Source organism: Balaenoptera borealis (assembly GCF_965194805.1).
Source record: "Balaenoptera borealis genome assembly, chromosome: 13".
Classification (NCBI taxonomy): domain Eukaryota; kingdom Metazoa; phylum Chordata; class Mammalia; order Artiodactyla; family Balaenopteridae; genus Balaenoptera; species Balaenoptera borealis.
Genome location: NC_138870.1, coordinates 61,524,434 through 61,596,522, shown reverse-complemented (window position 1 = coordinate 61,596,522; position 72,089 = coordinate 61,524,434). Strand labels below are relative to the sequence as shown.

General features: G+C 34.9%; 1 long non-coding RNA gene across 1 annotated transcript; it reads left to right on the top strand.

The window, feature by feature from the left end:
* Window positions 1-15,310: 15,310 nt before the first annotated feature.
* On the top strand, window positions 15,311-29,342 carry LOC309609814. The gene is made up of 2 exons (XR_014233599.1): window positions 15,311-24,128; window positions 27,760-29,342. It is a non-coding gene; the product is annotated as an uncharacterized lncRNA (long non-coding RNA).
* Window positions 29,343-72,089: the final 42,747 nt, after the last annotated feature.

Genomic DNA, 72,089 nt, shown 5'->3' with positions numbered 1-72,089 from the left:
AAATTCATTTTTACTTAAAACATAGCTTTTAAGAACAGGTAAATGTATGTATTGATTCTTTGGCTAGAAACCCTTTATCATTTGAAACAAAATACCGTTTTTTAATTCTCTCCAATAGCTTATATGGAGCTATATATTAAACTAGATCTGTCTAGAGTCTTTAACACTCCACCTACTAACATCTGTCCAAAGGGAAAAAAAGGTACAAACACTTTCAGAAAGTAAAGATTTTTCTGAGTTCAGTGTTTCTCAACAAAAGGAGGATGTATAAGTATTCATCAGTATAAAGCACAGAACAAGGATTTAATTGAAGTCATCAAGAATGAGCTTTGTAAAGCTGTTCTCTAGCATCCCTTGGTTATTAGACATTGATTAAATAAGAAGAAACTTTGAAAGAGGTGGAATCTCTGACACATTTGAAATACTCAAGTTTAAGGAAATGGTTTTAGATAAAATGAGAACCCCTGCTGATCCTGGCCCACTTTTAGAGATACATTAAAACCTTAAGCTTTTGTTATTTCTAAAATAGGTTGTTAAGTGATTTTCTTTTACTTTTTTCCTTTCGGCCTGAATGGACCCACATCTAAACCCCTACTTAAGGTTTATGAGGGCATTTCTTGAATAATGGAAATCAATTATAAATTTCCTCACTCTTTTTACTTAAAAATAAATCTTTTATTTTTATTCTAGCTTTATATATTTCAAGATTCTACTTGTTCAAATAAGTATAATAAACAAACACCAGTCAAATAAACTAGGTTTTTGGATGCTAATCAAATATAGCACTTGAAGTTCTGAGCTGCACATTTCCTTCAATATCAGTACAGATTTCTGGAGATTACATAATACTTGTTTGGATATTGCAATGAGAAACAAGACCATGCTGATCATGGGGAAAAGGTCATCATTCTGTTGAACTAAATTCACTTTATGTTCCATTTCTTTGCATCACTATCAATAGGTTTTTTAGTCCAACTGTGATAATACTTTTGCTGTGAACATACACTTCCCTGTATGAAAGTCACAACAGGCAACTGATGCTGGAATGGCTTAGAAGAAGAAAACATATACATATATGCAACTCATACAGAAAAAGGGAAGAAAACTTGCCATGATTAGCAGGATGGTCATACACATCTTAAGTTATAAATGTCATGCACATCTATCAACATTAATTTTTCCTTTCCTTCCTGACAATATCATTGTAGCTTAGCTAGTACGATCAATCACCAAAACTTCCAGAGACAAAGGAGCCAGTAACTAAAAGTTGAACTTTCTGAAATAGAGTATTCTTAGAATAGCATTGTTACAATTGGCAACATAAATCAATATAGTGTATTAGCCATTCACATTCATAAGAAAAAAATAATCATTTCACACTGAGAAATATCCAAGGTCCAATAATGCAAAAAAGTGTTTTTATTTGTTATGATTGTTATAAGGGTTAATAAAACTAACCTTCACCTCCTTTTCTCAAGTAAGATAAGTATGGAAAACATTCCTCTAATAGATTTACACATATATTGTTTATATTAAAATAATTTATTTTATTTGATGAAATAAATTATTAGCCAGCCCAGTTAATTAAACAGAAGTGACTAGGTCATTAGTTAACTAACTTATTTTAGCCTTCAATCAAGTGTACTACATTTAGTTTCCTGTTTCATTTTTATATTTCAAAGTATCCAGATGTATCCACTTGATACACCCCTGGATATAGGAAAGTATGAACAAGAGACTCCATTTTTGGAAAAGTGCAAAAGGATATTAATCAGTACAGTCACAGCTCATAGAATTGCTGGCAGGGCTGAAGAAATGCTCTCGTGGCTAGACTTCCAAAAATGGCTTTTAATACCGCAGTGGTACAGAGCCCCAAGGAGGCTCACTGTCATGATCCGTGCCAACAAATTGGATGCCCTTTCTTCCTTCAAGACTTAGATCCAAACCAAAGTAGCATACGACTCTATCTAATGTGCCAAATCCAAATCACATGTGGAACTACAGCCACAGAGAAACTGAGAATAGCAAATATTGTATCTCCAGCCTCTGCATTCCAGAAAAAAAGTATTAGAATGGGTTTTGAGAGAACTGATACACTTCTCCATTTGTTGTATTTGGAAACCAAAATGTTTATGAGTAAGGGCTAAGTAGACCAAGACTTAATCCCACTGAAGACAATTTTGTTTTACCAAGGAGCACCATAATATACTATAAAAGAATTCCATTTCTACATGATTTCTAGCTAAGAGAAGTGGATGAATCATCAGAAATCCATCACTATTCATTGAGGAGAAAAACCCTAATATTGCTGATGTTCCTGTCTACTGATGGAGAGTCACAGTGGTCATTTTCATTTATAAAAATGTGAAAATGGTGTTCATGGGACAGAGCATTAGTTAATCTAAAATTAGTTGCATCTTATTTTATTCATTTTCAACTTTATTGAGGTATAACTGATAAACAAAATTGTAAGATATTTAAAGAGTACAACATGATGATTTGATATACATATATATTGTGAAAAGATTCTCCCCATTGAGTTAACATCCCACGTATTTACTTTTTTGTGTGTGTGAGAACATTCAACTTCTGCTCTATTAGCAAATTTCAATTATACAATACAGTGTTATCAGCTGTAGTCACCATGTTTTACATTAGATCCTCAGACCTTATTCATCCTATAACTGAATGTTCATACCATTTTATCAGCTTCTCCCTATTTTTACCACCCCTGGCAACCACTTTTCACTTCTCTGTTTCTATGAGTTCAACTTTTTTTATTTTTAAGATTCCACATATAGTGACCCTGTGCAGTATTTTCTTTTTCCATCTGACTCTGACTTATTTCACTTAGCATAATGACCTCCAGGTTCATCCCTGTTGTCGCAAGAGGAGGGAGGATGGGTAGATTTATTTTTCATTTACCCATACACAGATGGAATGGCCCTTTTGGGTTTTCTCTTCATGAGATGCTCTCTTAGACTTTATTTGCAGGATACCCCATTATAATTCCATAGCCTCCACAATTTTAAAATTGAAGATTATGAACAATAGGGCTTGGTGGAAAACTTGTGATTAAAAGAGATCTTTGACATTAATATATCTATCTTCCAAGATCCCCATTTTTATAGTGTTTGAGCTTTCTATAGTTACTTTCTTCTCAGCTCAGTGATATGTTTTAATAGTGTCTTCAACTTTTTTTTTTTCAGAGAGGGTTATATATGCTGTCTAATATACTGTCAGAAATGTAAATCTCCTTATTTATCTACCAAACTATTCATTTCTTGCTTTTCCAGTTATTCTTATCCTGGACAAAAGACTTTTTGGACACATTAGAGCCAGTGAAGACCTATCACATGGAAAACAAACTAGGTTTATTTTGTGAAACTTGAAAAACAAAGTAAAAATACTCTTATCATAGGTAAAAATGTTTGAAGTTCATGTATACAATACCTATGATATTCTGTTTTCTGTGAGATGAATGGTTATAAGTGATATAGAATTTAATGTCAAATCAATGTGAGGAAGAACATTTGAACACAGCTTTCCCAAAATGGAGGAAGAGAACCACCCTTCACTGGAAGTGTTCCCAAAAGGGCTGAATGATTATTTTTCCATGCAATTAATATAAAATATATTATTCAGGGGTTGAGTAGATGACACCTAAATTTCCTTGCATTCCAATATTCATTTTTTTTAAATCCTAAAAATAAAATATCTACTCTTCTTTAGGTTCCAAATGTCTGAAATATTTTCCGAATTATCAGACATTTCTTCAATTAAACTATTCTCAAATACAGTAATATGTTTTCTAAACATTTCTTGATTCAAGAATTCATTTACTCTTGAATTTCTTCTAAGAAGACAGGAAATAAATGGAATTACTTCATTATTTTTGTTATGTTTTTCCAAACACTTACATGTTTCAACAATTATCAACTTAAGGAGTTCCATATTTTGTTTATTTCCTTCTAACTTGTAAATCAGAAAAAAACATGATCACAGATTTAAAATAAAAGTACTTCAACTCTATCATGTTAATATTGAGAGTTCAAAGTTTGATTACATGGAGGAATCAGTATTCATTTTAATAACAGTATTATCATAAATGTAATCACAAATCATATCAAATTATAAGCATACATAAAGATACAGCATCAAAAAATAGCCCAAATTCGCACATTAATTTCTTAGTAACATTACTGTGTAATCTACACAATAATTACCTATGAAGCTATCATTTTCTTTAGAAGTCATATACCATTTTTTCCTCATAGACTTTTTATTTGTTTGCTTTTTCATGTTTTTTGTTTTTATGCTTCAGGAAAACCCATTTCATGCTTCTTGCCACAATCTGGCAAGTCAAAAAATAAAAATATTACAATTGAGTGTTGTTTTCCTGACCAAGTCCTCAGCATTAAATAAATCTTAGCCTGAACTAACAAATGTCACAAAGTCAAAAGCATGAAAACCCATACAATAATCATATAAATAATCAAAATGATGCTCTAGATCATATAAAATAAATATCAATGCAATATGCACATTGATTATGTGGGGGGAAAAAAACCTACAGCAAATAACATATAACTACTGTATCCAAAATTAGAGCTAAAACTATTAGCTTAGTTGAAGAGTCATCAAACATTTAATTAAGAGGGATTTTGTTTTATCTTCTTAGAGTTTAGAAGGGTATATAGAGGGAGATGATCCTGGTACTTTAAGAAGATTTATAAGGATCTCTGAGTCATGCTTTCTTTTTCCCCATATAAATTTCTCAGTAGTAGGCAAAAACTTTCAAAAATCACTATGCTGACCTTGAAGGTATGCTTTAAGTAGTATATTTGCTGCTTCTAGTTTTGTTTTTTCCACTGAAAAGCATTTAAAATGTGAGGTGCTACCTTTTACCCATCTCCAGCAAGAAGGAAGCAGTTTTGTCCATCATCTTCAGGATTTATTCTGTCTCCTGAGAGCTCACAGCCCTCTCTGATTCAAATGTTTATTTCCCTTTGTCCCTTCATAGCTTTCAACTTTCCCACCCCAACTTAGCTCTCAGTGTCTTTGAATAAACTAAAAAAAAAAAAGAAAAGTCAAAGTGGCATTTTTTGCAAAATTCCCTGCTGAATGTGAATTGGTGACTTGGTTATGATGAAAACTAAAGGTGTAAAGATTATATCTTAATAAGAGATAACATTATTGAATAACTTCTGTGCATGATGAATGATGCTAGCACTTTACATTGCTTTATCTCCAATACTCACACTAACATTGACAACAAAATTTTATTTCCATTTTAGGGATGAAGAGATCAGGTGCAGAGGATTTAAGTAATTTTCCCAAAGCCACACACATAGTGAATGGAAAGCTGGGATTTGAATAAAATCAGTCTATCTCTAAACGCTGTCTGTATTCTTTTTCCTTCCACATTGATCTTCTAGGAACATAGAGAGTGATGAGGAAATTCATTTGGGTTTTAATTTCCAGAAAGGTAGATAGATATGCTTGCTAATTTGTTTTCACGCAATTCCATAAACATTTCTTAAATTGTTATTTTGGGAACACTGTATTATGCAGATTGTAGGGAATATTCAAAATATCTTTTAGACAACATCTTAAATTGTAGTCTAGAAATGAAGTAAAGTAGTTACTACTTTACTTATAGTATGCTTATAGTCTAGAAATGAAGTAAAGTAGTTCCAGGATGCTTATAGTCTAGAAATGAAGTAAAGTAGTTCCATTTATCTATATGAATTCTATCAAAAGATAGATATCTATCTTTTGATCCATTGGTCAATGTGATAGATCAGGCTGCTATAATATATTATCATAGACTGGGTGGCTTTTAAACAACATGGACTTATTTTTCATAGTTCTGGAGGCTGGGAAGTCCAAGATCAAGGTGCCAGCATATTCACTGTCTGATGAGAGCCCTCTTTCTGGTTCATAGACAGCCATCCTCTCCATGTGTCCTCACATGGTGGAAAAAGAGCAAGTGAGCCATCTAAGGTCTCTTTTACAAGGCGCCAATCCCATTCATGATGGCTCCACCCTCATGACCTCATTACCTCCCAAAAGCTCAATCTCCAAATACCACCACATTGGAGATTAGACTTCAACATATGAATTTTGGGTGGACACAAACATCCAGTCTATTGCAGTCAACTATATGCATCCTGATTCTGTTTTCAGCATCAGACCCAATTAATGTTCACACACAGACATAAAAGCTTTTCATCTTTTTCTTCCTGTAATATAGCAAACAATCTTGCTAAGATGATTTCTGCAGTCTGTTTTTACTATTGAAGAAGTTTTCAGAGAATCATCAAATAGATAGGTTTGGCTTTAGCTGCATAAAAATGTAGTTTGATTTATTTTGCAAATAAACAATACAAAGGGGGTGTTGTGATTACTGTTATATGATGCCAACCCCTCAGGTTTCCTTTGTTCGTCAACCTACACAGCTTAGGCAAATTCTACTGAAAATGTTTCCTGATGGGCACATACATATTGAATCACAGATACCTGGGATATCCTCACTGAAATACAGCCACTAGATAAGCTCCCACAGGTTACAGTCTCAGTTCAGAGATTTTGGAGTTTAACGTTGTGTACTCGAATGCTTCCAAATCCATTCTGGGTGTTCTATCCAGCATTTGTATTCAACGATTCAACCAAAAAGTAAATTAAAAGCTGAAATAAACTCAATATATTCATTGAGCTTTTTACCCCTAACCAAAGCAAATGTAAAACTGTTTTCTAGGCCATTAACTGAATTAGATTTTACTCTGGCTTTTTTGTTTACATGCTTGTTGGTTTCTAATTCAACTGACTAGGTCAAACAGGAACTAAATCTACATATTTCTCTATGAAACAGGTATAAAAACAATATAAACTATTTTTCTAAACCAAACAAATATTTCATTAAATCTAAATTTGTGAGAGGAAAGAGGAAGGGGAGGTGTTCTGGCTTCAGAGATTGCATTGTAGTGACTTGAAGATACTCTTATGATGCTAAATATCAATATGGAATTTCAGCTACTCATCACTCTGGTGCTGTTATGTCTGACTTCCCTTTGATATCATACCAAATTCTTTTCCTTTAACTTATTTATTCACAATCCAAATAACCAAAATGAATTCACATGCACAAACTCATACATACACACATACACATTTACTCAAAAAAAAAAAAGTTAATTATTTGTCACTGCCAGCTCTACTAGGTATACGTTTCTCACTGTGGTTTTCAAGATCTTTTATAACATAGTCTTAACTTATCTTTCCAGCATTATTGCCTTAATTTCACCTCTGTAAATCCTAAGTGACCACAAATTGAAATAATTCACTGTGGCTAAAGGCAATAATTTTCTATCTCAGTGACTTTGTTAATACTGTCCCTTTACCTATCTTTTCTTTCTATTGATACTTTTATGGGAAATTCTACTGTTAGGACTTTGTTAACTCCAGTGTGATCTGTGGACCAGTAGCTTTGGTATCACCTGAGAGCTGTAGTTAGAAATTTATCTCATGCCTTCTCCAGACCTATTGAATCAGAATCTGCATTTTAACAAGAACCCAGGTGATGTATATGCGCATTAAAATTTGGGTGATTTCACATTATTTTTCTATGGTATCTGATATTTTCAATGAGTACAATAGTTTCATTTTTTGATCTTCATATCTATATATTCATCACTCTTAAGGCTACAAGTATTTATTAAGTGGCTGCTATTTTCCAGGCAAAACTGACGAGAGCAATTTCAAACTGTGAACATTTCTCATTTATAAACATGGAGCTGTGGAAATGAAAGGAGTTGAATGTGTCGGAAGGGTGGGTTGTATGTGGGAAAACAGTAGAGGAAAGGTAAGCAGAAGCCAAATTATTCTATGACTTACTAAAGGGTACAATATATAATATATCCTGAAGCATCTGATACAAGGCCATAATAGGCATATTTAATAGATTATTTTCCCAGAGAGTGAAAAGGAAGTTAGATAATAGAAATAAGGTTAACAGTAAAGAGACTAGCTAGGAGGCAAAGACAATAATTCAAATAACGATTAGGGAGTTGAACTGAAGAGTATTAGTAGAGATTTATTCATTCATTCAAGAAGTGTTGAGATTCTTTTTCAGTGTTTTCTTTTTATTATTGAAGTATAGTTGATTTACAATGTTGTGTTAGTTTCTGAGATTCTTTTTAAATGCAGTCAGTCGTAACCAGTACTAGCTAGTACTACTCATTTCTCAATCATTGCACTTACAGCCACACGTTTATTAACTACATTATCTGGTTTCTACACTATCACAAGAGTCAGTTGTATCAAATGCCTTGCCACACATGGGTCACCATTTTTCCAGGCTCCTGTAATAGTTACCTTGCCACCCACTGCCAAGATCCAAAGTCAATGCCTTATATTCTCTATGTTTTGTTAGAGCAACACCCAGTCCTGGTAGAAATTCCTCCACAGAGATTAACGATACAGTTCACCAATGTCCCCAACCCTGGGCGTGCTCAGTGTTCTCTCCAAGCACAACTCTGCCTTTCCCAGAGCTCGCCCAAGAAATGACAAGTTTCTGAACAATCTTCCATCTGTTCTATAAAGCATCTGGTCTTGTATGCAGAAGTTACTCAATAAATTCTTATTGAACAAAATCCATATATTTATTATTATATGTTTCTTTGTTATGCTCTTAACTCCAAAAAGATTTGTAATAGTCTTAACTTTTGTGCATGTGTGTATGATTATACCTCTGATCAACAGTGGAAATTTTCACTTTTACTGTCTTTAAACAGTGACGTCAAGCATCATTTACCATTGAATATGTGAGCTAAATAGACAGTTGTTCAGCATCATTGTAACTTCTGAGGTTCATTTTGAACCTTCATAGAGAAGTTCAAGTATGATTACAAATATTTGCTACAAAGTTATCTATGTCATGTTATACTAACTTTTATTATTTTAATATAAAAATAATAACAATAACAACAGCTGTTATTTACTGAATAGATATTATATGCCAGGAATTTTTATGCATTTGACTTAAATTTATTTTATCATCACAATATCCCTATGAGGTAGTTATTATTCAGAAGGTGCAGATTAGAAAACTGAGGGATAAAGGGAATAAATAGTATAACCAGAATTTGAAAACCGAAGGTTTGATTCCTGAGCTCACTCTTAAACACTATACAATATTTCCTTTTTAGAATGTGGAGGCATATCAGATGTTAGAACTAAGGTGTGGAATTTGCGTTGAACAAGAATGTATCCTCTAAATTGGGATTTCTCAACCTCAGTTCTATTGACATGTTAGACTACATAATTCTTGTTGTAGGGGCTATCTGTGTATTGTCAAGTGTTGAGCAGCGTCCCTGCCCTTTACCCACTAGATTCCAGTAGCACCCACAAGTCATGACAATCAAAAATGTCTCCAGATGCTTCCCAGTGTGCCCTAAATGGGCAAAATCACCTCTGTCAAGAACAACTGAGATACATTTTTAAAAAGTGAAACTATACTTGAATTCTCATTAGTCATTGATGCACCCTCATAATATAGTATGGTTGAATGATCTTGTTTCATCAAGATATAGCCTAAATTAAGCACATTTTATTCTAGGCACTCAATATCTTCTTTTCACATCAGAATGTCTTTTCAGGGACAAAAGGTATTTTTAGAAGCTGTTCTCTGTCAGTCCTTTCACTTAATCTTTCATGATATCCATCAGCTGAGAAAAAAGACCACAATGGACTAAAATATTTGATGAGAAAAGACGTCTCAAAAAGCCCCCCTTCTCCCAAAGCTATTGCAAATGAACCATTATGGGTAAGCTCTCAAGGAATAGCTCTCAGGTAATAATGAATTTTTTAAAAAGTGAATTCCTAGTACTAACTCATGAGAATATAACTAGATGCAACTGTTCTGCATCAGCTCTTCAGATAGCCAGTTTTATACAGGATATCAGTTATGTTAAGAAAGTTCCAAGGCAGTGTGAGAGATTGTTAGCAGCTTTTTTCCCCCTCAAACCACCAGGATTTAAGAACTATGACTGCTGTGGTTTCATTAGTCTCATACTTACAGCCAAATTTTCATTCTTTCTCATGTAAGAGTGTATCATATTATTATCAAAAGCAGTTAACATTATCATAATCAACAACCACATTATCTGTTCACACATGATCACATGAGGATGAGTGACATGTGTAAGTGCAAAATCCATGGAGAATTAGATCATTTTCTCTAATAATTATTCTAATTCACGGACCCTTATAAACTCCCAGACTTGTGCACTGAAGTTTGTGTTCAGCAAACTCTAAGAGGAAGTACTTATGGAACAGAACATTTGTAATTTTTCATTGGCCATCTGAGCCGTCTATCTAATTGGCATAAGTATTTGACTGTTGAAAGCAGGTCCATATGGTTTAGGTAAGATGTGACACTTTACATTTTAATCTGAACCAACAGCCCAGAGTTCTCAGTGGACATTTTACATTACTGGTAGAAAATTCCTTCTAAGAGTATCCTCACCTCTTACCAGTTTATTGTGCAAAGATAATATTGTGCAAACACTGGTCATTTTTCACTGTGCTCTTTTCCTCTCATGTTTTTATGATTATTTCATAAACTAAAAGAAATCAGTTTAATTGTCATTTTACTATTGACTAGTTTCACAATGAATATATAAATTACCATTCTTATCACTATATTTTCATATTTGAATTTGTCAAATCTTCAGAGTTTTTCCTTGACTTTAAATCTTTCTTGTACAAGATGAAATTCCAGTCATGATGTCAGGACCATGAAGAATAACTTTTCCTAGATAAATGATCGGTCCTTCTATATCGGTTATCTATTGCTGCATAATAAAACACCCCAAAGCTCAGTGGCTTATGACAACAACTATTTTATGTGGCTCATGAGTCTGTGGATCAGCTTGTCAACTCTGTTGATGTTGGCTAGACTCACTCATGTCACTGTGATCAGCTTATGGGCCAACTGGGAGCTGGCTGGTCCAGCATGGTTGGTAGGCTAAGACAACTCAGTGCTACTCCACGTAGCCTCTCATTCTGCAGTATGCCAACGCAGCTTATTCAACACATTAGTTGGGTACCGTTCCAACAGAGTGAGCAGAAATGCTCAAGTTCTTTGAAGACTAGGCTTGAAAATGGCACATCACTTCTGTTTCATTCTATTGCTGAAAGCAAGTCACAAAGCCGGTCCAGATTTAAGAGGAGGGGGAATAGCCTCCATCTCTTGGTTAGAGGAGCTACAAAGTCAGTACAAAGGGCATACATAGTAAGTAATGACTTTTGCGGGGGGGGGGGGGTGTAATCTACCACGCCTCCAATATTGACAATTTTGACATTTTGAATGTAAGCAGTGAGCCTTCTGCGTGTACAGCTATGTTGTCAAATTTTGGTCAGAATAGACTGATTCTGTGCAGCAATTTTATTACTCACAGGGAAGTTGATTAAACTGACCAGTTTACAGATGTAATATGGGAGATGGCGCTTTTGAGGGATAGGTTGAGAATTTTATGATTTATCCTAAAACCCTTTCTTTACTAATAAACATTACACAACAGATACAGAAGCAGAGAAAAAAAAATTGAGTAGTGTCTTTAAAGTTTAGGTCTATCTTGGTAAAGTTCATCTAATGCAGCACCCTACGGATTGTTATTTTTTTAAGTCAGTAGGATCTCTGTGCATAGATGTCATGTGAAGCAGATGAAAATGAGGCAGAATGTTCTGTTCTTTAATGTGGGAAAAAGTATAATGTGCACACATTCCATTTCAATAGAAAAACTCCATGCAAATGTAGTATTCCAAGCAGAACTAAGACTCACTATAATACTGCCTAGTAATATTACTTCTAAAAAGCTATCATAATGCTTAGCTGGATTTCAGTAGTCTTATTGCTCATGAATGTTCAAATTGCAGGGAAAGCACATTTAGAATAATTATCTGTTTTAAGCCACAACAAAGATATTTTCTTTTGTTCCTACTTATTGTGGAATATGTACAGAGGTTTAAGTGGAACAACCAAAATTTAAAAAGTAGAAGAAAAAATTACTTATGTTATAAAAGTGAATTACATATGAACTACATTAAAGGTAAACACATTTTTCTGACCTAGTTAAATGTGGTAGATTCCTTCAATCTTTTGGGAGGGATCCGTTTGCATTGGCACATGACCATGACTTCTTACTGCATATGAGGGATGCTGTGAGCTAAAATCAGCAATAAAAATATTCATATGTGTATATCACTTTGCAAGGAGTGTTCATACACTTTGTGAACATGTTATTTTTATCAAATCTATAAGGAATACAGGGCATTATAATTATGCATTTTATGTGAAAACTCTGAGGCTCAGGGCGATGGCTGACTTGTCGAATGCCATACTGCCCCTGCATAGGAGGATATGAAAGAAATGTGGGTTCTCTAATTCAATGTCCAGGGCTCTTCTCCATACACCATTATAACTTTTTCCTGTAGAGATTGAATAATGATGCAGTTACTTAACTCCAAATACCAGAGAGGAATGAAGAGACACCTGGGGTCATACTTAAATCCAACTAGGTTTACACTGCTATATTGAAAATGGATAACCAACAAGGACCTACTGTATAGCACAGGGAACTCTGCTCAATATTATGTAACAACCTAAATGGGAAAAGAATTTGAAAAAGAATAGATACATGTATATGTATAACGGAATCACTTTGCTGTACACCTGAAACTAACACAACATTGTTAATCAACTAAACTCCAATATAAAATAAAAAGTTAAAAAAAATCTAACTAGGTTCCATGTTTAGCAAACTTGCAAGATAACGTCCAGAAATCTAAAGGACTTCTCCAGTACCCACCCCCTCCCCAGCCTGAGAAAACTCATGCTGGGAAACAGAGGCAGGCATGATGAATTTTATCCATAAAGAAAGTTTGGTTATTAGAGAGAAATAATGATTTTGAATGTGGTTGCAGTCATTTAAATCCATCTTGTGGATGCATGGATTTATGCCTGGGTCCTGGAGAGACGAACAGGGCTGTGATTAAGAAAATTTAAAGGAACAGTTACAGTTTCTTCTGTAAAGTCTGTACAAGCAACCTTGCCATAAGACTTTTTAAATCCCAATCTAACCTAAAGAGAGATAGGAGTCTCCCCTCTCCCCACAGTGCCAAAGAGGCCCCCAACAGCTTTATGCTGGTGTTGACTTTTACTTAGTGAGGATGGTGATTTTTGTGGGCTCCACATCGGTGACTGTTGGGATCTCTATTTGAGCAATGGGAATGGATACCCACTAGGAGATCCCAGTGTTAGCAAAGCAGTAGAATAAGAAGGTGAGTTCACGAGTACATTGTAACAAACATTCATACACTCGGTCTCAGATGATTTTAAAAAATATATAACTTTGTACAACTTTGCTTTTTAGCATCAGGCTGCCTTCAGTAATCATTTTACCCCATCCTGTTCCAGGACAGTCTATATGATCAAGAGATTCATCAGTAAAATTCAAGTCACTGTCCACTGTCCAAAGTCCGGGAACTGGGAGGAAAACATTCAGTCATTCTGGAGCTCTCCAACCACCTCCTATTACCCTTTGCTATTATCCTTCTCTTCAGGATTTTGTGCATTCCGAAATGAAAGAAGGAACAGTGATTCCATGATAACCTCTGGGTGAAATAATTCATTCCATTTGGCCCATGAACTCCAGTGTCTGTCTATGCTCCATGTTCTGGTATGTAGTTTGGCTCACTTGATATTCTTTGTTTATGCTAACATTTGTTTTCATAACCATGGACTTTGCCATTTTTTCCAGTTGGAATTACCCTCACTCAGTGGCCTCCTACACCCAAATCCAAATTTCTTATTGACTGGCTTTCTCCACACTTCCAAAACACCAAGAAAGCACAGAAATTCTGGACTGTCTTCACTGTACCATAGTGAGGAGTTCAGAACCCAAGGTGAGTTTGCCCATAGGCACCAACAGACTCACCTATAAAAACTAGTCCGCTACCCCTTCCATGCCATAGGGGGCATTAATCCACGACTAATGCAAGATTTCTCTGGAAGGTTTATAATCTCCCAAGGATACAGCATGGAAATGGGACACTGGACATAATCTGAGTGTTTCTACATTTCCATCTTCATCTTTGCTCTCTCTGTTCCCTCTTCCTGATCCTTCCCAGCAGGAACTTCTCCTAGATCGAAGCCTTGTCCTTCCTATTCCACGGCTCATTATAATAACTCTGTGCTACAAGTATTTAGGATTGACTATTGATACTAAAACTTAGTTTTGAGATTTCTAAGAAAAATCTTTTCTCTCTCAACAAAGTCTAACTTTTCCTTCATGGAACTTAAAAACTTAAGTTTTGCCAAAGCAATGACATCTTTGTTCTAGGCATTATCTTCTTCCTTCACAAAACCCATGAATTCTTCTTCTTAAATAAATGCCGAGTGGCAGCTAGGAAATATTAGGGTGTGATTTGGAATAAAACTGTATTGATTTATTATTTTATTATTTTCCCAGTTTTGATTGAGATGTAATTCACTAATAACATTGTATCAGTTTAAGGTGTACAACATAATGATTTGATACATGTAAATATTGCAAAATGATCACCACAATAAACTTAGTTAACATCTACCTCCTCACATAGCTACAATTTTTTTCTTGTGATAAGGACTTTAGAAATCTACTCTCTTAGAAACTTTAAATATATAATACAGTACTGTTAACTATTCTGTGTGTGTGTGTGTGTGTGTGGTATATATGTGATATTATTTTTAAAAAATAGAATACCCATATCACTATCAAATATGATTTATTCCTGGATATTCATTTGGAGAGAAATGAATTCATTTGGAGAAATTCATTTAATCCTTCATTAAAAAGTTGTATGACTGAACCAATAAAATTTGAGCCATTGTTGATAATGTAGTGTCAGTTGTATCTACAAGCAGATGAAGTCTGAAAAACTCAGGTTGCAAAACTTTGTTGTATTGGGATGGATGCAGAACCCATAATGGCTTATTTAACCCAGTGATTTTCAGACTGTACCTCACAGTGCCATTCAGGTCTGTGGAGCTGTTTCTGGGAAAACCAATTGTCAGTCAGAGCATTTACACTGTTTTACATACTAGCATTTCAATTAAAATTTCATTTGAAGGAAGTTTCCATTATTACAGTTTTCCATTATTACAGGAAATTATATAAATAGATGATAAATACAGTGACATAGTTATAGAGCAACATATAAATGTAGATAAATAAGACAGACAGATTAGATAGATAGATAGATAGATAGATAGATAGATAGATAGATAGATGTAAACCTCTATTTTAACCTTTAAATTCAATGCTTTCCTGACCAGCAAGTTCACCTTAGTTTATGGTGATGCACTGAGGTTGGTGGGAAAGGAGGACTGACTTGGTTTTCTTTGATAGAACACTTATTATTCCAAGCACAGTGCATGCTACTTTCATTATTTAATTCATCCTCACAGGAATCATTTGAAATGGTAGTATGATCTCCATTTTATGAATGGAAACAGGCCCAGGGAAGTTAAGAAACTTGTTCAGAGTCAGTGAACATGAAAGACAGAAGTGGTTTTCAAATTAACTCAGGTGTGACTGAACTAAAAGTCCATACTTTACTCCTACACTTATATTACCATGTCGCCTCTAACATGGTAATAAGTGGTGCATAGTGTAGACATGGTCATCTTGGGGATAACATGCAGAAAGATGTGTAGATTCCATTTGCTGCTACAGTCGCCACGGTTCAAGTAAAGGGGATCTTTTATTAAACTTGGAAATGAAAATCAGGAAATCTTTTGTACCATAAAATTCTAATATGTATGGCTCTACTTTAGAAGTCTTTGTCAAATTCTTTAGCTTTGAATAGAATTTTCTTAATCACAGCTTTTGTATCAAAAGATAAAATCATATGCCTGCTCTTCAAAGTATTCTACTTTCAACATTCACTGTGTTATTCCACAAATATACACATTTTAAGACATTTATTGCCACGTAGTCTACTACCTCATGTTATTTTTTTAAACAAAGATTTGATTTTTATTTTCTTATATCCCCATATTATGCCTCAGTACTTTATTCAAGAAGTGGATTATTCTTCCAAATCAACTCTCTAAAACGATGCTTCAGTAATATGTTAACTGTATTTATTCCTTTATAAGTTCAATTTCATTTAACAAGACATTGTGACCAAAAAGTTAGCCAAAATTCATTAGGAACAAAAGCAAAATTAATGAAATAGAAAAACAAATTAAAATCTGACTACATACATTCACTAACGATATTATGAAGAGATCTTAGGTGAAAATAGTAAATAAGAAATTAATCGTGAGAGGAGTAACTATATTATGATTTAAAAATTAACACAGGACTTGACAACGGAAGATCTAAGTTCAAGTCCCAGATATGCCATATACCAAGATTAGCAGGTAAGTTAATATGTGTAACTCTCCAATTAATGTTTGTAAAGTGAGGATAATAATATCTATCTCCTATAGTTATTATGAGGATTAAATATAATTGCATGTAAAAACATGTTAAGATATAGAATTCTATACAAGTAAAAGGTACATTTATTAGAAGACATTTTTCTATTTCAGAGTAAACTGACTTAATTCAATTGCCAACACAAGTACACATAGTCACCCCAATGGGAGACAGATGCCTTTGGCTGGTCTATGCTTGTGCTAAAAATGAGGCTGAGAAGTAAGAAGGAGCCAGCCCAGCTGAACACTCCAATTATATTCCTTTTTTTAACCAAAGACCCCGAGGTTTCTCAAGATTCCTCTCTTTGTTTTCCAGTTAGTACACCTGGAACTCTATCCAATTTCACAGCAGTCATCTCCTTTATGTTTTGGATTGGGGTTTTCTCTTGTCAGCGGGATTCACTGATCTATTTATCGATCACTTTCTTAGCAATTTCTTTGTTCCAGGAATTATTTTAGGTGACAGGGTAGGGTATTGAAGAAGACTAAAAATACGTCATGGAGACTATATTCCATAAATAATATGCAGTAAACAATAAATAAACAAGGAGATAGTATAAGTGCTACAGTGAAAATATTTAACAAGGGATATTTAACAATGATTAAGAGTTAGTGTTCTAGAATCTGCCTCATAGAGAACCCTAATTCAATTGCTGGCTAGCCTTACCACTTTGGAAAATTGCTTTAACTGCTCTGACCTTCCATTTCCCTACCTGCAAAATGGCAGTAAGTATGTTAATAACTATTTCAAAGGGCAATTGAGAGGATTAAATGAACTATTACACGTAGAGTATTTGGAACAGAGCCTGGAACGTACTTTAGACTAAGTAGTCAGTGCAGGCCTTTCTGACAAAAAAAATAGTTAAGGTAAGACCTGGATGACAAGGAGATGGCTTTGAGAAGCTCTGAGCAGAACACTTAGTGAAATAAAATAGCTAAAAATAGCTCATACAAAGGTTCTGATATAAAACCCGGCTTGAGTCTTTTAGGGAAAAAAAGGCCATCGGTGTTAGAAGCATGTTGTGATGGTTAATTTTATATGTCAACTTGACTGAGCTAAGGGATGCCCACGCAGCTGGTAAAACATTATTTTTGGTTGTGTCTGTGGGGGTGTTTCTGGAAGATATTAGCATTTGATTCAGTAGACAGTAAAGAAGATTCCCCTTGTTAATGTGAGTGGGCATTATCCAATCTGTTGAGAAACTCAACAGAACAAAAAAGACAAAGGTAGAGAGAATTCTCTCTCTCTCTTCTTGAGCTGTGACATCCATCTTTTCCTGCACTTGGACATTGGAGCTCCTGATTCATGGGCCTTGGGACTCTAGGACTTACGCTATAGTCCCCCTTGCTTCTCAGGCCATTGGATTGGACTTAACTATACCACCAGCCTTTCCTGATTTTCCAGCTTGCAAATGGCAGATTGTGGGACTTGTCAGCCTTCATAATCATGTGAGCCCATTCCTATAATAAACCTCTTCATATGTATACATGCATTGGTTTTATTTATCTGGAGAACCCTGACTAATACACATAGTGATCAGGTGGCAGGATGCTGGACCCAGTGAGCTCTTGATGGAGGTTGGATTTATCTTATGTTTGATGGGTTGTCTTCTGAGGAATATAATTAAGGGAGTGGAAGGATATGTTTGGCATAAGAGGCTATCATAAAATCCAGTGCTGAGATGATAGTGGCTTGGAGTAGAATGATCTCTGTTGTTGTGGAGGAAAGTAGGCAGACTTCGTAGCAAAAAGGAAGGTGCCAAAAATGGAGAATAAGAAGGAGTTGTAAAGGAGGAAAGAGGAAAACTATAAAACATGTTATCATAACAGTCAAGGGAAGACAATTTTAAGAAGGATGGAGTATTCAACCATCAAATGTTGCTGAGAAGCTGGGTCAAATGAAGACAAGGTTGTGGCCATTCGTCATTTGATGATGGTCACTAAATACTTTGAGCACAATAGTTTTAGGGAAATGCTGTAGATGAAAGACTGGGTAGGTGAGGAGAATGGGAGGCAATGAAATGAAGGCAGCAGTTCTGGACATCTATTCTGAGAAGTTGTACTGCAAAAGATGTCAGGACCAAGTGGACAGAGTGGCAAGTTCAAAGAGCTTTTGGTTTTGGTTTAGGTTGTGTTGATATAGTTGTTTATAATATGGGCAATACTAGAGCATCAGCTTTAATTTTCAAAAATTGTAATGTCTGGTCAGCAAATACACACAGCAACAATTCCCACACACCCACTTTCCAGCTTTTTCTTTTCCAGGTTTGTTGTGAACTTGAACCATTAAATATGTAAATGTTAGCTACAATTTCCAGAAGTTGGGGCCCAGAAGAAATAGTAAACATTCGTCTTCACTATCATGACTCACTCCTGTATCTGTGATTATCAAACATCCGAATTAAGATGTCAGTAGTGGCCAGGGTCCAGCCCATCTCAATGAGTCTGTTTAGAAAAAGTGAAGTTCAGCTCAGAAGATTATAAAGTTCACATTACCCCATCGCTTTGGTTTGTGTGGATTTCAACTATTTAGCAATTTTAATTAATTTAAAAGCTACCTATTCTCCAGCCTCTGGACACTCATGCATTTACTTCCAGTAAGCACTTCACAACCAGCATGGCATTTCAACAGTGCATTATGCTCTGAATGTGACACACTGAGAAGATAACAATATCGCCTAAGACAGAGTTTCTTTCCAAATGTTTAACCTGAATCTAATCATGAGGAAACAGACAAATCCAAATTGAGAACCATTCAGCAAAACAACTAACCTGAGCCCAACAAAAATGTCCATACTATACAGACAAATAGAAGGCTGCTGGCCTGAAGGAGATTAAAGAGATGTGACAATGAAATGCAATGTGTGATCACTGATTAGATCTTGGATTTAAACAAAAAAAAAAAGCTAAAAAGGACAGCATTCAGATAATTGGGGATATTTGCATATGGACTGTATATTAGATAAAAATTTTATATCAGTGTTAAATTCCCTGAGTGTGAGAATTATAGTATAGTTGTAAGGATAATGCTCATGTTTTTAGAAGCTAAATGCTAACTTATTTATGTGAATTATTTTGTCTTTCTTCAATTTATTCTTAAATGCTTCAGAGGGGCAGATAGGCAGACAGAGAGAGAAGATATAAAGCAAACAAAACGGACAAAATAAAATATGAATAATAAACTACTCATGCTATTGTCTGTGTTTAGAAATTTAATCTGCACACAAATGCTAATAATATTCACTGTCTAATCATAATACTATAGTTCAGTTTTCCCCACAGAATTCCAAAATCCTTATAGGCAGGAAATAAGTGATATGCATCTTTATCAAAACACTGAGCTCTAGAAAAAAAGTACACAAAACTGAAACTCAATAAATGTTTGCTAACACAAAAACTATAAAAATGCTAAAAGTATTAAAACTGATAAAAAAAAAACCAAAAACAATATTTAGACACTATAGTAGAAAAAGTATACCCCTGATAAATTTGTTTGAAGTTCTGGTAACTATACTTTAGAATAGATGGTTAGTAAAGGACCAAACTCAAAGAGAAAACAATCATCACAGCCTTAGTAATAAAACCACTGATGAGTGATTATACAAGTCACTTCAAGGCTGCCTTGAAATCAGTGTTCAAAAAACAACTATGAACAAATCCTAGACTTAGAAGTTAAGAAATTAATATTGTTGGAAATATACCAGTACAAATCATCAAAATTCAAATAAAATTTTCTTAAATCAAATTCATCATTTTAGCTCCAGAAAAATGAACTATTTAATTTTACAGAAGATACAAGAATCTATAAAAATATGTAATGCCAAGACTTTCTGTTGTCAGTAAATAAACTCCTAAAGATTTTAAATAGTTCAAAAGATTAGGTTTCATCAATTTGTAATTTTTCCCTTTCATCACTTTGAAAGGACTCTTTATACAAGTCCATTTTGTAGACCTTATAAAGAATCCTCTCATTTCTCTCTCAAAGAACCTACATTGTGTATGAAGGTTGTGAGAAGGTTAGAGCCAATCAGCGGCATTGGTTTCAATAACTATCTTCCCTATCTTCATCTACTTTTAAGGTTCTAAAAAATAATCAAGATAAAAATTTTATTCTTGTGGTTTCAATAGTCAATTTTTCTGTGATTTGCCCTTTGATGTTATAACATGTAAAGTAATGTGGAATTAATCAGAGGGTTCCATTCATGCTTGGTAGAAAAATAAAGGTATAAGATATACAGTGACCGTCTGTGTGGAATCACAGATTTTTATTTGGCCAAGTTTTATAGAATTCATCATTTTTCTCTTTAGAGTATCTCATTTTCCCTCAACATCACTGTCCCACAATACTACCCCCATTTATCATTCCAACCAGTAAAAAAAAAATATTGGATGAAAAAAGAATACATGATCCTTCATTAACAAAAGAAAATTAGATAATGTATTTTTGTCTAAAATGGAGGAATAGCTTTGAACCTTACAAAATAGATTCCTTTAATATTTTGTTCTAATTTGCTCAAGCTGCTGTTAGTTTTATTGAGCAACTCTATATTTTAGAATTTCTGTGCTAAATATACTGCATTAAAGCACACTGTATTTTACCCTCCTGCTAAGATCAGGCTCAAAGATACAAAAATGGAGGTGGGAAGACTTAGCAATTGAGGCTACACTTAATATGCTATTTGAAGAACAAAAAGTGGACTAAAACATATGGCATGTAGGCGAAACTGTGTTTAAAATATATTTCTCCAACAAAAATAAGTTAAGGTGATCTAGGGTTAATAACCAAAGCCGGGAAAAGAAGACTCTTCTGCAACTTACAGTGTTCAAAATTATCAAGAACATATATTGAAACATCAAAATTCTCTTGTACATTATAGAAGCCTTTCACATATTCAGAATGTTAAAAATAAATATTTTTGAAGTTATCTTTACTTCCTATTTTTATTCTATGTATGCCTTAACTATCAGTACTTTTTAAAAACTACCACCTCAGGCTTCACGCTGAGATTAATTTGAATATTTTTAGAATCCTCTGCCTTTTAATTAGGTATCCTCTAAAATCTTAACTCATTTCTTCTCATTTTACCATTTAATAATATTTCTTTTGATTTCAACTGATGCTCCTAGATCAAATGAACTAGTAATTTCAAGAGATATCTTGATGTCTCTCCCAAAATACAGACTTTTTCACCATTGCTCAAAAAGTTTCCCATCTAAGCTAGTAAAACTTGCTTACTTATGCTCGACATTTCCTCCCACTCTTTGAATATCAGAAATCCTTTACAGTAGGCATATTTAGGCTCACCTGTGCAATATGAGCCAGCAGGATAAGAAAGGAAATTTCAATTATGCAACTGTTAAATCAATCCATTTACATTATTTTTCAAAAACAACTATGAACAAATCCTAGACTTATAAATTAATTTCAGACATAATACATACATAAAATATGTACATAATTTATTCCTACACTATATGTCTAAGTGTTTAATATATTTTAATGTCTCTTTAGGATATGCCTTTAGAGAGGATTACAGTTTTATTTCCTAAAAACTAAACTGAAAAATCTATATAAACACATTTTTCAGATTTGATCCACATAAGTTTTCAGATTCAACATACAAATAAATTTGTATCTCCAACATAAATCCTTGAATTAAGTGTAAATTTGTTAAGTAACTCCTTGATTATCTGTTTATATCTTGTTTTTATATCAGTTTTTAACATATAAGCTTCTCTCTTTAAGAGCTTGACCCTACATCCACACCCACTACCACTCCCCTACACACACCCCTACACACACACTGCTAGAGAAGACTGGAATTGAGGCACACCATCACTCTACTGCTGTCCCAGAGAGACCCACATAGTATCTTAGCTGCATATTCAGATTTTGAACATCTTTATAACACTGCTCTGGAAATCCCCAAACTGCTTTTGCATCTATGAAAATAAAGGGTCCCATTGTTATGCAATGGGCTATAAAGAAAGTGCAAGCTTTTTATTCTTATGGGTCCTTTTATAGTATCTGATGTTATTGGAGCAGGGACTGCTTAGGGCAAGGGAGAACTAGGCCAAGTTTCGAGCCAGCCAGTTTGTTCATTTCCCTTTATGTTCACTGTTGCACCACTTTCAGTAATAAGATCCTTATTCCATGTTTTGGCACTCTAAGTCATGACATTAAAATGACTATAAGGAAACATATCACAGGCTATTTATCCTTGCGAGGTAGATAATTTAGAAATGTAAGTTATGTGTTTATTTTTATTTTTCTTAAGATTTTTTGATGTGGACCATTTTTAAAGTTTTATTGAATTTGTTACAATATTGCTTCTGTTTTATGTTTTGGTTTTTTGGCCCCATGGCATGTGGGATCTTAGCTCCCCGACGAGGGTTCGAACTCGCACCCCCTGCAAAGTCTTAACCACTGGACCGCCAGGGAAGTCCTAGTTATGTGTTTAAACCAAGGAAATTAACAAAAACAGTACACTTCAGGATTATTGTTGACTTAATTCTGAGTTTATGATATTTATTGAAAGATCTCTTCAGTAATGCAGTTAGAATATATACATTTATATATATATATAAATTTTTATATATTTACATATAATATAAATATAAATTCAATGTAGACACAGACCTATTGAAAGAAAGTCAGTAGCTATAAATCTCTATTGAAATAATGCAAAAGGGCTTGCTCCAAACTTCATAATTTCTTTGCCATGTAGACCACTATTTCTAATCCTTTTACGCTTTCCCTAATTTAGACCGTTTAAAACCTCATTCCATAGCAAAGAAAACTGAAAAAAGTATGCTCTATTCTTCCACCTCAGAAACACATGGAGTTACTTCCAGTTTTAGCTCAAACATGTAAAAAGCTTGGAAGCAATCATTCTCATCCCTACGACTAGAAAAAAGCTGAACAAACTAAAAATCAGCATCTTTGTTTGGACTTATGAGAAAAACTGAGGTCACAGGGCAAACTGGCACCCCAAAAACCTGGAGAAATAGGCAAACACAGAGAGTTACAGCTAGAAATGCTTGCCTAAATTAGAAGCAACTGAAAACATAAAGTGGTGGGAACACACATATGATAATTTTGATGAATTTCTGCAGGCTGATTATGGACTAGCGTGAGAGTGAGAACTCCTGGAGGACACGGTTTTGGGGGAAACCAACACACATTCAAGGGTTTTACCCTTAAGAAACTGCATGACGTTCTCCAAAGGAAGAGCCAAGAGAGATTCCTCATGGTTTTAGGAGAGGTGGGGAAAGGAAGAGTAACCAATGTGAAATGTACCAGAGCATTCTCCATACCAAAAGCCTACTCTCCGGAGAAAAAGACTTTACCAGAGTCTTATCTACCTGGAGGAAGGTCATTTCACAGACATGATCCCCCCTATAGCCTTTCAGTCTTACCTAAAAGGAGAAAAAATAAATAAAAGCTAAGAAACACTTGTCAAGGTCACAGCCCAGGGATACAGGCCACCAAAAATATCAGATTATAGAACACTCACTCTCCCTGACACCTTACCATCATACCAGCAGAGTTTCAGTGTAGTCTTGGTGGATAACAGCTGAAGGAGCTGAAAGACCAAGAGTTTATGAAAGGAGTAGTTCTTAATGAAGTCAAAAGATAACAGGAGATAAAGAAAGAACAACAAACGAACAACAAAAGAGGATTTGAAGCCTCTGGCACCCACAGCTATAGTAAATAATAAACACAGCCCCAATTCTAGCCAGATTAACATGTAAACTCACATGAAAGACTCATTTACCTAAGTTCCTATTACCCAAAAAATCATGTTAAGCTTTCAACAAAAAATTATAAGGCATACTAAAAGGCAAGGGAAAACACATGATGAAGAGCTAAAGCAACGTATGAATGAGACTCAGATATGACACAAATTTTGGAATTATCAGAGTTGTAAAACAATTATGATGAATAGGTTAAGGTCTCTAATGAAAAAAGAAGATGATATGCAAAAATGAATTGGTAATAAAAAGAGATATTTGGAAACTCAATGGAAGGATCAAAAGGAAATTCTATAAATCTAATACACAGTAACAGAAATGAAGAATGCTTTTGATAGACTAATCTGCAGACTGGACATGAGCAAATAAAAAAAAAATCAGTGAGCATCAAGGTAGATTAATAGAAACCTCAAATCAAACTACAAATTAAAAAAAGAATGAAATATAAAGTAAGTCTTTAGCCAGGCTAACTAAGCAAAAAGAGAGAGGATACAAATTACTAATATCAAAAACGAAAGAGGGCCTATCACTATAGATCTCATTGGAATGAAAACAGTAAAAAGATCTACCAGTGAATTCTTCTTTAAGAAATAAATTATACCAGTTTATCACAATATTCCAGGAAATCAGAGCAAACCATTTCTAACTCATTCTATGAGATCAACATTTCTAATATCAGAACCAGATAAAGATTTAACAAGAAAGGGAAATTACAAACCAATAATCTCTTATGAACATAGATACAAAAATCCTCAATAAAATATCATCAAATCTTATTGAACTATCTGTAAAAAGAATTATAGATCACAATCAAGTTGGATTTATTCTAGTATATATGGCTAGTTCAAATTTAAAAAATCATTGCAATCTACCACATCAACAGGCTAAAGAAGAAAAATCATGTGCTCATATTAGTAGCTAGAGAGAATCATTTGACAAAATCCAGCATCCATTCATCATAGAAGTTTGCAGCAAACTAGGAAAGGAGGGGAGCTTTCTCAACTTCATAAAGAACATCTACAAAACACCTACAACTAATGTCATACTTAATAGTGAGGATCTGGCCCCTAAGATTGTGAGAAAAGCAAATATATCCTCTCTCAGCACTCCTAGTGCAATTTCATACTGAGAGCTAGTGCAATAAGATAACTAACTAACCAACTAAATAAATAAATAAATAAATAAAAGCTGTACCATTTGGGAGGGGGAAAAAAGACCTATTTTTGTTAGCAGATAATATGATTATCTGTGAAGAAAATTTAAAAATCAACTAAAACTCCAAGGAATAATAAGTGAGTATAGCACGGTCACAGGACAAAAGGTTAATATACAAGTTCAACTGCTTTCCTATATACCAGCAATGGCTGTTTGGAATTTGAGATTTTAAAAACACATTATTTACAATAGCACCCCCAAAATAAATACATTAAAATACCTACAGGATTTATATATGGAAAACTACAAAATCCTGAGGAAAGAAATTTAAAAATTAAATAAATGCAGAGATAATTCATATTTATGGATTGGAAGACTCAATATTGTTAAGGTATTAAATTTTCATATTTTGAATTCTAGATTCAACACAATCCAAATCAAACTCCAAGAAAGTTATTTGCAGACTATATAAAAACTGAATGCAAAATTGAGATAGAGAGGCAAAATACCTAGAAGATCCAACACAATAATAAGATTAAAGTTGGAGAACTCACATTACCTGATTTCATGACTTGGTATAAAGTTACAGTAATCAAGAGAGTATGATATTGATGACAGAATAAGCACACAGATCAATGGAATGAGGTAGAGACCCCAGAAATAGCTCCATACAAATATAATCAACTAACTTTAGGCAAAAAGCAAAGGTAATTCAATGGAGAAAGAATATTCTTTTCAACAAATGATGCTGGAACAACTGGACATTGACATGTGAAAAAGTAAGGCTTGACAAAGACCTTTACACTTTTCAAAAAATTAACTCAAAATATTAGGTGGAAAACTCTAAAACTTCTAGAAGACAACGTAAGAGAAAACCACCAATCTGGGTTTGGTGATGAATTTTTTAATACAAGACCTTAAAGCATGATCCATGAAAGAAATATTGATGAGTTGGACTTCATTAAAATTATAAAAATTTCTTCTCTATGAAAGACATTGTTAAGGGAATCAAAAGATAAGCCAAATACTAGGAGAAAATAGTTGCAAAATATACATCTGATAAAGGACTTGTGACCAAAACAACGAACTCTCAAAACTCAACAGTAAGAAAAGAAATAATCCAATTTAAAAATGGGCAAAAGATTTGAACAGCCACCTTACCAGAAAAATGTATACAGTGTGGTGTCCACAAATACGGTGGAGTAGGTAACTCCATAGTACCATCTCTCCAAAGAAACATCAAAAAATCAAGCAAAAACTGTTAGAATAAACATTGCCAGAACTTTAGAAAATTGCCAAAGGTCTACAGCGACAAAGAAAATGCTGAAACAGGACAAGACAACTTTCAAACAACAAGGAAACTTTGCAACATTTTTACTTGCCCTTGCCATACTCTCCTTTCCAGCTCAGTGGCAATCTTGAAGATGGCAGCTCACACAGCAAATGTAGGACCCTGTTCTCTGGTTCTGGAGGGAGCGGAACTGAACCTGTTCTTAAAGAATGGCATTTGTCTGCTTTAACCTGCCTGGAAGCTGCCTGAAGAAATGACACAAAGTGCATGTCTTTGTTTCTCCTAACTCAGAATTTACTCATGGCAGACTCACTCATCATTCCTCAAAAATATTCTAAGAAATGAATAACTTGCTGCCACCTGGGGCAAAAGAATACAGTGGAGGCAAACAGAGAGTGTTGAAAGCCTGAGAGGAAAAGCTGGAGAGTTTCTTTGGGAAATTAGGGTAGTCAAAAGAGCTGGGGTATTTGGAAAATCACACACATGTGCATGTCCAAGGCAGGATGCATGCTCAGAAAAGACCTGAGGAGACCCTAAGTGTTCACCTATAACTGATCTGTAGCCTTGGTGCAAACATGAAGTTAAGGTTGTCAGAGTTGTAAATGGCCTCCCAGGCTAAGTGCTGAAAGGCCCCAACATGGAACCAATCTGCAAAGCAGGGGAGTTCTTTGGTTTGTTCATTTGTTTGTTTTTGTAATGTTGTTATCCATTATTATTCAGTAAAAAATACTTTCTAATTTCCTGTGTGATATTTTCTTTGACCTTTGAGTTATCCAGAGTTGCTTACTTTCCAAATATTTTGGGATTTTCTTGCTATTCCTATTGATTTCTATTTAATACCATTACTGGCAGAAAACAAAACTTTGTATGTTTCAATCATTTGAAATGTATTCAGATGTGGTGGGACCCAATTTTCTCACTGCTGGAGGGGAAGTTTGTAGCTAAGCAATAGGATAAGTCAAGAATGGTCCATGTAGTAATGGACTAGAATTGGAGACATAAATATGAACTCATGTTTAGCTTAATGAAGATACCATTGGTTATGTATAGAAATATATAAATATGTGTATGGTAGAGACATATATATTTCCTTGCTCTGTCAGCTGAGACTACCTAGAAGAAATGACACACAGCAGTAGCAGTAAACAATACACCAGATTTTGGTTTCTTGGTTTCTAATACCATTCTTCCTTAAAAGGAACCAGGGATCCTTGGCAAAATGGCTGACTAGAAATGAATGGAGCAGGAAATATATAAGATGAGGCTTGAGCATCTTGTAGTGCCAGAAATAAGGGAGTAAAATAATAATAATAATGGTGATGATGATGATGGCAGTAAATCAAAGGCACACAAAAGCCAAGTTAAAGAACTTCCAATGACCAAAACTGGAAAAATTTGAGCAAAAAAATATATAAAATAATATTAGATTATAACCTAAAGTTTCAGTACATACCTATGAGTCTTGTACTGATATAAATGAATGACTGAATAAATAAACCAATGGAAGATGAGGGACGAATCTCAGGATGAGAAGCATAACTCCCAATACCTTAAGTGTAGGCTGCACCTAGTGACTTCTTTCAAAAGAGTGCAGAATGTAAAAGGAAAAAGGAAGAGTAACTTTATAGTGGAGAAACCTGACAAACACTACTTCATCCAAGTGATCAAGGTCGACATCACTTATCAACATAAGTCAGGTTGATAGGATACTTTACCTCTGTGATCTTCCTCCCCAAAACTTACAACCCCAGTCCAATCATAAGGAAAAAAATCAGAAAAATTCCAATAGAGGGATATTCTGAAATATATATGACCAATACTCCTCAAAATTGTCAAGGTCATCAAAAACAATGAAGGTTTGAGAAACTGTCACAGCCAAGAGGAGCTTTCAGGAGACATGACAACTAAATGTGACGTGATATCCTAGATGGAAATCCTGGATTTTTACATTAGGTGAAAACTAAGGAAATCTGAATAAAGTATGGACTTAATTATAATAAATAGCATAGTATTGTGTGATGTTAATAGTAGGGGTACCTGGGTTTAGGGTATATGAAAACACTCTCTTTTTCACAATTTTTATGTAAATCTAAAACTTTTAAAAATTAAGTTTATTTTAAAAAGATATAAGAAACCCTCCTCAAAAAAATATATATATACTTACACATGGAATTTTTTTGTGAGGTGGGTATGGGTGGGGGATGGAGAAAGCTCCTATGGACTAGGAAATAGATGCATTTGAGGAGAAATGATATGTAAGCAGCATACTTATAAAAGGTAATTATCCAATGAGTAGTTCCATGGCTGGCTTGAGTGGCCACAGTCATGCTATGCATTTTGAAGACTAGAGACTGCTCATTACTAGGGGCTGTCGTTTTCTACCACCTCTCCCTGAGTGGTGGGCACTACAGAAGGAGCTAGACATTTAGAGATTCTAAACAGATTGCTAAACAGGTATTATTCTGACCTTTATTTGTGTTCACATCTCTGCAAAAACTCATGCTTTCCCCTCCCTTGCTGCTCACAGTGCAGTGTTCATATAATTCTCCTTGAGGCTGATGACACGGGAGTCCTAGGACCTATGGCTGACACAGTAAAAAAAAAAAAAAAGAAGGCATATGCTTGACTAGTCAAGCTGAACAACTTGCATGACCTGTGACAAACCCTGCATGATGCCCCAGCAGTAGTTCTGAGTTAGATTGGTAAGACCTTTCCATAGCCCTAAATTCTTCATCCATGCCCTAAACAGAGTTATTCTGCATAAATTAGTATAAAGAGAAGACTAGATAGAGAAAAGTGTTACTTGGATATGAACTAGGTTACTACAAATTGGCTGATGGTACCTGCCAAAGAGGAGAAAGATGTTTTAAACAATAAGAGGACTTCCATTTCCAGTTAGGATTGAAAACGTAATAATGTTGATCTAACCATAAAAATGAAAGTAAGCTGAACAAATTACCAAACAATATCTAAAATAAATTCAGAGAGATGAGAATGCAAAGAAATCAAAATAAGCTAATATCCAGAAGAGGATGAGTGCATAGTATAAGAGAAGATATCATCACTGCTTTCATCCTTGGTAAAGCAGAAGAAGAAAGAAGGCTCTGCCATAGATTGAGGAAAGAAGACACCAGACAAATTCATACCATACTTTTTATAGCCACATATGGGCTGACATGATAAATTAGAATTCCAAAGAGCCCCACCACACAGCAAGTTGTCTTCATCTGCCAACTCTTTTCATAGTCCTACAGCAAATTCAGGAATAGGCCAAAGACTGGGTTCAAGGTAGAATAACTGTGAGATCCTCCCAGAGGCATGTGGGGCTTTTCACTAAACAAAACAACACCTGACTGAATGAAGTCAGGACAAGAGAGCTGAAAGGAAATCCTGAGAGGCACTCACTCTCTGCCTTAACCAATGTTAAGGCAACCAACGTTAAGGCAACATTAAAGCAACATTAAGGAACACATTTATATAAGTATATAGGTTTTAAAAGATTATTGACCATTTAGAACAAAATAATAACAGTGCATTGTGAGGATTTTAGCATATGAAGAAGTATAAAATATGATAGGAGCCAAAACGGAGGGAAGGGCAAATGGAATGACACTATTATAAGGTTTACACATTTGCCATGAAGTCACATAATATAATTTAAAGCTAGGTTGTGGTGTTATAGACAAATCTTGTAAACTTTATAATAGCCACTCAAATATAAAACAAAGAAATATAGCTAATAAACCAACAGAGGGCATAAAATGAGATATTAAAAAATGTTCAGCTTACTGAGAAAAGTCAGGAAAGGAGAAACAGAGAAACAGAACAGACAAATCAAATAAGAAGCAAATACCAAGATAGTAGACTTCAATATAAGCATACTAATAATAACATTAAATACAAGTGGACTGAACACTCCAACTAAAAGCAGAGATTGTCAGATTGGACAAGAAGAATGATCCAAGTATATGCTGCATATAAGAAATACTATAGACTTTCTGGTTTCAGTTCTGACATGTAAAGAACTACTTCCAACCAGACAACCAGAAAAAGTTGGAAAAATTGAAAATCAGTGACTTTTCTTGGGCCCATAAGAGATCTGAGATCGCAGAACAAACCACCATCCTTAAACCTGGAGAGACCGGCACATCTTAGAGAGATACAACTGAAATCTGTTTACCTAAAACAGAATCCACTGGAGCCATAAACTGATAGGAACTCTTAAGTGGGAACCATGACTAATTGTTGGAGGCTGATTATGGACTAGCTGGAGAGTGAGAAACTCCTGAGGGCTGCAGTGTTGGGTGGGAAGGGTTACACCTGAGTTTTTCCTACAGAAACCCCACCAGGTTCTCACAGTGAGGATCCAAGAGAGCCCTCTAGTGGCTGTGGAAGGGAAGGGCAAGAATAGCCACTGAAACACAGTGGAGTCTTCTCCATAGCAAAAGCCTGATCTCCAAGGGAAAGGACTTGGCAAGAGCACAAAACCTAGGAAGATGATTCCTTCCTATTCAAGGAAATAGATTGGAAACCCTGCAGTCGAGAAGAGAGTAGGGGGAAGAGAGAACAAAAGCTAAGCCACTTGAGGAACACTCTTGAAGTTCATACCCCTGAGAAACAGGCCCATTTAAAAGGCTAGATTATTCAGAAGATTATAAAATGCTCCTACTCCCCCACTTATAACCACACCAACAAGACACCAGTATAATGATAGTGCATTATAGCTGAAGAGCAACAAGACACAGACTTTCTCTGAGCAGGAATACACAGGGAAGCCCAAAGATAACAGGGAGTAAAACAATAACACCAGAAAAATTAGAAGTCCCTGGTAACTATAGCTACACCAAATATTAAACATAGCCCAACTCCTAGCAGATTAGCATAAATCCTCACACTAAGGCTCTACTTACCTCAGTTCCTACTACCTAATGCAACATATCTGGCTTTCAAAAAAAATTAGCAGTCATGCCAAAAGGCAAGTGAAAACATTCTGAAGAAAGGAAACAATCATTAGAACAACACTCAGACAAGAAACGGGTGTTGGAATTATCATACAGGAATTTCAAATAACTATGATTAATATGTTATGACCCCTAATAGTGCAAATATATAACAGTCAAGAACAGATGGGTAATGCATCAGAGAGATGGAAACTCTAAGAATCAAGAGGAAATGTTAGAACACAGTAACAGAAATGAAATGTCTTTGATGGACTCATCAGAAAACTGGACATGGCCAAGGAAAGAACTAGTGCACTTGAAGATAGGATGAAATATGCCAACCTGAAATGTAAAGAAAAAATAAACAGAACTGTGAGCCAATATCAAAAGGTGTAACATATACATAATTTTAATACCAGAACAATCAAACCCACTGATTCAGGAAGCTGAGAGAAGGATAAATATCTCCCCATGCTCCCCATCCCCCCCCAAAAAAACCCCTCAGAAAACAAACATGCATATATATATACACAGGCACATCATATTCAAACTTCAGAAAACAAGAACAAGTTAGATATAGAGACACAGACAAATTGAATGTAAAAGAGTAAATACAGTATCGTCAGAAATTTTTTTTAAATTGATAATGATAAGGTCTATTAATGAGAAAGACATATTAATACTAAAAGTATATGTACCTAAAAATAGAGATTCAAATGCATGAAGCAAAAATTGAAGAACTAAAATGGAGAAGTAAACATCTGTAATCATACTGGAAATTTTAACATGCTCTTCTCAGTAACTGAGAGAACAATGAAGTAAATGCTGTTAAGGAGAAAGACTATTTGAACAACACTGTCAACATCCCGGACCAAGTTGATATTTATAGAAAACCATACCCATCAGCATAAGAATACACATTTTTTCAAGTGCACATATATCATATGGTGGGCCATAAAACACATCTCAATAAATTTCAAAAGATCAAAACATACAAAGTTTTGCTTTCTGATTACAACAATATTAAATTAAACTTATATTTAAATTAAATTAGAAATCGAGAATAAAATATCAAGAAGATTCCCAAATACTTGGAAATTATGCTGTTCATCTTTGGATGATTCATGGGTCAAAGAAGAAATCACATGGGAAATTAGAAAGTATTTTTAACTGAATGATAATGAAATACATCATAAGATTAGTAGATGGAGATAGATATTGCTATAATAAAGAGAAAGACTGTTTTTGATGTTTGGTTACTCACAGCCTACCAGCTTTCCCTCCCCCTTTGTTGTTTGTCCCAACTCTGATTGAGCCAATAAGAAAGCCCCCATGCATCCTCCCCAGGGACCAACAAGGATGTTCAAACCACTCAAGCTCAGGTCCACCTGCACATGCATGAAATCTTCCCAGGCCCACTTTTAATTATAATAAAAACCAAACCCACTCTCTCTTCTTCCCACAAGCCACCTAAACTGACTTAAGCCTACTTTAAAGTTCTACTTTCCCCAGAAAATCCCAATATGTATGTAATATACATTTTAACAACCTATTGGTTGTGTGATGTCATCAGTCTCGACATCTGAATCAATTTTGGGTAAAGTGTTAATCTCACTTTAGGCAGTCAATCATGAAGCAATGGCATAGAAAAATATATATAGCTAAAAACATATAGCTTTATGACTATATTTGAAAAGAAAATGGTCTAAACCAATATTCAAAGCCTCCACCTTAAGAAGTTAAAAATGGCAATTAATCCCAAAATAATTAGAAAAAAGGAAATGAAATAACAGCAAAAATCAATAAAATAGAAATGGAAAATGAGCAATGTCTAAAGTTGGTATCTGTAAAAAATTAATAAAATTGATAAACATTTAGAAGGACTGATCAATAATAATGAAAAAGATGAACAAGAGATAGAGAAACAAGATTTCCAGTAGCAGGATTGAAAGAGAGAACTTTACCAAACATTCTATAGATATCAAAGTGGGTATTGTTGATAAATCAGTGCTAAGAAATTTGATGACTTAGATGAAATGGACAAGCTCCTTGAAAGTACAGTTATCAGAAATGTGCAAAAAGAAATAGAAAATATAAATAGTTCTATATCTGGAACCCTTATGCTTTGCTGTTTGGAATATAAAACAGTACAAATTTGGAGACTCTGTCAGTTTCTTATGAAGTTAAACCTTCATTTGCCCGATGACTCATTAATTTTACTCTTAGGTATTTACTCAAGAGAAATGGAAATATATGTCCATAAGACTTGTTCAAGAATGTTCACAGTAGCTTAATTATAATAGCCAAAAAATTGGCATGGAATTTTTTTCCATCAACAAGCAAATTGAGATATATAGGATATATTTATATGAGGAAATAATACTCAGCAATAAAAAAATGGCACGCTGATAATGTAACAAAATTAGTGAATCTCAAAAACTATTATGGAGAGTGAAAGAAGCATGACATATATTCATATAATCACAGAATGTGATTGCCTCTGTGGGGCAAGGGTAGAGGTGAGGGTGGGGACTGAATTGAAATGGATACTAGGGAACTGCCAGTAGAGATTGAAGTGTTCTGTATCTTGAGCTGCATGGTGGTTACACAAGTAGGTAAAACTGAAAATTCATCAAACTAAACACTTTAGATATGTTTATTACATTGTACATAAATTATACCTCCATATTTTAAAAAATAAACTATTTCTATTTTTTTCCTAAAGAGCTCCAAAACATTCAACCCAAGTTTCACTTAGTCTAACAGAGTCTCACTACTCTAATTTATCCTGTTTTAAACTTGTCCTGATTCATTTGAAGATCCCTTTTGAAGCATCAATATTTTTATTTAGTGCCATGTTTCTAACCTCAACGGATGCACTTTTAAAATATATTCATGGCATTTTAGGGCTGCATCAACCTTTTTTTCTGCCCTTGGATCTTAGTGGTCTGACAATTTTTGGATGAACCACTTTCTATACAAGGACTTTAAAATGTCATTTCATAATCTTGGAGCAGTATGCAAAGATAGCTAATGATAACGAACCAAGTGGTTTCAACAATGCTTGAAACTTTGTAATATTAAAACAATTGGTTAACTCAGTCAATAATAATATTTTAACATCAAAAGACTCCTTACTAAGTGGCAGGCACTTCACTAATTATTTTTCTATTTATTCTTTCATTTAATTCTTCTAGCAAGTCTATACATACTATTATTATTCCCATTCAACAAGGGAGAAAACTGTGTGTCAAAATCATATAGATTAATATACTTCAGGAAGAACACTAGACTCAGGAGAGTCAGCCTCCAACTCCTAGCATTTAATACCTAAAATTGCCCAATTCAATTAAATTCTTAATCCAAGATAATAGGAATAGTGTAGCTCAGTCATTTAGAGTCAGAGGAGTGTAGTAGTAACAGCATAGTCTCTAGAGACACACTGCCTGGGTTCAAGTTCCAGCTATGTGACCTTGAACTAGTTACCTAATCTCTTTCTGCCTCAATCTTCTAATTAACAAAATGGGGATAGTAATGCCATAGGATTGTTGAAAGGATTAAATGGGTTAATACTTGCAAAACAATAAGAACTGTGCCTGGCACACTGTAAGGAATATATAAGTTTCTTTTTTTTATATTTAAATAAACTGAAGGACAGTTTGCTTAAAAAATTCTTGTTTGCGTAGCTTCATTTAGGAAAACATCTCTCTGAGTTTCATTGCTGTATTCTTTGTGTGTGATTAGCTACAAGGTTTTTCAGCATAAGTTCTTCCATAGAACTTCACTCAAGACTTACAAAGATCAGCGACATATCACCAGGTTTCTGTATCAATCTCTATTTGTCCAATTCTGTCCCTTCTCTGTCACAACCCTCTTCTGTATTTTATTCATAGCCATATCAGTGAATATATTTAGAGACCATACTCTTTTATCTTGTCTTTGCAATTTACTATTCACATGACCTTAAACAAATTGCTTCTACTTCGTGGTGTCACGATTTCATTACCTGTAAAATGAGGACCACGCTTCTGATTCAGCTCACTAAGCTTCTGTAAGCGTTGCCTAATTAATGAAGTAAAAGTGCTTCAAAAAGCAGAGTGCTTCATGCATTTCTCAAACTTCATGAGAAGGCAGTTTGACAGTCAGTAAAAAGCAAGGTGTTTGTGACTGGCTGTCTTGGAGCCTCTGCAGGCTCTCCTGGACATGTGTATGTGTGTCCTGTGTCACTTTCATTCCTTCCCTCATATTAATGGATGTACCAGAGAAACTTCAGAGACTTATTTTTCTTCTTTCAGAAGAATCTTCTTTGTAAAGAAGCTAGAATATAAAAATAAACTATGCAAAAATAATGAAAGTATATTGTGGTTTTATATCTTATAGGCACTGTAAGAAATTTTTACAAAGGAATATGTGAGGTATATTTCTAAGCTGTTTAAAGATTAATTCATCTATTTTGGAGAGCTCATAGGATAAGAATTCTATTTTGTCTTATTTGGGAGAGTCACATCTATTCTTCTGTAGTAATGGTGGTGGGTTTTTGCAGTCATTCATCATATTCTTTAGTTTGATACCCCACAGTCGGAATGAATTCCACCAGAGATTGTTGTGAAAGACATAGCTATGGACCAGAGGAATGTTACTCAAGTTACTTCTTTGGAACACTACTGTATCAAAAGATATAGCAAAGGATGCCAAAATCAAGTAGGTCAATGATGATATATCTATTTCTTGGATAGTCACAATGTACTCTAATGTATTTAAAGACCATTCATTCATTCATGGAATCTTTACTGAATGTCTATATATCAGGGAACTTTCTAGATTCTGATGGCACACAATTAAACAAAACAGACTGAATTTTCTCCTTTTGGAAATCCGTAATCTAATGTTTACAGGAAACCCCTATTTTGCAAAAGAAACCTAACTTAATTTGGGTTAACCTAGCACATCCTAAACTTCCATAAACTCTCCTCATAGAAGAGAAATTAAAATATCATGGGTATCCCAGTATTTTTGGGAACACAATTTTGAAAGTGGTGATGGTAGAAAAATCAGCTCTTTTGACTCCGTGGCTTCTGTCTCTTTAATATTTGCCTAACTATATCAGAAATGAATGTCATGGCTGGTATATACTCAACCGGTATAGATTCCCTAACAGACACTCTACTTGGCATTACACATTATGTTTGTGAATTTTAAGTTATCACATGACCTCCCAAAGGATCTCAGTTTGTTACATTTAAGATTAATGAGGCACTGGATAGCCATTAAGAAGCTATTTAAGAATATGCATTTAATTAAAATGAATTATGTATATGCGTTAATACCATTCAACCTTTTTAATTTAGAGAGATAAATCATGGCTATTTCACTCCTGAGAAGGGTCCTAACGTTGGCAAATTGAATACTGATGTTACAATGCCCAAATAATTAATGCCGGTCAGATTCATCCATAATGCGTATATCCTGAGACTTAGCGCACCAGAGAAAATTAAATATTTATTTTTTAGTTGACTATGTGTATGAACTTGCACATTTAATGAGCTACAATGGGTAGTTTAACGTTACTTACACGTAGTCGCTGAATACAAAGCAAGTGGTAACATCAATTCTCAAGAAAATCCTGACCAGCAATAAGGCTTAACTTATTCATCAGCATTACTGACTCAGTATGAATGTTTTCCTTTAAACACAACCACTATTCATATGCAACACGGTTACCACCTATTGACTTAGTAATGCTTCCAGTGGCATTTTTTTTCTGCCCAAGGGAAATGATGCCAATACTTTAATTCTACCAAGTTTGTATTCAGAACAATGTCATCTACCCAATGGATGGATACCTGAATACCATGGTGGACAGAAATTCTCTCTTTTCTTCTGTATCTCACAGTGCCTCTAATAGATAGGTGTTCTATCTGTTCATAGTGAGTTTAGTTGAATGAAGAGGAGAAATATGGATAATAAAAATAGATCTGAAAGCCAACATTTGCTGAGAGATTAAATACTTTCCTTGAAGTAGTTTATTAAATCCTCACAGTAATCATATTGGTTAGGCACTATTATTATTCTCCTTTTATAGATGAGGAAATGGAGACATAAAAGTTTAAATAATTTGTTCAAGATCACAGAGTTGACACTTGATAAACCCAAGATTCGAATTCCAGCAATCTGACTCCTGAGCCTGCTTAAGTTTTGCTGTACTGGCTTAGTAAGTGTAGAGTATCTCACAGTATCACGAAGTCTAAGGAACTCCCAGTCCATCTCTTTTGTTGGCTTCTTATTCACATTCAGTGAAGTTAATAGTTTTATAGAACTAATAACAAATCCATTCTGAGTCACATATTTCAGTTCTCCATGTGTTTTCGAAGAAAATCTAATTACGTACAAGCACACATTCTTTGTGTCTCGCCATAAGGAAACCCACCTAAACCTCTTGAAATATATGTGTATATATACACACACACACACACACACACACACACAGAGAGAGAGACACACATTTAGTGTCAAGTATAGTAGGAACTCAAATATGAATAAAGAGATGAATTTTATATAAGCTCTTAGGTCTTTATAGAATTAGAATTCTTTCATTAAAAAAATAGAAGAAAAATAATATTTAACTAGAAGCTTCCTTTTAGAAATGGAAAGAATCTATTAGTTACCCAGGGAGAAGTAGTGAAATGTCAAGACTAATGTGATTACAGTTTCCTAAAAACATTTCATTTGTTTTTCAATCACCACCGTCACAACTGCAGCCATCTGACTACAAGCATAACAATAACCTTAAAAGGCTTATATCACATGGTTTAGGCTGTACTTTCACCAAGAGCTTCACAGCAGTTTAATCAATAAAACAGCACAAGCTGTGAACAATTATAATAAAACACCTTAAGAATGATCCACAATTAAAAGGTAGAGGAAAAAAAGCCCTTCAATTTAGATAAACCAATCTGCCACTCCGTTTGATAAAGTTCAGTTGAAGTGTTCTGACACTCTCATGGCATCTATCAGCAGAAAGATCTGTAGCCTTGAATCTAAATTAACTCTTCAGGTTGTACAAGGGTAAAGAATCATAAGCCTCTAGTTACAGTCACTGGAGTATTGCTTGTAACCTAACAAGCAAATTCCTACAGAAATTTCACATTGCAATTTATCAAGAGGTATCTATACGGATTTTAACAAGTGGTTTGAAATATATTTCTAAAATATGACAGTTCTTCATTTTAACATATAAAAATTGATAGACCCATGCTTACAATTAATTTTAAAATATATAGTGATCACCTATAATTTGCTAGACAGGAGGGATTAACAGTAAGTAAGGCATACTCATCATTCTTTTGGGGCTTGCCTTTTTATGATGTTCCATTCTACACTAAACTTGAAGAATTGGTTAGTGAGGAGAGCAGGTGGGGCGTGGGGCATACATACAGGTTAGTCCAGACAAAAGGACTGGGTAAAACGTGAGTGCCTAAAATATCTTAACCTTCAGAATTGCAAGTAGTTTGGGGGAAAAGCAGGCATGTAAGAAAGTAGTAGTATATGAAGCTTGATATTAAAAGATTTTAAGTCAGAGAGTGACATGATTTGAGTTTTCAAGTTGCAACTTAGAAATAATTCTCTGGCTCCAGAGACAAGAATAGATAAAAAGAAGCAAAACTGGAGAATATTCCATTATTTCAAAATAGAAATGATGAGTTGAATTTTCTCAGTCAGCTCTGCCAATGTGGGTGAGGTGGATTCATTTGAAGGGTCTAGAACAGAATGTAGAATAGAGGTGTAGGGGTTTTTTGCAGGGTAGGCCTCAAGGTTGTACTTCTCCAATTTTGGGTCTTGACATCTGTTCATCGAGAGAAGATGTGAGTAATATCATGGACATACTTCCAAACACTGGTTAATATATCTTTATACCATTCCTTGGACATGTAGACATCATCTTTCTCATTTTCATATTCCCTTAGTTAGTGGCTGGGTTGTAGGGGTAATGGTGCTTTTAAGACCTATGAGCAATACCAAGGATGGAAATTTACTGTGGAAGCAGGTGCACTAGGAGATGGTGACATTATATGAAAAATCCATGGTGGGTAGAGGATGTATTATCTGAAGAAAATGTAGCTAGAGTAGGATCACTCAAAATCTAGTTGAGATATACATCTGGCTATAAGTCCTCAGAGTTGGCAGCAGACTTGTAGATTAGAAACAGGGAGGTTAGAAGAGTAACTTCCTAAATTGTAATGCTAACTGAGATCCAAGATCTGTGGAATGATGCCTAGGGAATCCATGGAAGTCAGAATAATTCCTGGGTGAATAACAAAGCAGTGGATAAAACAGTATGGAAACAATGCATAGACTGAAGTGTGCTGGTTTACTGTTTATTCATAAATAACGGAATATTGTCCTTGTCATTGGTATATTCTTCATAGGTCTCTCATGTTTCTGTACACCTTGTCAGCAGAGGTGATGACAACTTCTGTTTAGAACTCCTTTTACAAGGATGTTTATGTAGCAAACATTTTTGGAAGATAGGGATAGTGTCTCCTGGTTCAGAGAGCAGATTTGTTTGCCATCCAATATAGCAAAGATAATGTCTCTCTCCAGGGGAAAGATTGAACAGCTCTGCTTGCAGTCCCTTTAAAGGACTGGAGTTTCTTTAGCTCAGGGTTCCTTAGCTACGATGCAAATGTACTGCATGCACAGCTTACACCTGATCACTTCACACTTTTCTCATGGGACTTAGAGGACAAGGGAAAATAATGCAAACACGTAGTTCACACTCCCTGCTGAGACGTGTAACAAAGTGATTTGTGTTTGACCCAAGGGTCTCATATCTTTTGCCAGAAACCAGTAACTGCAGCAGGCTAACCTTTTAGCTTGTAAGTAGGGTAACACTCGCAAATCCTTCAAAGTTCTTGACAGGATAGTTATTTTATAATGGCATAACAAAAGAGACATCTCAGCTATTTTTTGAGAATATTTTCATCATAGTTCTAGTTTTCAGGAATATGTACACTTTAATTCAATTTGTTATAGAAGGACCACATCAGTACTGTCACATAATGAACTAATTGGTGGCATAAGGGGAAGGGAGGGGGAAGTACACTCAGAATAAGATGTTTTTAAATTCACTGTAGACTGATTACAGAATCAGAATATGCGACTTTTAAAAGAGGCCCCAACATAGCCAGATTTTCACCACATGAATTCATTTGTCTCTACAGCCCAGATGCTTGCCCCAAGTCCTAATGCTTTGTTCTTGTATTGTCCACCAATTTTCATCTAGAATAGGCTCAGAAACTTTGAATCTTTCACTCTTCACTGCCTGAATTTAATGTTTTCCTCTTAGCTGGTTCTAGCTTCTTGTAGTCTGTTCTAAACTGCACTTGCATGGTTTGGGAGTCTCAACCATGCAGGTGGCCAAAAAAAATCTAACTTAAACCCATACATATTGTCAAACATGTGTTGCTGCTATGAATACAGTTATGCTGAAATACAATTATTAAGAAACAGATTGATAATTAGTGTGAATACATGAAGCCAGTGGATCATACTAGCAAGAAAGAGCCAATTGTGTTATTCCCAAACTCTGTGTTTTGTGATCTCACATTGGAATCTTGAAATTCACTGTAGTGGGAATATTATATCATGGAAATAAGCAAATGCTGAATATTAGGCTTTTTTTTTTTTTTTCTGGACAATCAGTAACATAACCAGAGTATATCCATATTCACATTTCAAAACCAAAACACAATTTTGAGGACTAAATAGTTTTTGATGATTTTATTTTTTATTTATTTATGTTTTTAAAAAGATCCCCAGGAAATTCTCTTTATATTTTCTTCCTTCCTTCCTTCCTTCCTTCCTTTCTTTCATCTTTTTGGCTGCATTAGGTCTTCATTGCTGCTGGTGGGCTTTCTCTAGTTGCGGCAAGCGGGGGCTACTCTTCGGTGCGGTGCGTGGGCTTCTCATTGTGGTGGCTTCTCTTGTTGTGGAGCATGGACTCTAGGTGCGCAGACTTCAATAGTTGTGGCACGCAGGCTTCGTAGTTGTGGCTCACGGGCTGTAAAGTGTGGGCTCAGTAGTTGTGGCACACGGGCTTAGTTGCTCCACAGCATGTGGGATCTTCCCAGACCAGGGCTCAAACCCATGCCCCTCCATTGGCAGGCAGATTCTTAAACACTGCGCCACCAGGGAAGTCCTGTTTTTGATTATTTTAATGTTCAGTTTATTATTCAGGTAAGTCAAGTTCTTTACTGGAAAACAAAAACAAAAGTAACATGGACCTTAGTCAATAAAGCAATGGAGATAATACTGAAGTCTTAGTAGAAGGCAACCATTCACACAATTTTTTCCAAAGTTCTCCCTAAATACAGGAGATATTAATTTTTTTATGGTACAAAATTATAAGGCATGGCTGGATACTGAAAACAAATCTAGAAGCTTACAAGTAGTTTCTTGGAATAATTTTATCTGTGTGCCTTAATTATAGCTCATTTAACATCAAAATAACCAGAAATCTTTAATGAAAATCATAAATTCAATATAAAAAATGAAAAAGAGAATATGATGTAAAGGATTTAAAAAAGAAGTAAAAGCAAATATACTGGGGAATACATTACATTCACATGTATAAAAAAATTAAAATCTTGGATTGGATTTTTTAATATGTATGGCCACTGAGACAATTAAAACATAATGACACAGGCACTATGGACTCTGGTCTGAAGAACCAGGTGTGAGGCCTCTGCCCCCCAGCACCAATGAGCAAGTGAAACTAGAAAGCACAAAGGAAAAAAAGGGAGAATTCTTTGTAAAATATGAAGGAAAACTCCTTGATCCAACACACTGGAAAACTAACTCAAAGAACACATTGAAGAAGATTTGAAGCTGTGTGGCTGACAATGTCTTGGTGCTCCGGCCGGCTGTCAGGCCTGAGCCTCTGAGTGGGAGAGCCAAGTTCAGGACATTGGACGACCAGGGACCTCCTGGCCCTCGTAACATCAACTGGCGAGAGCTCTCCCAGAGATCTCCATCTCAATGCTAAGACCCAGCTCCACTAATGACAAGCAAGCTCCAGTGCTGGACACCCCATGCCAAACAACTAGCAAGACAGGAACACAACCCCACCCATTAGCAGAGAGGCTGCCTAAAATCATACTAAGTTCACAGACACCCCAAAACACACCACTGGACGCAGCCCTGCCCACCTGAAAGACAAGATCCAGCCTCATCAATGAGAACACAGGCACCAGTCCCCTCCACCAGGAAGCCTACACAACCCAATGAACCAACCTTAGGCACTGGGGGCAGACACCAAAAACAACGGGAACTACGAACCTGCAGCCTGTGAAAAGAAGACCCCAAACACAGTAAGTTAAGCAAAATGAGAAGACCGAGAAATACACGGCAGATGAAGGAACAAGGTAAAAACCCACCAGACCAAATAAATGAAGAGGAAATAGGCAGTCTGCCTGAAAAAGAATTCAGAGTAATGATAGTAAAGATGATCCAAAATCTTGCAAATAGAATAGAGAACATGCAAGAAATGTTTAACAAGGACCTAGAAGAACTAAAGAGCAAACAACCACTGATAAACAACACAGTAAATGAAATTTAAAATTCTCTAGAAGGAATCAATAGGAGAATAACTGAGGCAGAAGAACGGATAAGTAACCTGGAAAATAAAATAGTGGAAATAACTACCACAGAGCAGAATAAAGAAAAAAGAATGAAAAGAATTGAGGACATTCTCAGGGACCTCTGGGAAAACATTAAATGCAACAACATTCGAACTATAGGGGTCCCAGAAGAAGAATACAAAAAGAAAGGGACTGAGAAAATATTTGAAGAGACTACAGTTGAAAACTTCCCTAACATCGGAAAGGAAATAGCCAATCAAGTCCAGGAAGCACACAGAGTCCCATACAGGATAAATCCAAGGAGAAACATGCCAAGACACATAGTAATCAAACTATCAAAAACTAAATACAAAGAAAAAATATTAAAAGCAGCAAGGGAAAAGCAACAAATAACATACAAGGGAAACCCCATAAGGTTAACAGCTGATCTTTCAGCAGAAACTCTGCAAGCCAGAGCGAGTGGCAGGACATATTAAAAGTGATGAAAGGGAAAACCTACAACCAAGATTCCTCTACCCAGCAAGGATCTCATTCAGATTCGACAGAGAAATTAAAACCTTTACAGACAAGCAAAAGCTCAGAGAATTCAGCACCATCAAACCAGCTTTACAACAAATACTAAAGGAACTTCTCTAGGCAGGAAAAACAAGAAAGGAAAAGACATACAATGACAAACCCAAAACAATTAAGAAAATGGTAATAGGAACATACATATCAATAATTACCTTAAAAGTAAATGGATTAAATGCTCCAACCAAAAGACGTAGACTGGCTGAATGGAAACCAAAACAAGACCTGTATATATGTTGTCTACAGGAGACCCACTTCACACCTAGGGACACATACAGACCAAAAGTGAGGGGATGGAAAATGATATTCCATGCAAATGGAAATCAAAAGAAAGCTGGAGTAGCAATTCTCATATCAGACAAAATAGACTTTAAAATAAAGACTATTACAAGACACAGGGAAAGAAACTACATAATGATCAAGGGATCAATCCAAGAGGAAGATATAACAATTGTAAATATTTATGCACCCAACATAGAAGCACCTCAATACCTAAGGCAAATGCTAACAGCCATAAAAGGGGAAATCGACAGTAACACAATCATAGTAGGGGACCTTAACACCCCACTATCACCAATGGACAGATCAACCAAAATGAAAATAAATAAGGAAACACAAGCTTTAAATGATACATTAAACAAGATGGACTTAATTGATATTTATAGGATAGTCCATCCCAAATCAACAGAATACACTTTCTTCTCAAATGCTCATGGAGCATTCTCCAGGATAGATCATAACCTGGGTCACAAATCAAGCATTGCTAAATTTAAGAAAATTGAAATCGTGTTAAGTATTTTTTCCAACCACAATGCTATGAGACTAGATATCCATTACAGGAAAAAAACTAAAAAATACAAACACATGGAGGCTGAACAATACACTACTAAATAACCAAGAGATCACAGAAGAAATCAAAGAGGAAATCAAAAATACCTAGAAACAAATGACACTGAAAACACAATGACCCAAAACCTATGGGATGCAGCAAAAGCAGTTCTAAGAGGGAAGTTTAGAGCAATACAATCCTACCTCAAGAAATAAGAAGCATCTCAAATAAACAGCCTAAAATTACTCTGAAGGCAATTAGAGAAAGAAGAACAAAAAAACCTCAAAGTTAGCAGAAGGAAAGAAATCATAAAGATCAAATCAGAAATAAATGAAAAAGAAATGAAGGAAACAATAGCAAAGATCAATAAAACTAAAAGCTGGTTCTTTGAGAAGATAAACAAAATTGAGAAACAATTAGCCAGACTCATCAAGAAGAAAAGGGAGAAGGCTCAAATCAAATAGAATCAGAAATGAAAGGAGAAGTAACAATTGACACTGAAGAAGTACAAAGAATCATGAGAGATTACTACAAGCAACTATTTGCCAATAAAAGGGACAACCTGGAAGAAATGGACAAATTCTTAGAAAAGCACAACCTTCCGAGACTGAACCAGGAAGAAATAGAAAATACAAACAGACCAATCACAAGTAATGAAATTGAAACTGTGATAAAAAATCTTCCAACAAACAAAAACCCAGGACCAGATGGCTTCACAGGCGAATTCTATCAAATATTTAGAGAAGAGCTAACACCTATCCTTTTCAAACTCTTCCAAAATATAGCAGAGGGAGGAACACTCCCTAACTCATTCTATGAGGCTACCATCACCCTGATACCAAAACAAGACAAATATATCATAAAAAAAGAAAACTACAGGCCAATATCACTGATGAACATAGATGCAAAAATCCTCAACAAAATACTAGCAAACAGAATCCAGCAGCACATTAATAGGATCATACCCCATGATCAAGTGGGGTTTATCCCAGGAATGCAAGGATTCTTCAATATATGCAAGTCAATGAATGTGATTTACCATATTAACAAACTGAAGGATAAAAACCATATGATGATCTCAATAGATGTGGAAAAACGTTTCAACAAAATTCAAAAACCATTTATGATAAAAACTCTCCAGAAAGTAGGCATAGAGGGAACTTACCTCAAAATAATAAAGGCCATATATGACACACGCACAGCCAACATCATCCACAATGGTGAAAAACTGAAACCATTTCCACTAAGATCAAGAACAAGACAAGGTTGCCCACTTTCTCCACTATTATTCAACATAGTTTTGGAAGTTTTAGCCACAGCAATCAGAGAAGAAAAAGAAATAAAAGGAATCCAAATCAGTAAAAGAAGTAAAACTGTCACTGTTTGCAGATGACATAATACTACACATAGAGAATTCTAAAGATGCAACGGAAAACTACTAGAGCTAATCAATGAATTTGGTAAAGTAGCAGGATACAAAATTAATGCATGGAAATCTCTTGCATTCCTATGCACTAATGATGAAAAATCTGAAAAGAAATTAAGGAAACACTCCCATTTTCCATTGCAACAAAAAGAATAAATACCTAGGAATAAACCTACCTAAGGAGACCAAAGACCTGTATGCAGAAATCTGTAAGACACTGATGAAAGAAATTAAACAGATACAAACAGATGGAGAGATATACCATGTTCTTGGATTGGAAGAATCAACATTGTGAAAATGACTATACTACCCAAAGCAATCTACAGATTCAGTGCATTCCCTATCAAACTACCAATGGCATTTTTCACAGAACTAGAACAAAAAATTTCACAATTTGTATGGAAACACAAAAGACCCCAAATAGCCAAAGCAATCTTGAGAAAGAAAAACAGAGCTGGAGGAATCAGGTTCCTTGACTTCAGACTATACTACAAAGGTACAGTAATAAGAGAGTATGGTACTGGCACAAAAACAGAAATATAGATCAATGGAGCAGGATAGAAAGCCCAGAGATAAACCCACGCACATATGGTCACCTTATCTTTGATAAAGGAGGCAAGAATATACAATGGAGAAAAGACAGCCTCTTCAATAAGTGGTGCTGGGAAAACTGCACAGCGACATGTAAAAGAATGAAATTAGAACACTCCCTAACACCATACACAAAAATACACTCAAAATGGATTAAAGACCTAAATGTAAGACCAGACACTATCAAACTCTTAGAGGAAAACATAGGCAGAACACTCTTTGACATAAATCACAGCAAGATACTTCTTGACCCAGCTCCTAGAGAAATGGAAATAAAAACAAAAATAAACAAATGGGACCTAATGAAACTTAAAAGCTTTTGCACAGCAAAGGAAACCATAAACAAGATGAAAAGACAACCCTCAGAATGCGAGAAAATATTTGCAAATGAAGCAACAGACAAAGGATTAATCTCCAAAATTTACAAGCACCTCATGCAGCTCAATATCAAAAAAACAAACAACCCAATCCAAAAATGGGCAGAAGACTTTAATAGACATTTCTCCAAAGAAGATATACCAATTGCAAACAAACACATGAAAAGTTGCTCAACATCACTAATCATTAGAGAAATGCAGATTAAGAGTACAATGAGGTATCACGTCACACGGGTCAGAATGGCCATCATCAAAAAATCTACAAACAATAAATTATGGAGAGGGTGTGGGGAAAAGGGAACCCTCTTGCACTGTTGGTGGGAATGTAAATTGATACAACCACTATGGAGAACAGTATGGAGGTTCCTTAATAAACTAAAAATAGAACTACCATATGACCCAGCAATCCCACTACTGGGCATATACCCTGAGAAAACCATAATTCAAAAAGAGTCATGTACCACAATGTTCATTGCGGCACTATTTACAATAGCCAGCATATGGAAGCAACCTAAGTGTCCATCAACAGATGAATGGCTAAAGAAGATGTGGCACATATATACAACGTAATATTACTCAGCCATAAAAAGAAACGAAATTGAGTTTTTTGTAGTGAGGTGGATGGACCTAGAGACTGTCATACAGAGTGAAGTAAGTCAGAAAGAGAAAAACAAATACCGTATGCTAAAACATATATATGGAATCAAAAAAAAAAAAATGGTTCTGAAGAACCTAGGGGCAGGACAGAATAAAGACGCAGACGTAGATAATGGACTTGAGGACATGGGGAGGGCGTAGGGTAAGCTGGGATGAAGTGAGAGAGTGGCATGGACATATATACACTACCAAATGTAAGACAGATAGCTAGTGGGAAGCAGTCGCATAGCACAGGGAGATCAGCTCAGTGCTTCATGACCACGTAGAAGGGTGGGATAGGGAGGGTGGGAGGGAGATGCAAGAGCGAGGGGATATGGAGATATATGTAAAAGTATAGCTGATTCACTTTGTTATACAGTAGCAACTAACACAACAATGTAAAGCAATTATACTCCAATAAAGATGTTATAAAAAAACATAATGATACAGAAACATAGACGCTAAAAGAATGGAAGATATATATACCAAAGAAATGTAAAACTAAAGGAAATTGATAAAGTAGTACTATTATCAGACGAAAATAGACTTTAAGTTAAAATACTTTATTAGAGATAAGAGGGCCATTAATAACAATAAGAAAAAATCTGTAGAAAAATGTACTAATGCTGAATTTTATGCGTACAACAATAAATTCTCCAAATATATAAAGTTAAAGTAGACAGAATTATATGAATAAGTTGAAAAAAATAAGAATTTTAATAGCAGTGTTCTTAATATATCACAGTCAGAAAGATAGGAATTAGAAAAGCAAACCAAATTAGCATGGGTATAGAATATTTGATCAACTCAATTAAAAATATATACCTATATAACCATATATATATATATATAAAATATACAGGCTATATTGAAAATGTATAGATTATCCATTTTTTTCAAGAACATACAGAAACTTTACAAATATTAATCATTTACTGGAGTAGAAAAAAGTTTCAACAAGACTAAATAATAAATATCATCTAGAATGTAGAGTTCCCTTATTAAAATAAAATAAAATTGAAGCAACAAAACAAAACAAAACAAAATCTCTCAAACTTCATGTATATAAAAGATTAAAAACATATTTTTGAATACTTTCTAATCCAGAGAGAAATCATAAGGAATATTATATAAATCTATATATGTTAAATATGTGACAATTCTTTTTGAGAATAACTACTATAAATAAAAATAGGGTATGTAACTTCCACAAATACTGAATGAAAAATACATTCATACATACACACACACACACACACACATGCATACATAGGTAAGAGATAATGAAAGGAAGAAAAAAATAAAAAGGAAGATGAAAGGAAGGATAAAAGGAGAAAACAAAAACAGGCAAGAAAGGGTACAAAAGAATATTACAAAATATATTCAAAAGGAAAGCAAAACAACATAAGATGAAAGGAAAATGTCTAAATACATTAAAAATCATGATAAATATAAATTAACTAAGCATATCAGTTAAAAGAAATACATGTTTTATTTTATTTAAAGCTGTATATTCTTTAAAAGAAACAAACCTAGAAGTCAAGGACCTCATGATATTGCAAGTAAGATGATTTTTAAAATGTATTCTAGCTAAATATGAACTGAGATAAACTGAATAGATAGATGGATGGATAGATAATATATAGATAGGTCAGGTTAAAAATGACTTTAAGAAGAAAGCCTATTAGCAATGGAGAGAATTACTATAAGGAAGAAAGATCTAACTCACTTCATAAAAATTAAAAGTCTTCAGTATGACAAGGATACAATCAACATGATGAAAATAAAGGTCATAGGAAAAGATATTTTCAAACCTATAATTAACAAGTGACAAATTTACGGAAATATATAAAACTGTAAATAAGAATGTAAAATAAGCAACATGTAAATAAGAAACAAACATTCCAAAGGAAAAATGGGCAAAGGAAATGAAATGGAATTTATTGAAGTAGAAGCACAAATGTTCAATTAAAATATGGAAAGATACTTAAACTCCTGATTAGTTAATAAATGTAAATATAAAATGAATGGAAGGAAATTTTTTTAATCTGACAAAATACTTGTAAATAGCCTATAACAAATATCAAACTTACTGGTGAATTACTGAAAAGATTACCCCACTGCCCATTTTGAGTACAGGAGTTGACAAGGATGTCTGAGATCACAACTTCTCTTCAATTCAACATTGTACTGGAGGTCCTAGTCAGTGCTAAAAGCCAATGATAAAAAAATGAATAAAGGAATGAAATATATAAAGATAGAAAAAAAGAAATAACAATTTATTTCCAGATAATTAAAGAATCTAAAATGATCTATAGAATTAGAATTAATAAGTGACTTTAGCAAGCTGGATATGAGGTCTTCATATAAAAATTAATATTTCTATATACTAGCAATTAGTAAAAGAAAATTTAAGATAGAATTTACAAAATCTCTTAAAATATGTCATATCAAGGAATAAACCTAACAAAAATATGCAAAACTTTCATAGAAATTTGTCACAAATTTTGAAAAACCTAATAAATAAATAGACCAATATCATATTCTATATAAATAAGAAATCCTTTTTTTTAGATAAAGCTACTAACATTTGTTTTCTTATTGTAGCCCTAGCCTATAATAGCTCTGGTCACTGCCAAAAAATATAAAGTCTGATAAGAGTAATTGTTGAGAAAGATTTGGGAAATAGAAACTCTCACTGGTAAAAAAGTAAATTTTTTCAAGCTTTAATGGTAATTCTGGAGTAACTAGTAAAGTTGAAGTTATAACTAGTCTAAAATTCTGTTGTATCTTTGAGATAAACATTCTACATAAACTCTTGCATACGTACATAAATGTAGTTTTCAGTACTGTACAAATGATAATTTTAAAACAACTTAAATATCCATCGTTGTGAGAATGAACATAGGATTTGAATTCTACCATAGGAATAAATGAAGACCACAAATTGAGAAAAAGCATAGTAAAGGAGTCAGCCACCATCACTCGCCTTTGGCAGAGGCTCGAAGGCAGGTGGAAGAGTGTGAAACCTAAAGTGGAAAAAAGAGAAGGCTTGAGGTGTACTGTGTGATTGGAGGTTGCTGGCATGGGGAAGCTGAAGGAGGGCTAACTAAAAGCAAGGCATCTATGTAATTAGTTAGGGAGCACATCTAGCTTTCTCTAATTGGCCCTCAGTTGGAAGCAGGGACAAAAATTCCAGCTGCTGGCAGTTACTTGACCCGGTTATTTATTGTCTTGGGTTGACTGATGCAGAGGTTGTGAGTCAGACTTCTATTCAACATTTTTATATATGATGTAGCAATTGTCTGTATATTCAGTCTCTCACTATATGATTATGGAAATAAGTGAAGTAAGTTGTCAAGTTTCAAAATAATGATATCTCAAAATATAACACTATCCGAAAAAATAGGAATGTTTCTTTAGGTAGTACAATATAATAGGATTTTAGGACACAAAATTGTATTTCATTGGGAGAGGGGAGCAAACATATAAAATAAATGTACTGAAAAACTGCAGAGGGCTTCCCTTGTGGCGCAGTGGTTAAGAATCTGCCTGCCAATGCAGGGGACACAGGTTTGAGCCCTGGTCCAGGAAGATCCTACATGCCGCGGAGCAACTAAGCCCGTACGTCACAACTACTGAGCCCGCACGCCACTACTACTGAAGCCCGTGCGCCTAGAGCCTGTGCTCCGCAACAAAGAGAAGCCTCCACAATGAGAAGCACGTGCACTGCAACGAAGAGTAGCCCCCGCTCACTGCAAGTAGAGAAAGCCCATGGGCGGCAACGAAGACCCAACACAGCCAAAAATAAATAAATAAATTAATTAATTAAAAAAAAAAACTGCAGAGAAAGGATACACACTAACTTTGATGGCTGTTTCCTCTGGAAAGGAAATCAAATGAATGGAGGAGTAGAGCTTTAGTGATATGCATAACACTTTATTTCTGAAAAATAAATCTAAGTAAATCTTAAAAATATACCTGGCAAATATGAGTTTATATGTATCTATTTTCTATATTTTTAGAATATGTGAATTTTCACATTCAGAATTTAACCTTTACTTTTTTTCCTCCTGCTTCCTCTCCTCCTCCTCCTCCTCCTCCCCCTCCCCTTCCTCTTCCTCTTCTTCTTCTTAAGAACAAATGTCATTCACCTGGATGTTATAATTTGCTACCAACGGACATAACATAGATGGGAGTCAAGATATCTTGTCCACCCCAGCCAGGCAGATAACAAAAGAATATGGATAAGGCTTACTATGTAAAACAACGAGGAATGATGGTGACTGGTTAACCTGAAAGTGAACGTTTCAATTAAAGACTTTCTAACTGAGAATAGTTTAAAGCAGTGTGTAACCCAAACTACCTTTTTTGGCCTATATGCTCTTAGAATTTGAACAGCATTGTTAAAGATCTCCCTGTGAGCTGTAAGGAATGCGGTGAATAAGGGCAAAAGACTTCAGAAGAGACAAGTGCTAATAGGAGCTAGCAAGAATGGAGGAAACTAGGGAAAATCTTCAAGGCCTGAATAGGCTGGATCAGCTGGACGAGACTGGACCATTCCTCAGTCCACAAGCAGTTAAGGAGCCTCCTCTAAGTCAGGTGTCATGTCAAGTGCTAAGGTTTCAGAGATGACCTCAGAGAGGTTATATTCTAAGAATAAGAGTGTCCTGAGTTAAAGCAGCAGCACCAGGCTTTCCTGGTGGTGCAGTGGTTAAGAATCTGCCTGCCAATGCAGGGGACACAGGTTTGAGCCCTTGTCCAGGAAGATCCCACATGCCGCGGAGCAACTAAGCCCGTGTGCCACAACTACCAAGCCTATGCTCTAGAGCCCGCAGGCCACAACTACTGAGCCCGCGAGCCACAACTACTGAAGCCCGCGCACCTGGAGCCCGTGCTCCGCAGCAAGAGAAGCCACCGCAATGAGAAGCCCACGCACTGCCACGAAGAGTAGCCCCCGCTCGCCGCAACTAGAGAAAGCCCGTGTGCAGCAATGAAGACCCAACACAGCCAAAAATATATAAATTAATTAATTGGAAAAAAAAAAAAAAAGCAGCAGCACCAGGCCTAAAAGAGAAAGATTGCTTTGAAATATTTCTAGAAGGTAAACATGAAAGAATTGTTTGCCAGACATAAGAATAGTAGCTACTATTTATTTCCACGTGAGGTTCTATATACGAGGGATATATATTCTTATCTCATAAAGATAAGAGCAGGAAGTACACAAAGGGATTGGGAACAACTCCCCACCCCAACATATTGAAAAGGAAACTAAGACATTCTGCAGGAATAAAGAGTTTGAAGGGAGCTATAGACTACTATCAAATGGGTAACTCTTTCAGATATTAGCCCCTAAAATAAGACAGAAAAAAAAAATTAAAATAGGAACACAGATGAAAGAGAGCCAAGCTGCAGATCAGGGACACTGTGGGGACACAGAGATAGGCCTGTTAATGAACTAAAGTTTTAAATATATTCTCCATCTCTGCACTTTAACACTGAATAGACACCACTGACATATAATTCTTCTGAGACACATGTAGATATCCTGGACTATTAGCCACCCATTCAGCTGTCCACAATCATGAACTCACATGGGGCAACTAGTTGTGAGGTGTTTTGCATGTAATGTACTTCTGTGAATAAAGTATTAAAGTTTCCTCTCTCAAGTGGAAGGGAAAGTGGAGTTCCAATTAGATGTCAGGAGAATATGTCATGTGTGTTAATATCATCCATCATATGTGATATAATTAAAAAGAAGAGAACTGATGCCTGATTGATCATGAGAGAGAAGAGAGTAGGCTGAAGCACAAGAGGCTGCACATAGAGCAACTGATGCTTAGTGGTCTTAGGTATTTCTTGTATCTCTCGTGTGTGTCTGAAATACAGAAAATGTAATGTAATACTGACATTCATTCATGAAAAATTCCCACATAACAACAAAAAAGACAAACCTATGTGATTTGACTATAAAGAATCATCAATGATATTTTAGCAAATAAACCTGAAAATCCATCACAATTTAATGTTTGAAATTGTTAAATCAGAAGGGAACTTCTTACAAAAAAATGCTTTTGGAATTCTTTCAGAATTTGTAGTGTATTATTGTGCATATCCTGAGACTAATGGTATCTCTGTTAAGAGTGGACTTGTTTTATTTTTATCTTTATTGTTTTTTAATTATGAAATATTTTAGGCATATTAGAAAGTGTGGCAAATAAGATAAGAAACACCTATATACTAATTGTAGTGTTGAAATCCCTCTAATTTCCAAACTCTACCAGAGGTCATCAAAATCCTGACTTTGGCATTTAGGTTTCCATAGATTTTTTCTCACAGTTACCATTTCATGCATGTGTGTATGGTGAGAACATTTAAAATCTACTCTCTTAGCAGTTTTCTTAAAACAGCCAAACATTATTTAATGCTAACTTAGGTAAATAAAAACAGGATACTTACAATCTTATGTTACTCAAAATCTCAGATAGCCATTTCAAAAGGGTCCAAATAAGTTTTAATCAATGGAAACAGCTCTTAAAAACATGTGTTAACTACAATGTTGGCTACTCCAAAGTGTGCACCTTTACATGTATTTTTCAGTATACCTGTTTTAAAAAAACAAATGAAAAAAAGGCAGGTTTTAGAACTTTATGACCACATGTCTACTATCTAAGAGTCCAATAGAGCTACAGACAAAATTTTAGAGTTTCTTTTTCAGTATTTGCTGCCTTAAAAAAAAAAAAAATCAAAGCTTGCTTTATACATTATACATAAACCAACATGGAGATGTGCTGCACAATGATTCCATTTGGGAAATAAATTCTGAACTATTATATACTTTCATATTCAGATACTTTTTGTGTATTAAACTTTATAATATTTTTCTGTAACATCAAAGGTTTAATTTCTGAGCTACCTGATGTATTAAAAATAATGTATTCCTTCCTTCTTTTAATCCAACTTCCTGGAAATAACAAATTGGAATGTCTTAATATATTAACTTTCCCTTAAAATGCATACAGATTTCTCAGATGTGGGGAACCAATTTGACAGACTTATGAACTTTATATCTATTAAAATGCCTCCTAGTTGACATAATAGCTTTAGGAGCCCTGAATACTAGGATTGGGAGCAAACTGTCTCTATATATTTTTCCATTTTTCCCTGTGGAAAGCTACTTGGATCAAAGAGAAAACTTCCTATTTTAATGAGTCTACCATCACATTATCTTGATGGTAAATAGCAACCCTTGAAATGATTAAGCAGGAATTACATAGACCTTTGGTCTATGACCAGTGTGATTGATAAAATGATAACCATTCTTTTATTGCTTATTTCTATTTTTGAGATAGAAATTTTACACTAGTTGAAAAGTCATTATTCCAGTTAAAATTCACTCTGAACCTCAACATCTTTCTGAGTCTACTGAAATTATAACTGTATAAAGACTATGGTTATAATCTCTCTCAATCCATTGTAAAGCTCTTGTGATTGACGAAAAGAATGCACAGACCTCCACTTACACTGCAATGGAAGATTTCCCCTCAAGGAAACATGGCAGAATAGCAGTGAGCAGGCTAAAACTGATTTTTAATGCCCCAAGCCCAGACAATCTGCTGCCTGGTCAACCTGACTCTGAGGTCAGAAAAAATGGCCAAAAAGATAAAAGAAAAACTATTGACAAAGTAATGAGACATCTTAGAGTTCAGAAGATAGGCTCTGAGTCTCAATATGGGTTATATGGATTATTTATTAATTATTATTATTTATATGACAATAAATATGGGTTATAATGGATTATAAAGTAGGCTAAGTTCAGCCAAATGTCAGGACTTGTGAACAAGGTCCAACTTGTGAACATTGCTCAGAAAGAGGAAGTACGAAATTCCAATGATGCCTGGACAAATAAATATTAGTTTTCAATTCTTTGATGGTCTCCATATTGTTAAGCTTTATGCTTAGAAGCATTCAAATAATTCTATCCAGTATTTTTTTCTAATCTCCAAAATGTGAAATAGGCTTTTAAAATATTCCTTGTCTTGTATATAGTAGACACAAAATTTTTTATTGAATAAGTTTATAAATTAAAGAAGATTCTAAAGTTATTCTCAGTGGTAAACTCTAGTTCTTGCCAACATACTTATACTTAACATTTCAATTTTCACTTAATAAATGATTAAAAATTCTTTTCTTTGTGCCACAGTCTATGGCATAGTCTTCTAATAAGAGGGTAAATAAGACAAGTTTAATGGAAATAGGAGTTCCCAAACTATGATTAAAAAAAAGACACACCTCAAATTATTACTTATAACCTCTTGCTTTATGATCTTTTTATTGTAATTAAGATCCTCCAGGGTAATGACCAAGGCTTGTATTTACAATTGTCTAATGAATGTGAAAGATGCTGATGTTGACTATGACAACATGCTAGGTCAATTGGTGCCAAGTCAAAGCAATCAACAGTGTTAAGAAAACATGATGGGCTAGTCATAAGGTGGAAAACCTAGCTTTTATGGACGCATAATCAGATTCAGTAAATCCATAGGCTTCTGAATTAAGCAATGCTTACCACACAAGCATTTTCTCTCTTTACAATATTTAAAAACAAACATAATGCTATCTGATAAATGTTATACAAGTGCTTTCATAACTGTTACAAAAGTGTAGAGAGAAATAAATTTTGCAGGTGTTGCACAGAGAAGAATTTCAAAAAACATGTAAAGTGATAGAATTTGAAGCTAGCAATATTTGTCAACTTCACCAAAGCCCAGGAGGAATTTCCAATAGCAAAAACACGTTACTGTGGTAAAACAGCAGGACAGCAAGACTTGAGAAGTTATTGCACTAACCCCACTGAATTCTGATGCCTTAAAAACCCAGGTACTTCCCTTAGAAGGTCCTTCTAACTCTATAGCACAGTAGCTCTGTTGCTCTGTTCAGAGGTAGTTACATAGGGCCATTAGTTTATTACTAAAATTTCTTGTACATTCTTTTGGCTACACTTCCCAACAGAGCAACAGGGTCAAAGGCAGAAATTACCAAGTGACGGTACATTGTAACCTGAGCTGTGATCTCAGCAGCAGAAAGGGTAGAAATACCAGAAGACAAGGGAGCAATAGGAGCTATAGTCATCTATGCTCTGTCTGGTGTTATAACCACCTCAAACTACTCTAAATTGTATAAGGGCCATTATTTATGTCTTTTTCACTACCAGTACTCCTTTTTTTTCTTTTCACTAGAACAGAAATAAATTTTAGTTCATTGAAAAGTGCAGCAGTGAACAGGATCCTTCGAAGGTCACTTTCTAAGTCAAATGACTGAGATGACACAGAGCCAGGGCAGAATAACATCTAAGAACAGATAATGCAAACACAGGAATTCACAAATTCAGTTGGACCTAAGCGGTGGTGAAACAAAAGACCCAAATATTCCCACCTAGTTCCACTGGTGGATCAGTTTAAATACCTTTTGCTTTCTCTTAATAAGAATCCTGGGACAATTTATCTTCTTTCATTAAAACACTAATCCTTAGACACAAAAATATAACCTTCCATGGCTATCATTACTATTGTGTACAAAAACCCTACTGTTGTCAATTAAAATGTATTTTGCAGCAGCACCGTTGGTCAAATTCAAAGATACTCAAAAGGCATTCCCTACTTTTTAGTTGTAGGGAATGTTATTTTACTTGAGGGAGAACTTTGTAATAGGAAATCTTATATGGCAAAATCTCTGTTCATCCCCAAGACCCCTGTCTCTTTGAGACATGTTTTCATCATGTCTCAAAATTTTGTGGGTAGTGTCTCGTATGGGTGGGTCGTGTCTGAGCGTCTACCCCAGAGCGTGAAGCAAAAAAGCAAAGACATATTACTCCTGGAGGTGTTGGGGGAGAGGCCTCCAGCACTTTCTGTCTCTGGTATCATGGTAGAGGATTTGCCTTGATGCTGTCTGAGGAAAGCAGGAACATTTTTTGGCAATAAATTTGGATACCAAGTTGGGGCCAAGGCTTTGGAACAAAGTTGAGGCCATCTCAGGGAAAGAGAGAGGAAAAGCCTATACTCCCTTAAATTGTTATATCTGTTTATAGAAATGTCATCAAGCTTACCTAGGAAAACACACTGTTTTTCAGTGCTCTCCTTCAATGATGTAGTAATAATTTCCAGTTGCTCTCTAAAGAAAGGCAGGAGAAATTTTAGAAAGTCATGAGATAAGTAGGCATGGCCAACAAACCATTCAAATTAGAAAGTTATGAAAGGTTTGGGAGACTGGGTTGTAAATCCTGGGTTTTTTCATTACTATCTTACTCCTTTACTGGTCAATAGTGTACTTTCTATTTATCTGCATGTATGGAAATATCTTTGGGTAGAAATGAAAAATAAAGTAGAAAGACCTTGGCACCTTAGTTAAATATGGAATGCAGAGTTAACACTTCTATACATAACATAAGAAAAAATTAATGAAGTTGGATGTTTAGTATTACAGGGAGTCAAAAAGATGTGCGCAACCTTATGCCACTTGACTTAGGCACCTCAACTCCTCCCCTGGCTTCACCAAAGCTTAGAGAAAAGGTACTGAATGCGGTTGATGATATCTGGTATCTGAGGGTAGGAATAAACAATTACCACAAAACCGATTTGAAGAAAGCGAAAGAACTGCTGAAAACCAAAAAGAAGTCAGCCAACATGATTAGTCCTTGAGATGAGTGATGATGCACGAGGAGGAGGAACTTTGTAAATACCCCGTGATATGCTATAGATTTGATTCAAAGGATTTTTTAAAAAAGGATTCAAACATCCTCAGATCATGACTCCACTGTTAAGTTTTGTATAAACAAGCATACCCTGTAGACATTAGACATGAACTGACCAGCTAGGCAAATTTCTCCGGAAGTTTTCTATCAGAAATATACTTAAAGAATCTTAAGATCCACATGTAGAGAAAAAGGGAAATTAACACTGAGAGAATTAAAATAGAAGGAGGTTTTCCAGATTTCTAGGGTTTCCAACAGAGTGATGTAAACATTCAACTTGCAAATCTAAAAATGAAGAATTTGCAGTTATTTGTTCAAAAACTGAGCAGAAAATGGTAAAGCAAATGAAGAGAGTCCTTTTATCCAGAGATTGGATCAAGTGACTGTCAGCAGAATTTTGCATGCAAAACTCAGAACAACTCAGACCTAATGGCCTGATATCTCATAATTATGATTGTTAGGAGAAGAAATACCTGGAACACATAAATTTCTAATTTACAAATTAGTGATAATGGTTGCTATGAAAAGTACTCTGGTAATGAGAAACATCCCACTGACCAGAGAGCCTGGAGATTAAAAAAATTACCTTTACTGGGTTTTTAACTGAAAAAGTCATAAAAACAAAGTCTCATGAATCCAGATGATATTGTTCAAGATAGCATTGATTCTCTCAGTTTCCTCTAGAAAAGGGTATCAGATCTAAAGATAATGTTTCAAAAAAGAAACAAGCTTTAATAACAGATGTTGTTTTATTCATCTTCAAACAGATTTCACAGCCAAATACTATGAACTGATAAGTAGTCTGTGGAGACCTGACCATCCTTAGTCCTTTGTTGTTCAGTATATGTCTTATGAACTTGGAAATTTTGAGGTCAGTAGTTATATTTCTGTTTGTAGATATAAGATTTAAGGAATACATTTCTTCCATTTTTTAATTAAAATATATTATCATTAAATTAAAAAGATATACATTTTAGAAAGCATCTAATTGTATCCTCTATAGACTAAAAAAGTATAAGGAATAAACTAAAATGAAAAGATAGGTTGCTAAATTACAGTTTTATTAAAAAGCTACATGAAATAAGAGGAAAAAGTAAATGCAAAAGTTAACAAAGAAACATGTGCAATAGAAGCAGTAAATATAGTAATTGATGATATAGAAAATGGAATCAGTAATGTGGAGGGAAAAACAGATAATTTCCTAAAGTGCATAAAGAAAAAGAAAACAATCATCTCTAATAAAGACAGAAAATATCAATAGTAATTAAACCTGGCAATAATTGGTGCTTATAAAGATCAAAATCAATAATCAGGTCTATGGTAGAGAAATACTTTCCTGAGCTCATATGACTCATGATTTCAGATCAGTAGGTCTTTTGGAGTATGAATATTTGGTCATATTTATCATAGGAAATGAGCACCTAGACATAGTTTAGAGGTTGTATATCCTGTTGTGATGTTATATACACACACACACACACACACACACACACACACACACACACACACAACACAGCCAAAAGAGGAATATTTTGATTTGCTGATACTGTAACATTTTGCATCTATGCTCAAGAGTAAAATTGGTCCTTAGTTTTCTCCTTTATTCTGTTTTCATCCAATTTTCTTATCAGGTATACATGAGCATTATAAAATAGAGTGTGTTATTTCCCATCTTTTCCCATGTTCTTAAAAATACTTTCTCTAAGATTGGAATTATCACTCACTTGAAATTTCCCATAAAAAACCCAGGCGCTTATGCTTTCCGAAGGACAAATCTCTAACAACCATTTTCATTTTTTCTAAAGTTATTGCTCTAATCATATTTCTTACTTTATCCAGGGTCATTTTGGTGATCTATAGTTTTCTTCAAGATTGTCTAAGTTAAAAAATTTTTGCTATAAAGTTGTATATAGTGTTCTCTGAAAATGTTATCTTAATCTCTTCTGGACCCGCAGTCATGACCTCCTTTTTTCATTACACGTATATATTTTTTTCCTTTTGTGTCTTCTCTTTGGTTAGCTCTTGATCATATTTGTTAAAGGCTTGTCTGTCTTATCGATCTTTTCAAAGAACCAGCTTTTCTCTTTATTGGTCAATTCTGTTTTTGTTTGTTTGCTGTTTCATTAATTTCTGGTTTTAGAATCAATTCCTTTCTTCTGCTGTTTAGAGATTTATTGTTCTTTTACTATCTTATTGAATTGTGGGTTTAGTTCATTTCTTTCTACTCTTCTTATTTTCTAATAATTATATTTAAAGCTATGTTTTCTTCTGTCACTTTGATCCTTTAGTTTAGTATGTGGTATCTCCCTTGGAGTGTGGAGAAAGTAAAGCATAGTGATTCAGTGTTTGAACTTTAGAACTAAACTGCTTAATTTCAAATCCTAACTCTATTATATCTTACCTATGTGAAATCTGGTACATTATTAAACTCCCTGTGTCTTTAAATGGGATTAATAATAATACTGATCTCATAGAGTTTGTTTTAGGATTAAATATTTGAGTGTGACTGACACATTTGGAAGAGCATCTACACACTCTAAATACACAATAAATAGTATGTATTATTTTTAATGTCGACATTGTCATGTAAATCTAGATAGTTAGTGATCTCTATTTTATCTAAACCCAAGAGTTATTTAAAAGTATTTTTATACTTTTTTATGATTGAGGGACATTCTGTCAATTTTTTAAATTATTGCTTTATGATCATTGAATTTGACATGTACATTATCAACTTTTTGAATATGTTTCTGAGTCTCCTCTTAAACACAGACAATTTTTGTTAATGTAATATATCACAAATGGTTAAAAGAAATTTGTATTTGTTCTGTTTTATTTTGAGGATATGCTGAGGCACACAACCTGTTGCTTAATACCTAGCTCACATAATGGGGAAGATAAAATGTAAGAGGTTTTAGAAAAGGTATAGACTAATCACTGCAGAGTTTCTTTGGCTTCAACTAGCTTGAGGCACCGTTCACATATTTCCTGTATATGTCCTTAGCTGAGGCTTATCTCTTAAATCTTATTGGTTTTCTAACTTTAAGGAACTGGTCATAACTTCTGGTCCAGTTAGAGAGCCTATTTTTGTTGGGTTAGTTTATTTCCTTGCTATTTAAATTTTATATTGTTTCTAGACATTTGACACAGGAGGGTAAGAATGAAGTGTGTGTTCAGCTCACTATCTTAAAACAGAAGTTACAATATGTATTACTTAAATGCAACACATTGAGATCAAAATTAAACAGAAAAGCAAAAAAAAAAAAAAGCCAAAGATTTGTGAGGTATGCCAGATAAGAAAAAGAATGAAAGGTTAATAATACTAATAAAAAGGGAATTTGAATTAAAATATTAAATAAAACATTGTGGGTATATTTTTACTTTGCTGATGTTATTATACATATTTCAACTGTCCTAAAATTATTTTTTCCAAATTAAAAAGCACCCAACAAATAGAGGGGAAAATGTTAGAAATATGAGGAGAAGGTGACAGAAATGTTTATATTGACAGACATCTCAGAGTCTGAGAGATCGTGTTGGTTAAAAATAGAATATAAAGTATTTGAGATAATGACTTATAAGATAGCTTTCATGTATATTTATTAAGCTTTGATTTTTACAAAATTGATGTTATGTCTTTGCAAGCCTTCACTGAATAATTGTGAAAGTTGATCATACATACTCCCACAAAAAATGCATTTGAAAAAGCAAACTTGCACAGCCAATAATATTGGACCAAACTAAAAAATAAAACTTATTTATAATAAATATTTAATACCAGCTACTGATGACAAAAGTTTCTCTCTCTCCACAAATGCCAACTGGTATAAATTTTTAAAGTATGGAACAAACAATTTACTATATTATTATTATTACATTATTTTATTTGATTGCATGTAGTTTTTAAAATCAATCTGACAAGAAGTTTATGCTTTTTTTTCTTTTTTTTTAATCTGTTGATTTATAATTAAATGCTATCTAATTTGCCAAAGTGCAACCATTGATTATTTTACTTGTTACCTCAGGAACCAAATGTGGAAAACTGAGTTAGTACAGGATTTTATATTTAGTCTGGTAACGTATTTGTTTTACCTGTAGTTCAACACTTTGCACCATTGCCCAGTTAGCCTACTCTGTCTTCCTGTTAGATAGGTCAGAAATCACAGTCATTAGTGGGTTTTATTTTTTTATTTTTTTTTATTTTTTTAATTAATTAATTAATTTTTGGCTGTGTTGGGTCTTCGTTTCTGTGCGAGGGCTTTCTCCAGTTGCGGTGAGTGGGGGCCACTCTTCATCGCGGCGCGCGGGCCTCTCACTATCGCGGCCTCTCTTGTTGCGGAGCACAGGCTCCAGACACGCAGGCTCAGCAATTGTGGCTCACGGGCTCAGTCGCTCCGCGGCATGTGGGATCTTCCCAGACCAGGGCTCGAACCCGTGTCCCCTGCATTGGCAGGCGGATTCTTAACCACTGTGCCACCAGGGAAGCCCCCATTAGTGGGTTTTAATCCTATTTATCAGCTCCTCTCTAGAGCGTGCTTGATTCCATCCCTATTAGTTGTCATTAGTTTCATGTGCTGTTCTAAAGAACTCCCTTACGTATGTATTTGTGGCCACTTTAACAGAAAATTGAGGAATATCTGAGAGTTCCCCTTACTTTGTCATCATCCAGAGCAACCATAATCCAGAGCATAATCCAGGTTGACCAGTAAAGAAGCAGCCCAGCAGGCACAGCAGTTAAGCCTCCAGACTCTAGAGTCAGGGTGAATAAACTGAATGTGAATGCTGGTTCCCTAACTTACACACTGCTGGTATTGGGGGAAGTTACCTAGACTTACGAAGATCCAGGATTCAAGTACAAAGTGCAAAGAAAACCAGTATCTCCCTGGTAGTATTAGTGTGTAGATTACACAAGTTAATACACACAAAATTGCAAATGCAGTGACTAACATATAATAAAATTCAATAGCACAGGGAGCTCAGCTCGGTGCTCTGTGATGACCTAGATGGGTGAGATGGGGATGGGAAGGGAGGTCCAAAAGGGAGGGGATATATGTGTACATTCATTGTACAGCAGAAACTATCACAACATTGTAAAGCAATTATACTCCAATTAAAAAATAAATTAATTAATTCCATGTAGTCAATTGAAAAAAAAAAAAGGTTAGCTAATATCATTGTTAGTTACATATAGCAGTCAGGAGTCATATCAGATTCAAATATTTTCTGAGTAATAATATCCTCATGGGCTCTTTTACATTCAGTATAGATAAATGAATAAATCAGTTTATCTTTTACTGCAATGTATCTTTTATTTTTTACTGAGAGGAGTAAAATAGGGAGTTGTATTTTTTAAAGTAGAAGTTGCTGCTTATAATTCTTATAATTGGATCCCCACAGTCAGACTTTCTCATTTATGCTTCTTTCTTTTTCTAACATTTTTAATCAGAGCGTTTCCTATGCCTCTTTTGAGTTCAGGCTCCATTTCTGAAAATCTAAGAAACAAAAGAAAGTTTTCACAGTGCTAATCCCCTTTTTGAATAGCATGTATATCATAAACTTCTGTGAGTATGTTTGTGGGTGGAATGTATGTTTGCATTTGTGTCTGTAAAAATATTAGGTTAGATTTTTAGATATCTTAGGTGTGGGGTGCTCGTAAGATTAAAATACTTGAAAATGTTAATACTTGCCTTACTAAACCAATATTTTTAAACTGAATTGTCAGTTTATATTTTAACAACTAAATCATCTGTTCATACAAATAACCGTGTTTGTTGGTTTATTTTAAAGAAATACACTATTTCATCAAAAAATTTACTGATTTCATGCATATTTTAGTTATCACACAGAATCATTCTCTGTATATAAACTGATGCCGACTGCAAATGGTTAATGCTTTATAGTTCTTGGTAGTAGAACCCATTCTGATTCATGTCCATTGCATTTGCTAATGCTCTAATTGTCACATTGGTAGGAGATTTTCGTCTATTTATTTTTCACAGGTGCAACCAGTTGTTGGGTTTTCAAGGCATATTATACATTTAGCTAAAAATAAAAGTGATATTATAATATGTATTCACTAAATAGGTTAAAAAACTAAGATTAAAAGATAATAATGTAAGAGACAAAGTACCAAACTATTATTGGGAAATAATATAGGATAATTTTTGCACAGTTAACCAAAATAAGTTCACAGAAACATATATTATTATATTTGGGTGAAATCAGTCAGGGTTCAATCAGAGAAGCAGAACCACTAGGAGATAATAGATGACTGTTATTTCTGTGCCTGGTGCTGAAGCCCTGAAGTCTGTGAGGGATGCAGTTTGGTAAAGAAAATGGATATGAAGTGGGGAAAATAAGGACAAACTGGAGCCTGTGAGGCTGAACTGGAAACGCAAGGTCATACCAAAAACCTCATTCATCTGTGACCACTTCTAAGTCTCCCACTTTGAAGACTTTGATGAGGACGGAGTTCTGCAGGGGAAGTTATCATCGTTCATCTCAGATAAACACACCCCCAGGCCAGGCATTAGAGAAGCTGAAAGCAAAAATCTGGCAGGAATGGTAGGCCTGGTGTATTTGTTTTCCAGAGCTACCATAACAAAGTATCAATACAAAACAGCAGAAATTTATTATCTCCCAGTTCTGGAGACCAAGAGTCCAAAATTGAGGTGTCAGCAGGAACACTTTCTGGAGGCTCTAGGGAAGGAATCTTGTTTCTTCCAGCTTCTCTGGTATTCCTTGGTTTGTAGCTGTGTCATTCCAATCTCTGCTGCTATCTTTGTGTGTCCTTCTTCCCTGATGTCTTAGGACAACAGTATTATTGAATAGAACCCAGCCTAACTCAGTATGACCTCTTCTTAATTTGATTATATCTGACCTATTTCCAAATAGGTCACATTCACAAATACCAGGGGTTAGGACTTCCATGTATCTCTTTTGGGGGATGCAATTCAATCCACACACCTGGCGTCTCCTGACACTGAGGAAATAAAACAACACCATGTGTGTTAGAACAGTGCCTCTAATCTCCAGAATATAAAGGAATAGAACTGATTATCCATTCCCTCCATTGAAATTTTGTCTAAAATGTCTCTTTTGGCTCATGCCAACTCAACTGTGCATGCTCTCTCCATTGATCTGCAATTCCATCTCTGTCATCCATCCATGGTTTATAAATATATGGGTCTGGTTGGAACTGCAAATACATGGAAGGACTACGTTTCATTTCAATTCCTTACTCTGCCAAGTTCTAAGCAACTTTCCGTGATAATTGCTGGTGGCAGTAGTTCTGGGTCCTTTACTCTGAAGGTTTAGGTTTTAGGAATCCCAGCTTAGTATGGAGTGTGTCCTTTTAGAGTCCTCACTTTGGAAGACCCAAAGCTTCAACTTCTGTTCCCTATAGCACTCAAGGCCATGTAAATGGAAGTCTTGCCTATCCATGGATTGGTAAATAACAAGGGCAAAAGTGGCTTCAGTATTCTACTCACCTCTCAAAGTTCTTAATTCTCCTACATTGATTTACTTCCTGCTGGATCTTTTATGGTTAAAATGATTTTAAAATATCTTAGATCTATTTTGATATTTTTAGCAGAGTGTTTCCTGCAAATAATCTAGCCAATCATTTTCCTAGAAATAGGAGTCCCAATCTTTTTCTTATACTAGACAGAATGACTTTAATGTTTATATGAATGGATAAATGTTAAAAAAAAATTATTAATGATATCTTGATAAAGAAAAAATGAATAAGACCAACAACCCATTAAAATGAGTAAAAGATATGAATGGGAAACTCGCAATTAAGAAATCACAAAGGGCTAATAAACATATGCAAAGGAAAGCCTAGATAATTCAGTGAGGTATAATAGGTTCTATGAGCAAGGCTCATCTGGACTTGAAGTAGGACACATAAGGGAAACACAGAGCCAGACCCTCTCTGTTCAGTGATGTCTTCCTGACAGGATATTTAAGCTGCTTTTTAGCATTTTTATCAACTCATAAATTAACGATTTACATGCCACATGTTTAAACATTACATTTCTTATTTTCCTGTTTTTCCATGTCTCTTTGCCTTCAAAAATCTTGTTCATACAGCACACAAAACTTTTTCCTTCAGGTCGTTTCACAACCAGCTCCTTTTGCATCTGCATTTCCGAAGTAAGACATGGAAGCACAATCCGTATATGCTAGTGACTGTAAAATGGTCACCAATAACTTGTTTCTAGAAAATAATCTATTTGACTTAACAGCTTTTTTATTCAGTAATGCAAAAGTTATAAAATAGCCAGGGGAAGATTTTAATTTCTCTTCCTGGAATATATAGGAATGATTAAACTGATTTATGAACTAAATTAGTATATTTGGGTGCAGTTCAAGGCAAATTGTTATACTGACTTTCATGTGAGATTTCCATGTGCTAGTAAACTATTTTTAGCGCTTTTCTCAATTTCTTTTCAAACTGAAATCGACTTCAAGGAGGAGATACACAATTCAAATATCACATAATTTAACTAAAAGCCTACCAAAATTTTGTTATCTAGGGTTACAACATTTTGGGGTCAACCAATAGTCTCATTATTCACATATCATTATGCCAATCTCATCTCAAAGGAGATTTAGAAAAATTCCAATAAAGGACTGATGACTTTATTTACTTTTAAATCTTTTTCTTTGCTTTTTAAAAAGACTGATTTTATTTTGTTTTTCCATCCACACATTTACAATTAAGACAAAATCAATATTACTTTTTATTCCTCATTACTTACCAGGAGAAAATATTTTTCTCTCTGGGTCTTTCTTTCTCCATTTGTAAAATGACGAGGTTCCAATGGATGTCTCAAACTTTAGATTTAGAATTTGAAGCTACTAAAATATAATGATTTAAATGAAGAAAATTAGTATTCAGTTGTTTACTACTTCCATCCCCTATATTCTTAACAGCTATTAATAATCACCCCATGTAATCACCTTCTTCCAGCCACCAATATTTCCATTTTCCTTAGCATCAGACACACTAATTACATTCCTTGAGTAACAAATACACAAGCACAAATCATCTTGGTGGCAAGTTGGATGCTCATTTAAACACTTTTATCACTTCAACTTGGAACTCCATAACATAAAGACAGTGATAATCAAAAAGTTGATTTGGCCAGTCAGTTATTTGTGATATATAATTTCTGAAAATATCTTAGAAAGCAGCAAAACAAATTGAGGGATTATTTTTGTTGTTGTTGCTCCTGTGTATAGGAATTTCTATTGATGGTGAATTTATGTTTTTACATAATTGAATTAAAACTAAAGTCCAGGAAAACTGTAAATGTGCAAGTCAAAAAGTTGTCATAAATACTCAAGCGGTTATATTCACCAAAGAACAGTTATGGGTTGAAATTATCTCAGCAGTACATCTTCCGAGTATAAAATATATTTTATAGTATGCACTTTAACAATAGATATTTTCACTACAACTCTAGCACTATACAGGGCAGAAAAACAACCCAAAAAGAGAAGGTGCATGAAAAAGAAGAAGACATCTATTCTCCTGGTAAACAGAAACAATAGAAACAAAAAACAGAAACAAAAAAAATTTCAGTATCAGGTCTAACAAAACTTACAGCCTACAAGAAGCAACTAAGGTATAAGTAAATGAATGAGTGGCCAGGAGTTAATGATGATGATGAAAATGACATGGACTTCCACTCAGCAGTAAGCAAAGAGAGAATGCAGAACCTTGGGATACATAGGTACAGGGCGAGAGCACAGGAGAGGAAGGACTCAGTACCAGGTAGCACAGTTTGATCCCACTCTCCACTATAAATCCTAGCTCTGTGATGAAAAATCATAAGTCTAATTTATTCCCAGGGCTTGCTCAAGTATGAAACAGACAGTGAAGGAGTGTGTCTTTAAGGGTATAATGCCCAACACCACTTGCCATGCTTATTTAAGAAGCAGCAGATGTAAGAAATAAAATTCCATTACATCATAATAAAGACTAACAAAACATGGTAAACACAAAGCATTGCAATTCCACAATCCCGGTCAAATAATTTCAATAAATGTTATGTAAACCTGTTTGTTTGGGGCCAAAAGGAATGGGGAGTTTTGACTCTATCAGCCACTCTTCTCTGATAGTCCTTTCCTCCTTTCGAGGCCTCAGACTTTAAAATATTACAAGTATTAGAACGCTTTTTTGCTGCAGAAAAACAGAAAACCTCAATTAAAACTGAGTTAACTAAAATGAAATGCATTACCGCCCTTAAAAGTAAGCCCAGAAGTTTGGCAGTTTCCAGGCACTATATGCCAGGGCTCTGGCTCTGCTATTCTTTAGTTCTCATTGCTCTGCTCTCCCACATGTTGACTTATTCTCAAACCCACAGCAAGTACCTGCATGAGGTCAAAAGTTACATGCAAGGGGCTTCTTCCCTGGTGGCGCAGTGGTTGAGAGCCTGCCTGCCAATGCAGGGGACACGGGTTCGAGCCCTGGTCTGGGAAGATCCCACATGCCGCGGAGCAACTGGGCCCGTGAGCCACAACTACTGAGCCTGCGCGTCTGGAGCCTGTGCTCCGCAATAAGAGAGGCCACGATAGTGAGAGGCCCGCGCACCGCGATCAAGAGTGGCCCCTGCTCGCCGCAACGGGAGAAAGCCCTCGCACAGAAACGAAGACCCAACACAGCCAAAAAAATTAAAAAAAAAAAAAAAAAAAAGAGATTATAAAACAAAATAACAATCTGTTTTAAAAAAAAAAAAGTTACATTCAAACTCCTAAGCATACAGCATCCTTATATTTATATGATTCTTTCTCAGAAGTTGGGGTTTTTTTTTTAACAAAAGCTACCCAGTACGCTTCTCTTCACATCTTATTTTCCAGACTTGACTTTATCCTTAAAAACAATTCCTAGCAAGAAGAGTAGATTAGATGGATTATTTCAAATAGAAGTTGTGTAGTTAATCATAATGACCACTACGATATATACAATGATGTGACCTTAACTGTAAAAGGAAGTTGACTTGAACTCAGCCAGCTGAAAGATCAAACTTAAATGACAGACTTTGTTGGTTGATGAGCAAAAACAATTGCATGACCCTTTCCTAAAACAACTTCTATCTATGGCATTCTGTTCTATCAGCTTAGAACACTCTTCTACCTGTTCTTTGTAATCCTCGAGTCTTATAGTATGAATGTAGGCTTGAATTATATCCTCCTCAGAGGAGATCTACCTTTATAGGTTTCTCTCCTGCCTCAACACTCTGTCAAAGCACCTTTTTTATTTCCTTCATAACACTTACTATACTTTTAAATTATATAGTTATTTGCTTACTTTTTTGATATTTATTTTCCCAAGCAGGTTCCAACTTCTATGGGAGGAGAAACCATGTCCATTTTGTTAATCACTGTGGAATAATGTATACCCTGTGTATAGCACATAGTAGGAACTAACTAGACATGTGTTGAAAGAAAGGATTAAGTATATATGGATACAAAAAGTCCATAACATGAACATTTCCATATTAGAGATTTAATATATTACAGAAAGACATTTCAAATAATCAGGTTAGGGTGAATTTTAATGGTATTGGGACAAATAACCATCACTTGGAGGGAAAACCTTGTCTCATAAAACATACGTATATTTTATGTAGATTCAATAGCTAACCTTTAAAAAATACTATAAAAGATAAGGACTAGAAGAAAACAAAAGACAGTCTTTCATTCATGTATTAGAAAGTGAATAAAAATTTTCTAAGCAAGCCATTAAAAAATACTATAAAAGATAAGGACTAGAAGAAAACAAAAGACAGTCTTTCATTCATGTATTAGAAAGTGAATAAAAATTTTCTAAGCAAGCCATGAAACCCACAAGTTATAAAAGATTGATAGTTTCGATTACATAAAAACCTAAATCATGTATACAGTGAAAAACAATAAAAAGTGAGGCTATATTTGCAGTATTTTTTATCCTAGATTAACTAAGATCTTATCATCAAGGGTCTAATAGTTTACCCTGCTTCCAAGCAAACAAGTTAGCCCACATGTTTCATGGATAGTGGGAGAGGACACATAATTCCTGGATGAGAAATGTAAAACAGTTTATTACTCACAGAGGCAGCAACAAGCAGTACATCAGAAGCTTGGCTCCAATTCTCCAAGCCCCGATTCCCACAGGTAACATGAGGAAGGCCATAGCCACCTAAACATGCAGTGGATGACATTACAGGAGAGGAACTGAGTTTAGGGAACCCACATTTTTATAAACGGCAGTAAATATGCCTGCCCTTTCCTCCAGAAGAAGACACTATCTTTTTTTCTCCAGGACTATAAGCAAATCTACCCTTTGCTATGAAGAAAGTCTATTTCTCTCTTCCAAGGCTGTTGACTATATAATATCCTTGAAATAGTAGTCCAGAACACAGGGCAATCAATGACTCAACCACAAAACATGCAGAAATGCAAGAGACCCTTGGAGAATGGTCTCCAATATTTATTTATTCTAAACCAATCCTTCCACTAAACACAAATCCAATTCCTTCTCAGTTATTTGAGGACTTCTTCCTTCTCTCTCCTACATCAATAATTTTTCACTATGCTATGTCCCTTTGGCACATAATTGCATTTTTTTTTTACTCCAGTTTCCATCCCATTTCTCTGCATACCTGTGCAACAAAACTACCCTTTGCATCTCACACTCTTTCCTCCTTTTTTCTTACATATACTCCAGTAAGATTTTTATCTCACAGAATTCCACTGAAACTGCCCTTGCAAAGATCACCAATGACTAGGATGATCATTTAATTTATTTTCTAAACTATGACACTTAAGAATGAAAGGAACATTATTATTAATTAAACCAAGACAACAGGTACAAACTGGGAGTGTCACAGGCACAATAGGATGAACAGTCACCCTACCAAGATCCTTCATGCAATTAAATCCAATGGCCAATTCAATTTTTATCTTCCTTGACAAATTAGCAGTATCTGGCACCATAGACCATAGAGTTTCGTCACTTGTTTTTCTGGATGCCACATTCACTGATTGTTCCTTCTTTGTATATTTTACTCTTAACAACAGCATTACTATGGAAGCCTAGGCTTCAGTCACTAATCCTATCTCCTTTTCTATTTACTCTCTTTTTCTGTGTGATCTCACCCAGTCATGTGGTTTAAAATACTGTCTATATGCCATTGATGAATAAATTTATATTTTTAGTATAGATCTCTCTTCTGAATTCAAGTCTACTACATACAACTGCCTACTCAATATCTCTACTTGGATTCTAATAGACTTACCAAACCATGACTTATCTGAATATAAATTCAGCCAATGGTGAAAAGCTTGACACAGGAAATCCAATATATCAAGACATGTGGAGCCTCAGATTGTGATGTATTAGCTATCAATCAAGCTTCGGGAAACTGCAAATCTGATGACTTGCTCTTCTATCACTCCATTTAATTCACTAACCAAAAAGTGTTAAGCTACTACTCACATAATAGAGAATAAAATTTTGCCATTTGCAGCAACATGGAGGGACTCGGAGGGTATTATGCTAAGTGAAATAAATCAGACAAAGAAAGACAAATACTGTATGATATCACTTAT